At 38.1% G+C, this 60,948-nt stretch overlaps 5 protein-coding genes across 10 annotated transcripts; 2 read left to right on the top strand and 3 right to left on the bottom strand.

Moving 5' to 3' along the window:
• The first annotated feature begins 3,905 nt into the window (after positions 1-3,905).
• sftpbb (surfactant protein Bb) lies at positions 3,906-9,644 on the top strand. The gene is made up of 10 exons (XM_047818182.1): positions 3,906-4,061; positions 4,940-4,998; positions 5,937-6,011; positions 6,280-6,405; positions 6,504-6,629; positions 7,260-7,340; positions 7,439-7,622; positions 8,882-9,024; positions 9,122-9,202; positions 9,454-9,644. Exons 1-10 carry the CDS (start codon positions 4,007-4,009, stop codon positions 9,475-9,477), a joined length of 954 nt encoding a protein of 317 aa, XP_047674138.1. The 5' UTR covers positions 3,906-4,006; the 3' UTR covers positions 9,478-9,644.
• Positions 9,645-10,451: 807 nt separating this feature from the next.
• Positions 10,452-18,257, bottom strand: usp39 (ubiquitin specific peptidase 39). Its single transcript, XM_027145683.2, has 13 exons — positions 18,004-18,257; positions 17,173-17,254; positions 16,961-17,055; positions 15,971-16,107; positions 15,652-15,804; positions 14,347-14,572; positions 14,154-14,228; positions 13,912-13,979; positions 12,879-13,067; positions 11,211-11,353; positions 10,922-11,057; positions 10,748-10,834; positions 10,452-10,664 (listed from the first exon to the last, which is right to left on the bottom strand). Exons 1-13 carry the CDS (start codon positions 18,053-18,055, stop codon positions 10,611-10,613), a joined length of 1,497 nt encoding a protein of 498 aa, XP_027001484.1. The 5' UTR covers positions 18,056-18,257; the 3' UTR covers positions 10,452-10,610.
• Positions 18,258-18,593: 336 nt separating this feature from the next.
• Positions 18,594-22,129, top strand: c9h2orf68 (chromosome 9 C2orf68 homolog). Its single transcript, XM_027145685.2, has 4 exons — positions 18,594-18,781; positions 19,018-19,133; positions 19,743-19,888; positions 21,291-22,129. The coding sequence occupies exons 1-4, from the start codon at positions 18,672-18,674 to the stop codon at positions 21,411-21,413; spliced, it is 495 nt and encodes a 164-aa protein (XP_027001486.1). The 5' UTR covers positions 18,594-18,671; the 3' UTR covers positions 21,414-22,129.
• Positions 22,130-23,503: 1,374 nt separating this feature from the next.
• Positions 23,504-29,176, bottom strand: mat2ab (methionine adenosyltransferase II, alpha b). Its single transcript, XM_027145751.2, has 9 exons — positions 28,942-29,176; positions 28,486-28,563; positions 28,269-28,391; positions 27,464-27,576; positions 27,041-27,184; positions 26,203-26,421; positions 25,273-25,455; positions 24,986-25,119; positions 23,504-24,395 (listed from the first exon to the last, which is right to left on the bottom strand). Exons 1-9 carry the CDS (start codon positions 29,030-29,032, stop codon positions 24,293-24,295), a joined length of 1,188 nt encoding a protein of 395 aa, XP_027001552.1. The 5' UTR covers positions 29,033-29,176; the 3' UTR covers positions 23,504-24,292.
• Positions 29,177-35,147: 5,971 nt separating this feature from the next.
• On the bottom strand, positions 35,148-58,146 carry inpp5jb (inositol polyphosphate-5-phosphatase Jb). 6 transcript variants are annotated; one of them, XM_047818908.1, is made up of 14 exons: positions 56,978-57,651; positions 54,966-56,377; positions 48,383-48,861; positions 47,468-47,575; positions 46,958-47,066; positions 45,269-45,385; positions 44,567-44,742; positions 43,004-43,115; positions 42,394-42,503; positions 39,567-39,765; positions 39,343-39,480; positions 39,023-39,106; positions 38,821-38,925; positions 35,148-38,382 (listed from the first exon to the last, which is right to left on the bottom strand). In XM_047818908.1, exons 3-14 carry the CDS (start codon positions 48,853-48,855, stop codon positions 38,104-38,106), a joined length of 2,010 nt encoding a protein of 669 aa, XP_047674864.1. In that variant the 5' UTR covers positions 48,856-48,861; positions 54,966-56,377; positions 56,978-57,651; the 3' UTR covers positions 35,148-38,103. The 6 variants fall into 6 exon arrangements, with proteins under 6 accessions (XP_047674864.1, XP_047674865.1, XP_047674868.1 ...); XM_047818909.1 differs by lacking the exon at positions 54,966-56,377 and having other exon boundaries at positions 56,978-57,129; positions 57,276-57,650; XM_047818912.1 differs by lacking the exons at positions 54,966-56,377; positions 56,978-57,651 and adding an exon at positions 57,869-58,146.
• Between the last annotated feature and the right edge of the window lie 2,802 nt (positions 58,147-60,948).

The following is a 60,948-nucleotide window of genomic DNA, read 5'->3' as shown; positions in this document are numbered from 1 at the left end:
TAATTAAGCACCTTGTCAACCCATGCTTGTGATATTGCATATGGATTGCCAAACCGTCTTTTCAGAATAGCCATAGCTTCTGCATAGCCCAGGCTAGAGTTGGGGTTGTACAAGCAATGTGAGATAGCATCTCTCGCTTGGCCGACAGTATACTGATGCAGTCGAGTGAGTTTCTCTTGATCTGGCACTGTCTCTTTATCTATCACAGAGGAGAACAATCTCATGAACAGCCAGTATTTTAAGGGTTCTCCATCGAACTCAATGATGTTAACAGGTGGTAGATGCATGGAATCGATGTGTGGCTGATATTGTTGTCTTGACAGCTCTAGTAGTTGGCATAAAGAATTCTCATTCACTGTTGAGAAGGATGGACGAAAGTTAAGGGATGGGTTACCTGAGACAGGAGTTGAAAAGTCTTTATTTATTGTTAACTCAGCCTTTCGACGATTTTCTTCCATCTCAGCATCTTTGAGTTTCAGTAAGCCTTTCAGTGCATCCATTTCACATTCAACATGCTGAAGTTGTAATTTAAACTCTGCACGCAGACGTTCATCCTGTTGAGCGATTAGCATGGAAAACGCTTTCTTTTCTTTCTGTCTTAGATTTTGTAGCCCTTGAAGCTGGGTAGATAGCTGTTCTACAGAAGACATTGGAGGGTTAACAACTTCATCAAGCACTGGCTCTTCCTCTTGGAAATTAAGTGCATCTGATGATTCAATGCTTGGATCCTCCATTGATGGCTGAAAGTCGTCTAGCCAGATCAGGACTGTATGTTGCAGGTCTTGAACATCACGCAGGACTGATGTTAAATAGCCCTTAGAAGCATCAAGGTCATCATCATCCTCTAATGTTTGTTGGTATGTGTTGTGAATCTCATGAAACCGTATTACAGCCTCATCCAAAGCAGCAAGTTTACTTTCCACCTCTTTGGGCTGGTTACAGTTCATAAAAGTTGTGATCTGTGTCATCAAGCGTGTCACTGCAGCCTTTGCAACTCCACGTTGACGCTTGAGACACGTTTGTTGTTGCTCAGGTGTTGTAATTGTTTCTGAATCTTCCTCCATGTTGTCATTAATCTTCTTAATTCCTCGTGTTTGACTTTAATGTTACCCACAAAATGATAACATTAAGCTGGATATTGTTTGTTGTGTTTTCTTTTATTTATGTATTCCTCTAGTGCAGAACTCACAATGTACACATTCGTTGTTGCTGTAGTTTAATTCTCAGAATTTGTTGTTTTGGGTGTTGTTGGTTTTTTACATTTATGTGTGTATACATGTGTACATGCGTGTGTGTGTGTGGTCAAACTGCAAAACACAAACAACTCAAAATTACTAAAGCAGTATTGCCCACATAACCAAATGCAATTTAGAACTAAATGCAATTTAGTACTAAATACAACATATATTGCTTGAACATCCCGACAAACAATACAAACCGGCAAACGTCTAAACAACATATATATGCATTAGCATTAGCCGTTTAGGCGCTTCGGCGCTAATTGCAAATAGCGAACTACATAACAACTCAAAAAATATCAATTCACTTAACATAAATCACTCACCACGCTGGGGAATATATAGTTTTGTTATTATTATTTTTTAAACTAGAATTTTACTATTGGTCTAGCAAGGTTTAACATAACAACATATCTTTTCTCTCAGTGTCCTTTTTTCTCTCTAACTAACTTTTTTTTTCTAATCAATCCCCTGAGCACACTGTACTAGCGTCCTTAAAGGGGCAGCACCCAACACATACATACATACATACATACATACATACACATACATACAGAAATTAGAAGCCAGACATGCTTTAATATCAGAAAGGCAGGATATTAAAGGTTCTAGACTATTTCTATTAGTTAACGGTAGATATATTTGTAAATCATCCGCATAGCAGTGAAATTCTATATTGTGTCTTCTAAAAATATCCCCCAATGGGATCATGTAAAGTGAAAAAAGTGTGGGGGCCAGAATGGAGCCTTGAGGCACACCACATACAGTATAAGCAATGTTGCTCTTGATGTACAGTATATGATCCAAATTGTACTGCCGTGCTTCTGTCAGTCAAATATGATTTGAACCAATTTGAACCCGAAAACATACATATTCTTCTAGCCATGAAAGCAGCACTGTATGATCTATTATATTGAAGGCTGCAGTTACAGTAGGTCTAATATAACACTGCTGAATCACCAGCATCCACAGTCAAAAATAAATAATTAAAAACTTTTACAAGGGCTGTCTGAGTGGAATGATACTTTCTGAAGCCAGACTGGTAAAGTTCACCAATCTTATTCTGTTATAAAAAAAAAAAAAAAAAAACTTGTAACTGACTAAACACTGTTTTTCTAAAATTTTTGACAAAAAAGATAGATGAGAAACTGGTCTAAAATTTGTCAAGTCAGTCGGATCTAAGTTGGGGTTTTTTAGTACAGGTTGCACAAAGGCCTGTTTCAGAATGTTAGGAAAAACCCCTGTATCTAAGTTTTTATTTACAATCTGAAGAATACTAGGTCCAAGGTTTCTTTCAAAAACCATGGAGGAGCCATATCAACAACTGACCAAGTAGGTTTCAATCCACTTACAATTTCCCGTAACTGCTGAAAGGTGATAAGTTCAAATTGATTAAAAATAGCGGTTTGTGTAACAGATAAAAAGTCACAACTCATTGATCAGATCTAACTTTGCGCTGTTTATTTTTTTAGGGAGCTACTGTGTCTAACACCTCTTTACAGGCTGAATGCAACCAGTACAAGTGCTCATCAACATCATATCCTGAAGAAAAGAGTCAGACACTTTACACACTTCATTAAACATTGCAACAAATTCTGTACTAGTTGAAGATGAAAAACTGCAAAAGCATTGCAAAGATTTCACAGGATTGACAGAACAGCATGAGACAGGGATATTAAAAAGGTTTTTAACAGGTTTGTGGTCAGAGATAACATGGTTATTTAGTTCTAAATCTTCGGTAGAGAGTCCATGTGTTAATACCAGGTCTAGTGTATCACTAATTGTGTTAAGTCAAAAGAATCAATCAGGTATATTAAAATCTCCTAAAATAAGCAGTCTTATTAAAGTCTCAGTAAACAGACCTCCTAAAAAATCCCCAAATTCATTGATAAAATCTTTCTGTGCTTTTGGAGGCCTGTAAATAGTAGCAATAACAACCGGACTACCAATGTCCAATAAAAGCAGCTGTCGTTCAAAAGAAACACATTCTTCAGTTGCTATTATCTGCACATACATACTGCATATACATACATACATACATACATACATACATACATACATACATACATACATATGTGTGTGTGAGTGTATACTTTTTGACCTTTTCGTAGAGTTTTTGTTCATAGTGAATGTTAGAAAGATTGTTTACGACGATATCACAATAAGAGATTTTTGTTTTTAAAGTGTGTTACTGAAACTTGAACCTTGTTGATGTCATGGTTCTGTTCCTGAAAGTAAGTAAATTACACCTAAATATTGTTTCAAACTTGTCACTGAGGATTGAATTAAAGGCCAAAATCAATGAAAATATTCTCTATATTATAATATAATATACAATATTTTCGTTTTATTATGGCAAGAAAGTGATTACAGAATTTCACAAACTATCACAAATTATATGAATCAGCCTGTACAATAACATGGTTAAGAGTAGCAGACAATGTTGTGGTGTGTTTGGATTTATAAATAAATAAACATGGTTTTATTTGCCTTTGGTGTATTTTTATTACATGTGTAACTTTATATAGAAGTTTGACATGTCTTTGTATAGAAGATTTTATTATTATTATTTATTAATAATTATTTCATCCAGTTGGTTTGCTAGGCTGCATCTGATTGGCTAGAATTACAGCAGGAGACATGCGCAGTTCTGTTTCCTCTCCCGCCCTGTTGTGTGTGTCACTGAGAGGCGCCGCTCTTATTTCCCAGCGCGCAGTGCTCACATTAACGCTCAGAGCCGCACTCATCCTCATCCTGAGAGCGTCATCATGCCTACATCTCTTGCTGGCTGCCTCTTCATCCTCGCCTTCGTCCTGGCAAGCGGTAAGATCATTTCTGCACGTGCTTTGTTGTTATGATGACCGGTAACGCCTGAATGAATAATAATAATAATAATAATAATAATAATAATAATAATAATAATAATAATAATAACAATAACAACAACAACAACAATTATTATTATTATTATTATTATTATTATTATTATTATTATTATTATTATCATTATCATTATCATCATCATCATCACCATCATCATCATCATTATAATCAAATAAAAAAAATTTTTTTGCCTTTTTTTCGTTATTTGATTCCTTACTGGACTCCTCCCAGTGCTGAGGTGTCTGCAATAAACAATAAACTGCAATATTTATATTTAATTATATAGTTTTGTATACAGTCTTAAAAATGGTGATTTGTACTGACGTTTTATATGAATTGTTGTGGATTGCAAATCTCTCTCTCTCTCTCTCTCTCTCTCTCTCTCTCTCTATATATATATATATATATATATATATATATATATATATATATATATATATATATATATATATATATATATATATAATCTTCACCATACATAAAATAATATTTCATGATTAAAATATTTGAGTAAAGTTCTATTAAACATTAGTTGTTAAATAATAGATAAGCAACAATCTGCAAATAATTAAGCAATTGCACAGAATCAGATGCAAAACAATGTGAATGGATATTGTCTATTGTGGCCTGAAAGTGATTATGGTTTTACTGACCATTTAAATATCAATGTCCACATTAAGTTCATACAATTTCATGTTTTTATTTAATGAGTTTAACATAAACTTTCTTATCCTTTTTTTTATTAAATGACATCCAAACAGTTAGTGAAGGATGCTTGAAGAACCACTGAAAGAACTTTTGAATTTGTCTTGTTACAGGACATGGAAGGATCATTGGGCCTTACTCTCCACCCCTGAAAACCTCTAGCCTTTCAATGGTCAGTGATTTTTGTCATTTGAACTCTCTTGGTAGTAACCTGGACCAGAAATATGACTTTAAGTTATAGACAGACAGACAGACAGATAGATAAACTGCTGTTTGTTGAAAAAAGATGGTACAAACACCCAGATTATTGTGTAAAATTTGGGATTTTGTTTATGTTGTGAAAGGAAAGAAGACATTTTGTCATGACTATATAGAAGGGAAATGATTTATAATCAGACTATCAGGTGTCACCCAGATAATCGACCTTCCTCGTATCGTCTCAGGGAGTTAGGGTTAGGGTTAGCCCTAACCCTAACCTCTGGCTTGGTCATTAAGTAATAAATATAAAAGATTTGAAAAAACTGAAAAATTATTTTTTTAATCTGAATTTTATTTACCTGTAAATCTGCTTTGAAACAAAGTGTTCTCAGTTTCTTTATTCAGTTATGAAACTCTTTAACTAAACATAACTAAAAGAATGAAATTTCACTTTTTTTGTATAAATAAGGTATTTTCTTCTGTAAAAATAAAACAAATATTAGTGTTGACTTTCTCAGGGAAATAAATTAGTGTAATGGAGACCTGAAACCTTGTTTGTGCTACACCACTGTCACACTTCTACATTATTTCTGGACCTGAAAAAAGGGTTGTGAAACTTTACCATGATATAATAATGATCACTGCACTATGAAGCAGTACACAAGTGGTTGTTGGTGACATGCAATACCACAAGGGTACACAATAATGTCTCAGTGATTGAAACACCTACTACACTATGCTCATAGATTACCATGACAGCTCGAGTTTGTTACCTCCTTGATTCCTTGATCCAACAAACTGGAATACTTCGGGGAGAAAACACAATATACACAGAGTTTATTTATTTGATAGATTTTTGGAATAAAGTCATTGAAAATTTGTGACCAAACTGATATTCAGCTCTCATTGTAGACCGAAAACATGTGTTCTGACTGTACCACTATCATGGAGCTGTTCTCTGATATGCTTTCACATCCAAAGACACAGGTGAGTGTGACTCATGTATGATTCGTGAGTGTGTATGTGTGTGTATTTGTGAGAGAAATTATTAAAGTATTTGGGAGAGAAATTTTGATCACTGTGCATGATTAACCCTCTTCATAACCCATGTCATGTTTGCAGAAGTGAAAATACCATGGCTGTTTCTTCTAGGTTTTAAGGAAGTTTAAATGAACCTATATTTAAATGATTATTATTGTTTCGATAATTAATAATTATTACAACCATAGTATTAAATTTGCCCTTTCACTAACAGGACATGATACAAGAGACCTTCCTCGATATCTGTCGTCGTCTCCCTCAAGGCAGGGTTATTAGCGACTGTTTGGATTTCGTGCAAAAGTATCTTCCGCTAGTCGTACAAAGATTTGTTGCGTTCACTGTAAGTCCACAACACAACCCCCACACACTGAATATATTGAAGACAGCTCTAAAACTCGATGTTTAATATTAAACAAAGCATGTTATTTTTTTCTGTAGGCACATAAGGAAGGAGAGATATGCACTGTGCTTGGACTGTGTGCTGTCCAGCCAGAACACAGAGCTCCAGAGTTGCTCAATGTCGGGCTGCAGGAAGTGCAGCTTTCAAGAGGAACTTCTCAGAAGGTGTGCAGCTGTAACAGTGTGTGTTATATCTGTTATAACATGTACTACATTATGTCTGTGTGGTTTCCTGCCACCTCCTAAAAACTTGCAAGTTTTGAATATGCTAAATTGCCTCTGAGGGTTTGTGTGTGTGTGTGTGTGTGTGTGTGTGTGTGTGTGTGTGTGTGTGTGTGTGTGTGTGTGTGTGTGTGTGTGTGTGGTGCTGTACAATAGACTGACCCCACTTGCCCACTTGTGTGTTTTTACGAAACAGCTCACAGTTTTTGAAAAGTTGCAGAAGGTAAAAAACTGTCACTGACACAAGGGTTAGTATCAAACCTGAGATTTCTTGTAGGAGGTGGAGTGAGTTCAGTTGCATTACTGTGCTGCAATTCCCATCAATGTGAACATGGCTCATAATACTCAGGTTTACACTTTTTTAGGAAGTAAAGTAACCTGCATGTGTGTTTTAGCTGATGGTAATGATGAAATGATGACTGAAACAAACACACTCAGATTCAGACCTGAGTAAAAACACCTGCCTGGCTGGGCTGCAGATTCAGGATCAAGTATTTACTGTAGATGAACCCCCTTTTATTTAATAGTTGTGCCTCTTTGAACATCTCTCCCTGTAACTTTCTGCCCTTACAGTCCCAAGTCAGCCCACAGTGTACCTTCTGCCTTTTCCTCATCAAAAAACTGGAGGACATGCTGCCAAAAGAGAGAACTGAAGTAAGACAAAACAATTTCATTAGTACTCATGTAGGCTGCTCAAATAATTCAATTTAAACATTTAAACAAGCAAAAAAAAAAAAAAAAAACTCTTTCAGGAGACTGTGGTGAAGCTTCTGGAGAAAATCTGCGACCACTTGCCCGAACACTACAAAGATCAGTGCAACGATATTCTGGAAAAGTATGGCAAGCAGATCATCGACTTTCTGCTCACTTCTGCCACTCCACATACCATATGCATGTTCCTGCACTTATGCCTAGTCCAGGATACACCTGCACTGGGTAATTATCCAAAATGCTGAAGGAGTATTGTGCTGTCTAGGTGTTTTATGGGTAACAAAAAGGAAATGTACTTGAAGTTCACAGTTTTTACAGTTTATTCAAGGCCTCTAGTGTAAAAAGAAATAGCACTCCATACAGAACATAGTGACAATATCAACATCTCGTCTTTCACATCTTTCAATGTGATCAGTTCTCTATCCTGTCTGGTTGCTATAGAGACTCAGTAAGATAAAAAAAAAAAAAAGAGTTTCTTATGAAGATATAATCTCGCTCAGGTTCAAGAAATGGTTAAGTATTTATTTTCAGCAGAGCACGAATAAACTCCTTTTAAGTCAAAGTATGACATGGCACTGAAGCCCCTCTTCCTCCTCATCCCACTCTTCGTTAGCTCATTTATCCAGAGACGACTCCTGTAACTTACCCGTTTTACTCTGACATTACAGTGAAGGCGACATGCATCGTCCTTATTTATAACAAATCATTTTTTCCCCTTTATCTCTCAAAGAAGTCCTGGAATTTCAATATGAAGAATCCTTGTGTGTATTTTTTTGCACAATACATCCTTTATTTGATGAGCAGTCATTGGTGCTCAAGTTCATTTTGGCACAGTAAAAGTTGGAGAGGAAAATCTGAAGAAATTCTATAAGATTACATTATCGACAACCTGAAGCAAAATGAGCAGTGAGAACAATCTGATTAAAGAGAGAGTGAATCATATCTTACTGCAGTGTCAGGAAGTGTGTGTGGACTGGAGGCGTCAGGTGGAAAAATTAGGCCACGTCTTGTCCAATCCAATCAAAAAAAGGAAAAAAGGCCAGAAGAAGCCCGAGTGTAGTTGACTCTACATTTATACAGTATGATGTGATGTTCCATATATAGATATAATGTATAATGTATCTAATATACATATATATCTGGTAAATTGCTTCGGAATAAAGGGTGTAAACCACTTCAGAAAAGAATCAATTCCTAATATCGAAATGTGGATCCTTTCCCGTTAGTTTTCCGTTAAATAAAAGGTTGGACCTGTATTATTACAATAGTTGATCTTTTTATGTTCTTCGCATCTTTATATAAGAGTAAGAACTTCACTGGACTTTATTTACCTGTTATTCCTGTAAAATCTCAATTCTAGCTTGATTTTTTTTAGATTGTGTCTAGGTTGTAAGGTTTATTCCTTACTTTATTTTATTTTTTATTCTCGTACTCTGTTTGATTGTGCATGTAACATAAAATCTTTGTTTTGTTTTCCCCCCTAGAGCCAGCTTTGCCCTCACACTGCAAAACCTGTAAAACCCTCATGATACTGACTCAGATTCACCTCGACCAGAATGCCACCGAGATCCAGACAGCTTCTTTGCTCTGGAAGACATGCCACCGTCACCCCAACGCTCTTCCAGGGGTAACATAATGAATATACCTAATATTGCATATTCATTCTTGTCGATTAAGGGAATATTTCTCATCAAGTTTCTGTCTCTCTTTCCGTGTTCTCTTAGTGTGAGCCGTTCATTCAGAGTCACGTCACGAAACTAGTGAACATTGTGAGCAAACAGGAGGAGGCTGTAAGCGCCTGCCAGGTGATTTATCCCTGTGATCCAGTCATCTCAGCCAAACTGATTTATCACAATGTGTTCAATAAGAAACTGATTCTCAGGGGTTCAACTCTGAAACCGTTCTGATACACAACTGATTAAATGTTTTAAGAACCTTTGAGCCTTTTTGGAAATGATAAAGATCAAAGTTAAATGTTCAAACATAGAGCATATATAATTAATATAAAACAGAACTGTTGTTTTCTTACTCAGATTTTCTTCTCTTCTTTTTTTAGATGTTCTGTGCAGGAGAGGAATAAAATGATGGACATTCAAGCAAAGAGCCGTCTGTTTTGTTGTTGTTGTTTTTTTACTCCTGCTCTCGTATTTTACAAAATTGAAACTCAATGAAAAACTTTTTTCCACACACAGCAATCAGAACAACCATGTAGCCAAATGCCTGATTATTAAAAGTCTTTTTCTGTAACAGAGGTTCAGTTTCTTTTTTCAGTTCTTTAATTAAATTAATCGATCCTGGTGATATTGTGCTGAGAAATCCTACAGTTTATGTTAGACGTAGCTTTACTGACTTGTTTTATTAGTAATTGATTGCTTAAATTTTGAGTTTCTGAGTCAGTAAGAAAACGTGGTGGAATCCATGGACACAATGAAGGCTACTGTTGCTGACGGCAAACCTGTTCTAATTGAACGTTTACTCGACTTCAGAAGCTAATTTCAGTTATTATGTGCTTGGTTTATGCAGCAAGTTATAGAAATAAAAGCACATTACACAATCCACTATGCCACTTTTTTAGGTTTTTAATGAATTGACAAAGCTGGTGTAAACTTTATCACGTTATTGCTGTATTTTTTGTAGTTAGTTACCAGAAGTCATACCTCCATCTCATCTGACTACTGTAATTTGAATGTACCTGATGTCGAAATTGCGACTTAAGACTAATAAATACATGAACTTGCCAGCAAGACCTGAACACACAATATAATCACACTTTTGACCAGATCAACAGAGAAGAGGAAGGGAGTAGTTTCATAACGTTTGTTTAAAGTTTATTTTAAGGAACAAAAACCCTGTTAAATGTTAAACCACTTCAGCAGACTGGAGGAGACTTTTTCTGCCTTTGTTTAAACTGTCGTTGTAAAAACTTATTAGGACCTGTATTTATGTGTTCCAGTGATGAATTAACCAGAATACACAGATTTATGCTGTACATATGATTTTCTCCTTATTTTACCTTCTTAACTAGAATGGAAACAGAGCAATACACGTCATATGTATTATTAAATTGTTTAATAAACAAAATCTTAGAAACATGGACAACATTCACACATACAAATGAATGGAGGAAAGAATTCATATTTCTGTTACTGAAGAGCGAAGAGAAAATGTGCTGCACTTCTGGTCTGTCTTGATGTCTTTGAGGGTCCATCATAATCACGCTCCTGTATGGCTGTCTCCATCATCATCCACCATTTGTCTCTTCCAGATCTGCAATGCATCAACATTTAACTATCGAGTTGTCAGCACATCAGCTAGAGATCTTTCCGATATACACGTTTGCCGATACAGACCTGGATGTATGCTTCAGACAGCGTGATCATCTGAGGCAGGATATCGGTTACCTGCAGGTCTTGGAGTTCGTACCACTTCCCGGTGCCCTGCAAGTGTTCAGAGGTCAGATTTCAGCCTCAGCGTATTAAAGACTATGCAGATTAACATGAGCCAGATGGCTTAAAAGCACTCACATGATGCAGGACATGGATTCTGTAGGATCCTTCTGTAGGCTTCCCATCATGCACTACGTTGGCTACCAAGTCGTAGGTTGTGTTTTTCTCTGTAGCCTGGGCCTCTTCTGTTAGATACTCACGCAGGTCAACATTACTAACAAACATATACATAAAAAGACAGGAGGAAGAAATCAAATAGCTGAAAGGCAAAAACATTTCCGCTTCCAAATTCACAATGATCTCAAATAAAGTGATTAAAACTGAATCAAACAACAAATAAAAAAAACTACAGAAAAGGTGGGCTCACGTGATGGGGAAATTGACGATGGTGGGATTCTTCTCAACAAAAAAGTTATTCTTGGTGAATCGCTTGATGTAGAAGATGAGGTACGGAGGGAGTCGGGTTAACTGGAACCTTTTGAGGAAGTTTTCTTTGTAGGTTTTGTACTCCTGTGATGATAAGTGAGAAATAATAAGTATTTCTGCCACGGCGTGCAGTCTCGCAGCTGATTAAAACAGAACTGTTCTGATGGAAACATCATAAAAATTATGGACTATGATCATAAAAATGTTTCTCTTATAAGATTATAACAGCTATGGAATAAAACCATTCCAATGCTTTTGGAGGATGCTGAGGATATCAAGCATACTCTCTTCGCAAAAATGTTTAAATACAACAATTTGGAATGTCCCATATAAAAGAGAAACCACTGGTGTATCGACAACCAGACATGGGACCGGGTGGCCAAGAAGAAAACAATAACGGCTGATAAACACAGAGTGCTGTGAAGATAAACCCCAAAACAACAGTAACATCACCAACCACCTCCATGGGGCAGGTGTGAAGGGATCACAAAGACGACCACAAGACGCAAACCATCCAACAACAGGATTTGCACATAGATATACATTGATGAGCCACAAAAGTTCAGGAATTAACTTTATCAAAACAGGAAAAAAAGTGTGGAGGAACAAAGGAACTGCTCATGATTCATAACTTACAAACACATTTGTGAAACATGGTGGTGGTAGAGTGAGGGCTTGGGCTTGCATGACTGCTGCTAGAACATTCTCGCTCATCTTTATTGCTGTAACTCACCACAGGTGTTATGTTCAAGATGTGTAACATGAAGATGCAGCTGATCTATCGGTCTTATCCATCTATCCACCCATCTATCTATCCATCTAACGTCTCATTCATCTTTCGATCTCAAACAGAAATGATTCAGTGTGTATGAAAAACAAAAGTATCAGCATTGCCATTCCAATACGTTCTGAGAGGGACTGTACATTTGCCTCATGAAGTCAAATGCAGAATTAATGAAGTAAACTTCCTTTCTTTTTAATCATTTCTGAATGAAGAAAGAAAGACTGATCGTCATATACATATACACACACACACATATATACACACATATACATATACACACACACACACATATATACACACATATACATATATACACACACACACATACACATATATATACACACACACACACATATACACACACATGCACATATACACACACATATATATACACACACATATATATACACACACATATATATACATACATACACACACACACACATATACACACACACACACACACATATACACACACACATACACACACACACACATATACACACACACACACACACATACACACACACACACACATACACATATATACACACACACATACATATACACACGCACACATTCACATACATATACATATATACGCACACACACACATATACGCATACATATATATAGACAAATATATATATATATAGAGAGAGAGAGAGCAAGCTGCCAGTGTTTGGAGGCCCTTAACCCTTTCTGCTCCATGGGTTCTGTGTCATGGCTGACCCTGTACTCTGACCCCAGCCTCCAAAATTGAGATATGCAAGAAAAGACTTTCACTGTGCTGTAATGTATATGGGACAAAAAGGCTTCTTCTACCTTCTCCGTGTTACCGTTGAACTTGCCCAGAATGTTGAAGAGAGGAACCTGAGGGATGATCAGCTGCTCTTTCTCATCTTTATAGAGTGGTGCTGTAGGTAGATCAAGGGTGAGGTAGAGAAATGTGGACTCCAGCATCTCCTCCTGATATTCCTCTTTATGCAGCAGCGCTTCTTTCTCCTCTGGAGGCTGTGATGTGGAGAAACAGAGTGCAGTAGTGTTAATAAACTGTAACACTGCAGTGTATATAAGGACTGGATAAATCGGAACCTCTCTTTTATAGTAAAGTCAGCAGTGAAACATGAATATTACAATAGTGTTTGGATTTAGAACTAAATAGCAAAATGCTCAACTAAATATTTTAGTGTCTGTATCAAGACATCCAAAATCTCTTAAAATGCCACATGGAGCACAAGCAGTTTTTGGTAAATTAAATGATTTATTTATTTTCATATGTCCATGTTGTATTTTATTTAGCACAGTACTATATACTGCTTCCTCTTTAGAACATTTACAATAACACTGTTTCTGTTTTAAATCACAAAAGTTCTGTAAATGCATTACAAATCCATTTACACTGAAGCATCTACATACTGAACATCAGGAAAGATGTTAATGCATCTTTGAATAGAATTGTTCCAGCATTTAATCTTGAATAAAATCGGACCTGTTAGAAATGAGACCATTAAGGCTGCTATAGTAGTTCTTTAAGAGAACACTTGAATTTTTAAAATGTTGGAACATAAATTACACAATGTGCACTAATTTAAAAGACACTTGTAAGACCTCTGACCGCTGAAGTGTCGTCTGCGCTCATGATTAAAGCTGTAAGTTTTGAGTAACGAAGTGTTCAACATTCCACACTGTTTTTATATCATCCTCGTACTTGAGTGTACTACTGCGTGTTGTACTACAAAGTGCAAGAGCAACAGTTTTTTATTCTTTAGAATAGTGATGAACTAGAGTGAAAGCATGACTCCTACAAAGCCATTTAACGCATGAAAGCAGTGCTCAGGCACCATTCGTTACCCACCAGATCAGGGTGAGGAAGTTTCTTTGAGAAGATACGCATGGACCCCTGGAAGACCTTTGTGACAATAGCTGAAAAAGTATCAGAAAGTAAAAACGTCATATTGAGCTGCTGCATCATTTAAATCAACATGTACATCTCTGTTACCTACAAAATCATACTGTAATAGATTTATATAGAAGCTACAAAAACATTACAAACTACAACGATCAATCCTTGGAAGAAACAGCCATGCTGAAACTCACATGGTTTCTTCTTGGTTCCACCTAGAGCTCCATGCAGTGCGTTTAGAAACCATGAGAGAAAGTCGACAGCATCCCCTGCAGGACAAACAGCAAAAGCGCAAGCTTAGATTCTCCTTCCTTCCTCAAATCTGCATGTCCATGTGAACAGAAAACTCCAACGTAAAGCTAAATCAGTATGAGACGTCAGTCGTACCTTGCTTGGTGATCTGGAAGGTCTTCTTACTGCAAAGCACCACAGCCTGCAGCATTTCGTGTGGCGAGACGTGGGCCTTAAAGTTGCGTGGGTTCCAGAGCTTGCGCATGAGCTCGCCGAAGCGCTGCACCAGCAGGAACATGATGTCACCGGGAGGCCGCCGGATCTCGCGGTAGTTTTCTTCCTCTAAGAAGTAATTACGAAGAGGTGGCACGTTGCACAGAGCCTTTTGGAAGATGAAGAGGTAAAGGAAGATTTCTTCACTCCATAAATAAGACAAACACTACAGGACACATCCCATCACCAGGTAACTTCAGGACATTAAATAAACCTCCAATGTTTGTGTGCTATAAATGTTAATGTACACAAAACTCAATTCACTACTTTCATTTTTTTAATAAAGGTTAATAGGGTTTAGGCAATGAAATGATATTCATAAGGAAAGAAAACAGCATACAGAGTGCCAGGCAAAGTGCACGCAATAAACATACAGACTACAAAAATTAAAATTAAACAGTATTAAACCGTTTGGGACTTTATGCCAGCCTCTTTTTTTTAACTTTAATATGTTAATTACTTGATCGTTTACAATACAGTAGTAAATGGTTGATATATTTTCTTATTCATAGTAAGAAAGTGCTGAAAAGAAGCTTGCGCTCCAATAAACAAACGTCGATGTTGCATGTGGACTGACCGAACAAGTTGAGGGCAATGTGAGCTGAAAAGCTAAAACTGTACAATAAAAAGATTCTCATATCTTAATTGTTTGTGCAGCAGCACTAGAGCACCTGCATGTTATAATCTCTAACTAAAGCCCTATTTGGATGGGGAGGCAGTTTACATGGGAATCTGAAGTAAATTAAAGTAATTGGAGCAGATCCATTATTTTTGGTTCAGTCTGCACTTTGGGGTTTTTCTCCTTCTACTTCTGAGGAATGACTAACTTTAACCAATGTTTTGTCTGGATATGACTTTGCTTGCAGGAGTGTTTTCCATTCTAAAATCCAAAACATATCTAACTTTGTCTCTGTATTGCCAACACTGGGATCCCATAAGGAATTGATTAACATGGCTGTTCTCGTGCCAGATAAAGTCAAAATATGATTGCAAGTTTTTTTAATCATCAACTTTTAGGCTGCGAAACACCATGCATCACAACATGACAATGTGTGAAAGAATCCATTTTTCTGGAAGCTTCTGGAAGGAAACTCATCAGAAACTCTGCCACTAAAACCTCATCAGCAGTAATCTTAACTTTGTTTCACAGCTGATAAAGACACAGGAACGAGGGTTTATCATTCATACCTGCAGGACCACGTTGGCATAGTCATTGGCCTTTATATTATTGAGGCCCACAATACCAGGGAGGTACGTCGTGCCATCATAGGCCCTGTACAGCTTCCCATGCTTATCTAGATTAGCAATGTGCTGTTTGGTGAACGTTGGCTTCAGCACATACTGCACAGAAAAAAATGTTAAAATTATATCGTTGTTTCATTCTATACAATATAATTATATTATTGTTGAAATATATCTATCAGATCTAAATTATTCCATGCAAATATGGCTGTTAGTCAAGTCTTGTGTATAAATACAGATCTTCACAGCAGTGCTTATTACTCACAGTGATATCCTCAAGAGATGAGTCAATGATCTCATAGTTATCCGGTAGACAGTAGAACTTGAGGGTGTGAAGATTTAAGAAGACGTGATGAGTGAACTGAACACTGTGGGTGTAGGCATGAGACTTTAGACCTCTGCCTGAAACACAGGAGCACACACAAGCCTTTTCTTCTTCTTTCTTCTCTACACACTATAAACTCCTACATAAATACAGACCTAAACACATTAGAATCAGAATCAGATAGGTATTTATTGCCAAGTATGTTTTCACATACGAGGAATTTTTTCTAGTACAGGAGCTTCAGAGTGTAAACAATGATAAGAAATGAACACATATAATAGACAGTTGTATGTACAGTGGAAAAAAAGAATGTGCAAATTGAAATATAAATGTGCAAATTGAAGTATAGATGTGCAAATTCTAATATAGATGTGCAAATTATAATATAAATGAGTACTTGTAAAGAATGTAAGAATAGGGTTTGTTCTGTGTATGTTAGGTGTTCATCAGATGTATGTTAAGTGTTCATCAGATGGATTGCCTGAGGGAAGAAACTTAAATTAAAGACTGAGATGCTCCTTTCAGCACACTTAGTCCTGTCAGTCTCTGCTCTTCTACAGCTGTATAGTGTAAAGGTTACCTCCAGAGGAGAGGTTTTTTTATTCCCTCATGGAGTATTTCCTTTAAAAATGTTCTGGAAGAGTGTTATAAATGAAGCTGAAACTGAAAAGCAGCACAGTTTGTATATATATAAAAAGGCCTGTTCTTTTCTTTTTTTTATTTACTTCTACATTTACATTTACAGCACTTGGCAGATGCCCTTATCCAGAGCGACGTACATAAGTGCTTAGATCTCTAACATTGAATACATTAATGCTGTAATTACTTCTGCACTCTCTCTACTGCGATTTAATGTAAAAATGACACAAAGGCTGCACTGTACAATCCTTCACACTGCGTTTTCATAAATCATGCTTTAAACATTGGTACCTTGGAAATATTTCCCACAGATGAGACAGGCATAGACGTTAATGTGCGAGAGGGAGATTGAGCACAGTTTCTCAAAATCAAAGTCCAAAACACTCCTATAAATAGAGAGAGAGTGGGGGAGAAGGAGGGAAAAGTATTGATATAAAAAATGTGTGATTAAGAGTCTTCAGCTAATCCTGGGCAAATACATTTTAAAGGTTTCAGACTCAAACCTGTTGATGGTGTCGAGGTAGGGACAGTGTCGGCTTCTCTTGTCTTCGGTGTCATGAGTACGGGCCACTTTTACTCGCACCTCTGATAATCACAACACAAACAAATGCACAGCAGTCTCATCATTTACTCTCAGTTGTATTTACTAAACGGCTTACAGGTGAGGTGCTTGTTTGTTTGTTGATACAGATTTCTCATTATAGGGCAGACAAGATAATGATCAGGTTTACTGTTAGAACCACATATTACACAGAAATTCAGCACTGATGTATGAGAGGTAAATAGGTTCCAGATTGCAATGAAGCTGACAAAGGTACAGCAAGGACAAATACAGAGAGGACGAGGACACTGAGGAGGAGTATGCTGAAGAGGATGGTGACGAGGACAGTGGGTATAAAATATTGTCTTCCATTGAAAGACACCAGTTTCTGAAGATACAGGAAATGCATTAGCTTTGTTAACGTAAGGTAATGTAAAGTGTAAAGGTAACGAGATTTCAGGATCTCCTCAGGTGAACTCAACACATCTTCAAGACCCTCAAGATATGAAATCATTCATGAGCTTCAGAGTCTTCATTATTATAGAATAAATACTCAAATGCGTCTGATTATTATACTGATTATATTATATAAAAATATTAAGAAGTCATAGGTTTCAAGCTGATATTTATTATTAGTATTGCAGCACGATTTTTTTTATATGAATAATGTAAACTAGCCATAGCTACAGCCTCAGACAGCTAGCATGCTTGTTTTGTAGCATGCTAGCTATTTATTCGACTAGAAAATAGCCTAAAATTGACCTTTATAAACACATAAACACACATATAATACCTTCATCTTCTTCTTCAATGTCGATATCTCGCTCCCGTTTAATATCCGCCATTGTTTTCGTTTTTCACGGACAAATAAACACTACAAACTCGAAAAGAACTAAAGCCGACAGACTTTCTCCACCCATATTCCGCTAATCGCCTGCCGCCCATGCATTGGCTAGTATCGTTCAATGTTCCGTTCTAGGGTTGGCAAAGCAAGTTATACCAGGTTCACTTTCCAATTGGAGAACTAAATGACCGTATATTGTGGCCAATCATAGCACACGGAGGCGGGATTATTTTAAATACGGGTGTGGAATAAACGTTACTATTGCGTTCAGTTCAAATGCACTTGGATTTCCCGGCTACACCAGCAAGACAAAAAAAAGATGGACGATAATATACTCACCCGGGATTTATTGTAAATCTTTCAACTATCATATGGCTTTTTTTGAGAGTTATACTTCACATTGCTGCTTGAACTGTTAAATCATTTACATAGACAATAAAACAAAAGAGAAAGTAACCTTTTATTACGCTCAATTTTCCCTACATTTCTTGGTGCGTTATTTTTTTTTTCTATAAAACTCCGGGGGGGGGGGGGTTCACTTGGCCAACACATTACCCGCTGTCACTGAGGATGCAGTGGAGTGTTTTGAGCAGTTTGTGTGTTTGACGCTTTTGAATATGGAAGTTTTGCAAAATGCCGAGGGAGAAACAAATAAATATAAGCCGGGGGGTCGACTAGACATGAGTCATGGTTTCCTGCACCATATCCGGAGAAATCAGATTGCTAGGTATCTTACGACCTAGTAACGTTAAATAAACAGAATTAGCTAACCGGCTAACATTAGCCTTGTTAAAGAGGTCCATCTTTAGCTTATTAGCTGCTTTACAGCCTTTTCACTGTAGTTTGTGGCTCTAATAATAAGTAGGAATAAGTTATTCAATTTTAATTAATCAAAAATGACGGATTATTTTTTTGTTTTGTTTTGTTTTAATAATCTTCTAATGAGTGTATGTTATATTGAAGGGATGATTATGACCGGGAGGTTAAACAGGCCAAAGAGCAGCAGAAGCGCAGACACACGGCGGCACCGCGGCGACCCCGCAGACCGGACCGGGAGGTTTATCATCCCCGCCATCGCAGTAACATCCTCACTTACTTATTAGTCCCTAATAAACACTCATTCAGCTGCCACTCGATTGTACCACATGCTTTGTGTGTACAGTTACTGTAGCCCTGTGTTTATGTGCACAGCCGGTCAGCGCTTCTCCCTGATTACTTTTCCATCTGCAGTCACTTTAACTTGAGCTGTGTACAACAAGCATCAGGTTCCGAGCAAGTGTAACGTTATATCGATCACAGCAATGCTGCGTTCACACGTACAGCGATTTGTGTGGCTGTTCTGTCCTGGTTGCTATAGTAACAACGTTTACCAGAGGATTGCGAGTTTTATCAGCAAATGTTGTCACGTCACTGGACACAAAGTCACCAAGGCTGTCGCTGATATCACAGGACGTCATTCTCAGCTCTCAGTAAAAGTGAATGAATTCCCGTGGCTTTATGGCAGCGAGTCACTGTACGTGTAAATGAAGCATTAGATACTGTTACTGTGGCTGGTTTGTGCATTAACTGCTTCACTGCTTTCAGCCACAGCAGAAGAGAACTAACTATATTATACATTTAGGAACAGGTGTTTTGGGGAGATTAACTTTAATATGATCACGTGTGTCTGTGTGAACTCTGGGCTGCAGGTGAATCTGAGGCTGGGGCTTGTGCCGAGGTGGAGGAGTGGAACGAGAGCGGCTCGAGCACCGAGCCAGAGAACACGGGTACCGAACTCTTCTGGCTCGACTACCAGGCTGACAGCGGACACGTGACGTCGTTCCTCGTCTATAAGGCACGTGTTCTGAGTCATGTAGCTCACACCATGAGAGGAGTGATGGAGCAACAGTGAATCCTTATCTAGAGTGACTTACATTTAATTGTATACACCTGAGCAATTGAGGGTTAAGGGCCTTGCTCAGGGGCCCAACAGTGGTAGCTCAGTGGACCTGGGACTTGAACTCATGACCTTCCGATCTTTAGTCCAACACCTTAACCACTAGGCTACCACATCCCTAGTTTGAGGCACATTTAACCGCTTTATGTAGCCACGAATGAAAGACTTTCATGGTTTGTAGAACCACCCGCTGTAATATTCAGTATTTTGGCATGTTGTAGGAGGCAAAAACTTGCACTCAGTGTTCCACTTTACCCAAACATAGTCAGGACAGTGATGAGGCTATTATACAGGTATCATGCATGTCTCAATCATCACACACTCACCCGGGAGGTAAAGATGTCAGACTTGCCGACATGCTTTCTGACACTGTACAAAACACTGCAATAGAAAAGCAGAGAAAATGTGAAAATAGTTGTAGTGAGTTGTAAGTGTTAAATGGCAATGTTGGGAATGGTATTTTTAAAATGAATCATTTCATTGATGATTACATTTCATTACTACACACTTGCTTCTGGTTTGAGGTGAGATTTATGAATTGCTAAAGCACTCACTCAGCTTTAGTGACAGTTTATTCACTTCAAACACAAAACATCGATTTATTTTTATTTAAATCCCCAAACCGTTCAATAGGTTTGCTTTAAGAATCTGTTTGTTTGTTGGTTATTTACAGCTATCATTTGTCTTTTTGACATTCGTGATAACGGTGAACAAATCCCAAATTAATTTTTTAAGGAAAAGCTGCAGAGTGGAAATTTGTTTAAAAGTGTAATGTGACGTAGTAGCATTCATATCAACTAGTCATCGATCCCTGAACAGGAAACCTGCTCAGGTTGGTGAATTTAACACTAAAATTCACATGCAAGACTCAACTTGTCCTCATTCCCTGTGAAGCAGAGGTTTTTGGTCCGGACAGACACACTCGTATATATGAGTGTTGAACTTCTCAGTCCTGCTTTTTTCTGTAATAATAACTAACCTTTTGCTGAGAAGGAAAATGGCATTCTGAAGAACATACTGGAGATCAGACTCTGAGTCTGATGTTCCAGTTCATCCTAGAGGTGTTCAGAGTCAGGGCTCTGTACAGGACTCCCGAGGTTCTTTCTGTTCTCCGTTGTCTCCGTGGAGCTTTATGCACAGCTGCATTGTCATACTGGTGTCAGCCTGTTCGTTCCAGTCATGAGAAATAGTAGCTCTACAGCATACAATGACATTCTGTAAAATTGTGTCCCTTAATGGCAAGAACCATGTTTAGTGTAATACGATAATAAATGTTTTATTTGCTGATTTTATACCACAGGAGGATGAGCCTGAAAGTGTAGTAGAGCGAGTGGAGCAGAAGAACGTTCTGGATGCTGCTATGAAGGCGGCGCTGTTAGCACGAATCAGCCGAGAAATGGATAAGCGGCGAGATAAACGCTGAAGTTCAGAAAAGAAAGCGATGATGGATGACCTCATACAGCGATAATGACTGTTGTAATGTGTGATACACACATATACACACACACGATCTACAGGAGCACCGAACGCAACAGAGCAGATGTTCTTCGTCTCTGTGCACAGAAACGAAGAGACGCTTTCTACAATACAGAAATATTCTCATCAGATGTTTTTATCTGCTTGTGAGGATGGCAGAGGAGATGGGATGTTCACAGGAAGCAGAATGAACTATCAGATCTCATCCGTTTACATCCAGAGTTTCATCTCGTGCAGTTTTCCATGTTGTTTGAGGATCTGTTGTATAAAATATTATGCAGTCTATTATGTTTAGCTCAGGATTAACGGCAGAACATGTCAGAAACGAATAGTTTTTTGACCCGCTACGTCATCTTGTGCTTTATCAGCAAAAACATCTCTATATATATAAAACCCACAGCGTGGTTCAGGTTGAAGATGTGTAGGTCAAGTGAACTGAACAGGTGTCCTAATGTTTTTATTTATGATGGTCCAGTATACGAAAAAAGTTTTTTTTTGAGGTCTTGCAGATTTCGTTTCACCAAGAATGATTTGGAACATTGAACTGTACAGCCTTTTATTTATGTTCTTCAGCTACATTTCTTTGGATTGTTAAAGAGATTTTTTTATTCTTGTAAATGTGTTTTCTGTGTTGAAGCATATAAAGAATGCTCTTTATCTTTACACTACTTTGCTCTTTACACTACAGACTCCACTTAACTCTTAACTGACTGAAATGATGTTTCATTCTTTTGTCAAGATATTTTGATCTGCATTTGAGGCTGAAATCAGTTTGCAGCTCCTGCTCCAGAGGGCAGTATTTACTAGACCTACTAGATTTACTCTACACTCACGCACCAGCTCGCTCCTGTCTCAGGGTCTCTACAGTGTGGGTTTAGTCTCCATCTGTTTCACACACATCATATAAGACCTGGTCATTAGCTGGTCATTTGAATCTGATCCTTTCCTGAGGAGGACAGTCTGATCTACAGTCATGTTTAGAGAATGAGGTCTGGGATTCATACTAACGTGTAATGTGATAGTTTCACCTCTCAGGACAGAGTAATTCTTTAGAATATAGTAGATTAAATGCAGTGACATGACATTACCAACAAGAGCAGACTTGTTTAAATCTGTAGTCATGGAATAGTATTGCGCTCCAGTACACACAACACACTCCAACTGTGGAAACTTCCAGTAACAGACTAGACTTTCAAGGTGAGACAAGGACACAGGTGAAAGTATAAGAACCAATGAACCAATAAATAAACATTTATTGAGATCTTTTACAGTTCCGAAGACTTTATTTTTGCTGCACATTACAGTGGAGTTCTTTTCTTCAAATATCCCAGCTTTTTATAGGAAGTTGGAGTCAAAGCACCGAGCAGCTAGATGGTATTGCTTAAACCCTGATGTTCTGATCAACAACCTAGGGCCTTAACTACTGAAGAGATTTCACTGAACCTTCATGATGTTACTAATGATATAAACTGGTTTCTACTGTTCCAGTGTATAAGCCTTTCATGACCTGCTCATGTACTTTTTACTGTATGATGTAAAGACAGAAGCAGTTGATGGCCGGGTTTCATTCCAGCAATTGATAGCTGTGACCCTTTTCACAAGTTACTTGAGCTCCCAGGATATTTATAGCAGTAGTTCTGAACAGCATCTTAGTATGATGCCTTCTTTCAGCAGGAATCAGAGCATAAGCCACAGTAGTAGAAGTACAATCTGTTCATTATGCTAAACAGACTGGTTTGAAAGGATATGAGCTGTTGGTAGTTGTGTTTGAGCCAGATCTCTTTTATATAACTGTAAGGCTCAAAGGAAAGTCACATGATAAACCAGATCTGGCTCTTGGTATGGTTTCTTTGTGTAGACACACACACACACACACACACACACACTAACCTTTTTAGAACAAATTTGAGCCAATGAATAATTGTAAATACCACAAATAAACCATAACATAATATTTTAGATTATCTTTTACATCTCTTCTAGATCAGCGCTGCTAACAGGAATTAAGCTGAAACGTATAAATAATAGTGACGACTCTTGAGGGAATGCAAAATACGTTTTATTTTTAAATGACATAAATAAACAGAAAGGGGTAAAATAAAGACTCGATGTAAAAGCCGTCAGAGACAGAGAATGTAAACAAGGCTAGTTTCTCTGTAAAACACTAGCCACATTTTTCAGTCCCGACAAGGCAAAGTAAGCAGAAAGTGAACATGACTGAGAAAATGCCTATTAAAATTAAAAAGGTGGTTCTTTCCCTTTTCCATCAGCACCATGTTTTTTTACATTTAATGATTGAGGAAAAAACAAATGAGGCATTAGATCAGAACATAAGCAGAGAGCTATGACATTTGGTTTGGTTGAGTGTGCATTTCCCCACAGATAAGATTATCTGATGGTCTTGACATTGTAGGGACGTTTGTCTACGCCCACAAGGAAGACTGCTTTCTAGAAAAACTGCAGCAGGGTTAAATGTAGGCATAGAAAGTACTAGCTGTTTAATTCAGTAATTCTTTATGAGATCAATAGAAATATTCTCTCTCACACACACAGGAATAACCTGAGTGCATGATGTCTTTAAGAGAAATAAAATAATAAAAAACAAAGACTTAGGAATGAGGATTAAGGTCATGACTTTTAAAAGAAATATAAATCATTTTGCTTTGTGTTGGTCAAGTTGCCTGTTGAACAAATGTTTATTAATTACAATCTGAACGTTTGTGTGTCGGATGAAGCTTGTCTAAACCTCCACCCCTCTCTTGCAGCCTTGCAGCCTTCTCTGTAGTGTACGTCAGCAGGCCTCAGGGGGGTGAGTTTGACAGCAGTTTAATACTGGAGCTTTTTGGGAATCTCCCATGGGAAGGAGTCGCGTCCGAAGTGGCCATATGCAGCCGTCCTCTGATAAATGGGCTTCTTCAGCTGCAGATCCCTGAAAAACACAGAACTGTGGTGTTAGCAGCAATCTCTCTCTCTCTCACACACCCCCCCTGAAGTACAGATTTGTACTACAAAAGAAAAAGAATGTGATTTGAAAACATACCTTGAGCCACTTTCAGTATTTAGTGATTATTACTAGCACACCGTCTCAAATCACACAGTTCTAATCTGTTACCGAGTACTAATCTGAGCCAGGTTTCTAAACACTTTGACCTTATATTCAGGAGTATTGCTACACAGTTTTCCGTGTATATTTCCACCACTCACATGCAAAATCACACAGTAAATATAAACCAGGCTCAAGTGTTTGTGTATTACGTCACATCACATGACGCTGAGACGGATTTACAACACCGCTCACTGGAATGGTCCATCAGTAACAGGGCTATTCCTTTAGTTTTTAGTCAGGTTTGTTACACATACAGGCTAATAAACTGTATATCCAAATAAAAGGAATAGAAGTCGAAACCTCAGTGTAAATATATACAGTGCTCGACAGGAAGTAAAAGCCATTAAACCACTGCGAAGCTTCTGGGTGAACAGAACAAATCAATGCGCAGATGTGTGCTTTTTTTTTTTTACCTCACAATGACTCCTGGACGAAGGTCGAAGTTCTTCTTTACAATCTCCAGCAGTTCCCTTTCACTCTTCTTCGACGTGCCATAGTGGAAAATTGAGATGGACAGAGGATGAGCCACTCCGATTGCATAAGATACCTGTAAGACATCAGCAAACAAATCAATCCTTAGTGCTCATTTATTACAAATACGGTCCTAAGTGCTGAATCGGTCATTCCTGGACCCAGTCATTTCTCCCATTATCGTAACAATGTAGCCCTGTTATACGTGAATGTGAATTCTTTTCCTCACCTGTACAAGCACACGCCTGCAGAGTTCTGCTTTGACCAGAGACTTGGCCACCCAGCGGGCAGCGTAGGCAGCAGAGCGGTCGACTTTTGTGTAATCCTTCCCAGAGAAAGCTCCTCCGCCATGTGCACCCCAACCGCCGTACGTGTCTACAATTATCTTACGACCTGTTAACCCGGCATCACCCTGTCGACGTAATCAGAGGGGAAATTATAGATTTAATATACGTCTTTGGTCAATGTAGCAAAGAACAAGTTCAAAGAGCAAAACTACAGCTAGGACAGATTTACTAGCAAATAAAAAAAAGAAGATCAAGATTTTTATATTCTTGCTATTGCAAAGTAATAAAAAAAATAGTATCTATAAAAGAAAAATATTTAGCATTTTATCCATAAAAAGGTCATAGAACAATGATCAGGGGAAAAAAAAACATTAAATGTACATGATCATATTGCTAAAAGAAGAATTTCAAACTAATTATTTGTTAAATATTCACTGTCCACTTTATTAGGAACACCTGAAAGACCCAGGAAATTTCTAAACTAGTCAAATCAAGAAGATTTTATTGTCATTTCGACCATATATAGCTGTTGCAGTACACAGTGAAATGAGACAACGTTTCTCAAGGACCATGGTGCTACATAAAACAAAGACAGGGCTAAGACTACTTACAAAGTCTTAGCCACAAATTCAACTGTGCAACCTGGTGCAAACAGTGCAGGACAAAGACAGAGCAGACAAAAGTTTACAAGACAAAGATCACAGTCATCATTCTGAATCTCGATGTGAACGGGGTTTGACGCTCTAGAGCTGTATCTGCTCCATGATTGGCTGATTCAGACAACGGTTCCTAATAAAGTGTACAGTAAGAGTGTATCCCAGTTCTAAACAAAGCAAGTAACAAAAGCCTTAAAGACTGTACACGAACATCACCTGAGGTCCGCCGATGACAAAGCGGCCGCTGGGCTGCAGGTGGTAAATGGTGTCGTCGTCCAGGTAAATGCAAGGCACCACTGCTTTAACCACCTTCTCCTTCAGAGCATCACGCATCTCATCAAGGCAGATGTCTTCATCGTGCTGCACCGAGATCACTATAGTGTGCACACGCACCGGGAGCATCGCACCGTGGTCCTGTCTGTACTGCACGGTCACCTGAGAACAGAACGGAGCATTTAAAACACTGTTTATATTGAAGGAAGATTTTAAGAGCTGGTGTAGAAGCAGAAGCCACACCAGAGTCTTCTGAACTTCAAAATCAACCGAGTAAAGCAGGTGGAATCAGGAAGGAAAACCTGCAGCCACACTCAGTGCTGAGATTTAATATTCACAAATTTTACCGATTAAAGAGAAAATATGCTGCCGCCATAATCATGAAGCATTTTCCAAGCTGGGTTTGGCCCCACATTCCACTTTCCTTAGTTAGAACTACTGTCTTCCCATCTTCATCCCAGTAGGCTTGGTATCTTCTGGGATGTCTCCAAACCCCATGCACTGAGCACAAGGCCCCGTTAGAGAGGAAGAAATGCCATGTTTTTCACACTCACCAGAACTCAACCCAACTGAACACCTCAAAGTTTCGATCACTCTCTTCACTGCCATCCTCAAAACATCAGCTGAAGGGAAATCATTCGCTCTAGTACGGTTCAAGAGTCATGCACAATCTGTGCTAATGTACACTGAAGCGGTTTTGGCAGCTCATGAAGGCAACAAGAAAATAAAGGCAATAAAGAAATTAGAAAATTGAGGCATAAAAAGTTCGAGTGGCACTCACCTGGGTTTTGGAGTCCGGGCGGAGCCAGGGCAGGACACCGTTGCGACGCAGTTCAGCCATTTTGGCATTCAGCTTATGGGCCAGCATGATGGTGAGGGGCATGCACTCTTCGGTTTCATCTGTAGCATAGCCAAACATCAGTCCCTGAAAAACAGCACAGTATTATTTTAATATTTCCCAAGTGCATGAAACATTAAGATGAAATGTGGTTCTCCTCATAAGCTGGTCCTACGTTTACAGAAACCTTTAGAGTTACAAAGGGCGTGATCCTGTTATAACAAGACAAGAACTCACGTCTCGATTTAAGCCCTTAAATGTTCAATGTTAGAATCTGCTGTTCATGCTGTACTCCTGAAATACAGGAGTCATGTGTCATGTTAAAATGATCCGGTGCTTGGGATCCTGCCATATTCTATAACTGACCTGGTCTCCTGCGCCAACGTCCTCCTCGTTACGGTCCAAGTGAACTCCCTGAGCAATGTCCGGAGATTGCTGCTCCAAAGCCACCAACACGTTGCAGGTCTTATAATCAAAGCCTTTAAGGAAAGAGAAAAGTATTGATATGGCCAGGAGTCTTTTTTTTTTTTTTTTTTTTTTTTTTAAAAAGAAAAGAAAAAAAAGGAGAGAGAAAACCTTTAAGGGGGGGGGGGGGGAACACAGATTTCCCCCTACTCCTTTCAGTACAAAAGGATTTAAGCCTTTAAACAGCTTTTTAATGGGGTTATCAATTTCAATACCAACATTAAAAGAAAGACCTACAGTAGCAGATTGGCAGTGTTGGGGATTGAACCCTAACCTTCTGATCAACAATTCAGAGCCTTAGCCACTTGAGCCACCACTACACTGGCTATTTCCTATGTAATACACAATGTACCATTAATGTTAGATTTATAATTTTTTTGTTCATACATATATATGCAGTGTGCCCTCTTGATGCTAAATGTGCTTTTTTAAGCCAAGACAAACCATTTAATGGAATATTTCAGCAGTTCCTATAACATCATTGCACACTGTGACTACAGTGTTATAAAACACAAAGCTCTAATCTGTGACTATGTGAAGACATGTATGCTTGCTTGCGTATGTGGTGTGTTTGGTTAAAAGGTATTGAACAGGGGATGAATTCCTGACTCGTTTCTCAGTGTTCCTGCAATACCGACAACTACAGAAGGAATATCAGGTAATGTGGACTCATGGTGAAGTCCAGTCCCACTCCTGAGACACGAACCTTTTGAGGAGTCGTCATAGCCGATGTGTTTCACAGTGTCTCGGACGATCTTCTGGTAGTCCACGTTGGCACGAGACGTCACTTCTCCTGCCAGTAAGATCATTCCAGTCTTGGCTACCGTTTCTGAAACAGGACACAAAGGTATAAGTAGATGTTTAGTCAGACACAGAGTCAGAGACTTTACAATACAGGATTCTATGTAATATCATTTATTTACCACAAGCTACTTTGGCATCAGGGTCTTGCTTCAGATGGGCATCAAGAACAGCATCACTAATCTGGTCACAGATCTTATCTGTTAAACAGAAGAAAAATCATTTATTTTAATACATTTATTACGAGTTAATATAAAGATATTCAAAGTAAACTGGACTTTAACCAGTTGGAGGTGTTTTCAGGCCTAAATGCTACTTATGCACCAAAAATAAACGTACACTCGGTAATGTATGTCTGTATATTTGCACTTTTCTCTGGTTATTTGTATGAATGCTAACAGCATGTGATGTCCACACGTTATATATACACATATACAGAAACACGAGCGCTAACAATAAACTCAACACAGAAACAACACACTAACGGTGTTTAAATGTGTTTGTGTTTAAATCTAGTTCACAGGAGCTTGTTAGCTTTCTGTCTCTGCACAACGTGGCTCAGTGACACGGTCATTTACCCGGATGTCCCTCTCCCACCGACTCGGAGGTGAATAAGAAGCAGTCTTCATCAATGAAGCCGTTGTGATAACCGTTCATTTCTCCGTTCATGTCTGATCGCCAAAGTTAGTAGCCTAGGAAACTGCTCGTGCTACCGATGATTACCGCGATGCTCCGGCCTCGTGCACCCCGCGTGCTCCTGCCGCAAGCTTTTACATCCCGGTCTCTCCTGACGTCACAGATGCTACACCCACTGCTAATAATGGCGCCGAGAAGCTAAACCACGTGTGATGAAGCAACGGTCCATTTCTTCACTGTGCACACTAGCGGCCCCTACTGGTTAAAAGAATAACATCATGTGTAGCACGTGACACTAAATACTAAAATTCTGTGATGGTTGTGCACAGAACAGATTCAGAGACTGTAGTGTAGAACAGCATCAACAGCTCTTGTGGCAGACCATACTTCCTTAATTGGCATAGAAAGTATGTCCTCTGCTGGGCCTTTTTGATGATGGAGTTTATGTTGCACTCCCATTTCAGGTCTTGGGAAATGGTAGTGCCAAGAAACTTGAAGGCCTCCACAGATGACACAGGGCTGTTGGATATTGTGCACATAAATAGAAGAGCAGTTTTACACTGTGAACTGTGTGTGTGCGCATAGGCACCCTTTAAATCCTGTATGCTGTGAGGTGAAGCCTCCATGTATCAGACATGTTTGTCCAGCACATCCCACAGAAGCTTAATCAGATTGAGATCTGTGAAATTTAGAGGACAAGTCAACACATTGAACTTGTTGTTTCTCAAACCAGTTATAAACAACCTTTGCAGTGTGGTGGAAAATATTATTCTACTGAAAGAGAACACTGACATTAGGGAACACTATTGCCATGATGTAGTGGTATCCAATAATGTTTAGGTAGGTGTTACATGTCAAAGTAACATCATTGTGAATGCAGGACTCAAGGCTTTCCGGAAAATCATTGCCTAGAGCATCACAATGCTTCCGAAGCAAGCCAACCATCTACATGATGTAAAAGAAAATTATATAAATATGCACACTTACATGCACATGCATTAACTTCTCAAAATATTCCCTCAATGGGGAATAATGTTGTTTTCATTTTATAACAGCACTCCAAAACTATACAATCATTGAAAACTTTGAGAAGGAAGATATAAACCACATGCTTTGGAGCAGCATTGCTGTAAAACTCTCTAACTCTAAGACAATCTCTAACTCTCTAACTCTAAAACAACAAATTTTGCATTCTTTCTCTCTCTCTCTCTCTCTCTCTCTCTCTCTCTCTCTCTCTCTCTCTCTCTCTCTCTCTCTCTCAGTATCTATTATTATTTCTGGCTTGCTCAGGGATTTACATTTATGTAAATTTTCAAATATACTCAAATAAATATATTCAAATATATTTTTATATTTCTCTAAAGCTGCTTTCTACTGTAAAAAGCAGTATACTACTAAAGTGTGTGTATGTGTGTGTGAGGGTTTGTGATATCCACTGCTGTAATAAAATAAAAAAAGAAATTTGTTCACCCCTTGGCAACGCTTCCCTGACTCCTGTAGTCCTGGATCACACTTTGACAGCCGTGAGCCTAAATAATCATTTCTGCTCCAGTGTGCAAATAGGATTAAAAAAAGTCTCTGTTAGGTAAAAAGGCCAGGTTATGGTCTGAGCTTTTGATTAAATTGCTGAATAGATCACTTTGCTAAGAGATGGGAAAACTCATCTTCAGCCCTGAAGGTTTCCATGTTCCACATTATTCCTGAAATGATCTGCTGTAGGGATGCTGCTGTATGCCTGGATCAAACATTTCATGTAACTCCCAGCAAATAGAATGGTGTTGTATTTGTAGATAAAATAGTGCTCAAGGAAAAACAGCTGCCCTATAATATAATCTCTCTCTTATCTGTGCCCTGTATGCACACAAGCTGTGATCCACAAGATAGCTGTTATTCAATCGACTTTGTCTACCTTTGTCCAACTCACACCATCCACAGCAAAACTTAAGATAAGTCTGTTTGCTCTCGACACGTGTTTAAATGTGAGGTAATGTTACACCATGTTAGAAGATTGTACATTGTACTACTTTATAAAACATTATAAATATCCCTTTGTATTTCTTCAGTACAGAGTAGATTTTTGTATCAAGAGCCTGTAACATACAGTATGTACCTCAAGCTTACTATTTCAGCAGAAAAAAGTCATAACAATCTTGTCATTATATTTAAGCAAATGTCTTTTCAATCTCCCCACCTACATCACATCAGAAGCCCAATCTGGTGATCAGGGCCCAGGTTTTACAATGATTTAGTCATTTGCTTTTTGATCATTCAAATTCTTCTTCTTCTACTTTCAGCTTAATAGATTTTTTCCATAAAACATGCAATATGTTTATCAATCAGAAAAAAAATCTCTGTGGAAATAAAATCAATGTGTATGAAGATCAGTACAGAACAGAACAGTACTTTTTTCTATTGTTTCTTACAGTTCAATTTTTCTATAGTGTATATGTCCTTTATAGTAGGCAGTGAAAATGTTTTGCAGTTAATGAAAAACTCAATTACATTGTATTTTATTGGTATAGCACTTTTAACAATGGAGCTTCAAGGTAATTTCTGAATTCATGATAGTTTCTTGTAGTCTATTTTAGTCTACTTGAAGTCTATTTTGTTCAAATTATCAACTGTTTAGTGATAGAGACTTCAGAACAAAACTGATATGTAGCAACTGTATTCATATATATATATATGAGCTATATATATATTTTTTTAATTAATTGTAGTTTTTTAGAACCTTCATAGACATATCCAAAGAACATCCATGTTTTCTAACTGGTACCATCAACATTAATTTCATGTATAAATTCATGAGGAATCCAAACAGAAGTAGACTTTCACAATGGCTCAGGCAGGTCTGGAGAACAGAAGGTGACAGGATCACTAGTCTAAGGAGTAGCATGTGTAGTGAGAGAGAGAGAGAGAGAGAGAGAGAGAGAGAGAGAGAGAGAGAGAGAGAGAGAGAGAGAGAGAGAGAGAGAGAGAGAGAGAGAGAGAGAGAGAGAGAGAGAGAGAGAGAGATGGGGGTGGGAGAAACAGGTATACTCATTATCACATAATGTTTAAAGACAATGCACGTTCTGTGCAGAGTGTAAGCAGGAACTCTGGCAATATTAGCAGTGACAGCATAAGTAAAAAAAAAGAGCCAGAAGGTGACACATGAGCTTCATTGGGCATAAAACATCCAGCCACTCCTCCATCAACAAATCAATCAAAAGACATCCCAGTTCACCAAAATGCTTTATGCTTATGAATCCCCCAGATCTGCACCTTTACTTAGAAAAAAAAACAATCAATAAAATGTTTGATCAAAGAACATACTGTATGCTTTAATACTGCATAACTGTAGGGCTTTGTAAGTTGAAGATTTTCTCCTTGCTGTAGTCTACATTATTCAAAGTTTGAACTGTTTAATTGAAGCAGGCAAGGTGGATCAAAAAAGACCAGCATTTTTCTCAGGAACTGAGGCATGAGACCAATCCCAAACAACAAGGCTGATGTTGCAACAATGCTTATGCAGTACAGGACCTCCAGTCTTGTACCTTGTACCTCCTCCAGGACCATGATGCTACATAAACATACATACACAGAACTAAGGGTTAAAAGGTTAAAAAAATAACCTAGTAAGATAAAGTGCATGTGTGCAAAGTTGTACAACAAACAGTGCAAGACAAAATACAGAGAATAACAAGAGATGGTAAAAACAGACAAAACAATAAACTACAAGACAGATAAGTGACAGATACATAAAGATAGCGCCGACCAGTATACAGACAGATTAGTGTACAAAAGAGTAGTAGCACCATTTAAAAAGACCAACAACCATGTCTTGTTTTGTTCACATTTAGAGACAGGTTGTTGGCTCTACACCAGCCCATTGGTCATTGAACCCTCTCGCTCTATGCTGACTCACATGCATAATGCATAATGGTGTTGAAGATGCTTTTCCTGATCCGGACTGTCTGAGGTCTTGCCAGGATCCAGATGCAGAGAGAGGTGTTCCAGCTCAGCAGGCTCAGCTTTTCAGTTAGGTGCTGAGGGACGATTAGTTTGATTGGTGAACTGAATATTGTGAACATTTGTATATATTTCAGTCCTTTTAGTCCAGGTGTGTGAGGGCCATATGGAGGCTGGTGGCAAAGGCATTGTCTGTGGAGCAATTGGGATGATACGCTAACTGCATTGGGTCCAGTATGGGTGGCAGCCGGGGCGGTGACTTGCTTTATGATGACTCTCTTGAAGCAGGACTTTAAAGACTTCTTCAGCACAAGGATGAGTGTAGTGGTCTTGAGGCATGTTGACAGTCAGGGAAATCTTGAAGATGTCAGTGAAGACAACTGCTAGGTAGTCTGCACATTCCCTGAACACTCCCCCAAGAATGATGTCTGGTACAGCAAATTTCAGTGGGTTAACTCTGTGTTTTTCTCACATCGGCCGTGGTGAGACAGAGTACCTGGTTGTTGGGAGGAGGGGTGGTCTTTATAATGGGCCTCAAACCGAGAGCAGTGGTGGTGTCACTGGCACAGGCAGGTGAAGATTACCTTGTAGTAGTAAATCTGTTTAAAGAAATGTGTAGCAAAGGGATCTACTACACAAGTTAATGATTTTGATGAGTATATTATTGAAAACTTTAAAAAACTGTAATATTTCTCATATATGCTCATATATGATGACAAGTGTTTAAGGCTCTGGGTTGTTGATCAGAAGGTTGGGGTTTAAGCCCCAGCACTGCCAAACTGTTGGGCAATTGAGCAAGGCCCATAACCCTCCCTGCTCCAGGGGCACCCTGCAATCCTGCCCCTGCTCACTGACCCCAAACTCCTTGATATGAAAAGAAATCAATTCCACTGTGCTGTAATGTATATGTGGTATATAATAAAAGCATCTATGCCACAATTTCATTAGTAGGATTTTGCTGTCTACATAAGCAGGATTGGGAAAGATTACATGAGATACCTTGTATGTTGTTCATCACATTTATTACACCATCTTCTCATTTCAAGCACATAATCTTTCCCTCACTGGGAGTTGATGTTACAGGAACCTGATTTTAGATTCAACAAGGAATCCCCGCAGACACTCAGTAACTGGGCTTTACAAGTAAATATCAATCTACTCACATATAAGCTAAGTCTGGTGTTTTAGAGCGGGGAGAATTAAGAAAACATCACAGGATCTTTCTGTAGTGTGATGTGTCCCTCTAGTGGTGTTGTTCCAGTTAGAAATTGAAGCTACTCTGCATCCCGGCATGTGGACATTTTCTAGTATGGAACTGAGCACTTTATTAGGAACACATACAATAAATTCCTTCATTTATCTAATGAGCCAATCATATGTCAGCTGCAGATCTCCTGAGATTCTCACACATGGCAAGCTCCAGTGATCTAGTAACCTTTAGGTGGATGAGAAGAACAACACCTCAGGTTCATGTCCTATCAGTGAAGAAAAGTAATCTGAGGCTATCAGGGACAAAGATTCATTTAAAATGAACAGATGAAGACTTAAGACTTTTCCAGAGAAAGATCAGGAGATTTTTTTATTTTTTTTTTGGTATCTAGAAATTTCTGCCAGTTCCTGGTCAGTGTCATTTCTGGTGAAGATTTTGTCTTGGGTACCTCTCACATTCATTTATTCATCCTTTCATCTATTCACTCACTCACACACACACACACACACACACACACACACACACACACACACACACACACACACACACACACACACACACGCAGCACACACACACACACATGCACAAATCAGTCATTGATCATCCATATAGCAACACACAGGATTAAGAATAAAGCATGTTTACACTTCTAAACGGATTCGTTTGTGTAAATTCACTTGTTATTGTATGCAAACACCAGCTATGTGAAATAGATTATTCAGGGAAAACTAAATAAGCAACAAAATGACAATTTTATTTATCTTTTTTAAATGATTATCATTTTGCATATTCTGTAACGGAAATGTAAACTTATGAACCCCTCAATTGTATCTTGCTATAACAATGTGTTTTATTCCTTATATCTTATGTATGTCAACCCCATGAATCTGGATCCAGCCCTTGCCTTTCAGCACATTTGACGGCACTGCCATTGTTTACGTACATGACATTATATAAAAGTGTAAAAAACAAAAAGACTAGAAAGAGTTCACGTTGACAAGGATTTATTTTCTTATGGACACAAGTGTTGGACAACATCGGCCAAACGGCTTCCATCACAAATGAACCTTCATCAACTAAATATATGAATCTATAAAGTACTATCTCTTAAATTATACACCTTCAATAAAATTATATAATACATTACATAATAAATCAGATATGATTCAATAAAATACATTAGGCAAGATATATAATTCTATATATAAAAAAGAAAGAAACAAACGGGTGAGTCATATGAAAAAAAGTGAAACAGAAATTAGAACTGAATTCATTTTCAATAGTGCAAAATTGAAACAAAATATTTTCACCTAACTCACCCGCAAACAAATGAAACTTTTTTAAAAATTAAATTAAAACCTGTGTATTTATAATGCCTTCATGACACTGGCCAGCAGAAGGAAAATCTGCATATGGTACATATAACAGCATAAAAATATAAATTAAGACACTTATACGTTCAATATCACATCATATAAACACATTGTTTTCTTTTTTTGGCAATGATTGTCAGTTCTATCCATAAACATCAATTTCCATTGAGACTGAATGAGTGACTGGCAGCTGTTCTGCAGACACAGAGAAGATTGAAACCTTAACCGTTATCCTTTAAAACTTACCACATCCACAGCTCTCAAACCTCAAACTGAAGACTGAAGTAACTTCTAGACCCTAAAAGCTTCAATTTGTCTTCAAAAGAAAAAGAGAAAAAAAGAAATATTTGAGAAGCATGGTTGTATATTTAAAACAACTTATAATAATTCAGTAATTCCAGCCTGTATCTAAAATCCTGTTTTTCTCAGAAATATTACAGCAGCATTGTTTGTTTTATGTCCTTCATTAAAACAGATTTCTAGCCCAAATGTTTTGCTGTGACTCTCAGGAGGAGTAAAAGTTGTAAAAAGCTACAAATATGATTTGAACTCTGAGTAAGTCTGATAAGCACCGTGACTGGTCAGCTGCCACTACTTTTAACTAAAACAACACACAGGCTGGGATTTAAGCCGAAGATGGTGAAATCCAGCTATCTGTATGAATTTAGATTTTTAAAGCAAGGAACATTACACTTTGGAGTTTTGGGTGTGAAGCACAGAAGCGTGACTAGTGTGAAAACCACCTGAATTAAAAAATTCTAAAAAAAATGTTAGTCTTATTCCAGTAGGGACAAAATAGAGGCATTTGCTACGTTCACACATACAGAATTGTAGTGACAAAGTCACAAGTTCAAGTCCAATGAAAGTTGCAATATCCAGCAACAGTGACCAGATATGTTTGTGTCCAGGGACGTGACACTGTTACTATGGCAACCAATAGTAGGAACAGCTACTGATGACTTTATAGAACAGAGACTGGAGACTCGTCATAGATAAAAATCACTGTATGTGTGAACGCGATGTGAGTGTAAAGAGCACATCACTCTTGTTGCGTTGTTGCTTCAAATCTATTTCAACAGTACTTCAAATAAAATATAAAATAAACTAATTAATTAAAAAAAGCACAAAACTACAAAAACACTTAGATCTTCTTCCTTCTATCAGACAAAGTTTAAGGGTCATGTTTGAATTTTGCTGTTTTACATGTCTGCACTTTTAAAAGGAATTCGACAGCACAGTATGTTGTGCGTGATCTACAGTCACACACATAAACACACAGATACACACACCCTTACACTTACATAGTACACTGTGAGTACACCAAGAGAACTCCTGGTCCTAAACGGTGCACTGAGATTGACCAGCTACTGGACTACAGCTACTGAGAACTGCACTGCACTGTGAACTGCTAATAAGAGGGAGGGAGGGAGGGAGGGAGAGCAAGAGAGAAAGAGAGAGAGAGAGAGAGAGAGAGAGAGAGAGAGAGAGAGAGAGAGAGAGAGAGAGAGAGAGAGAGAGAGAGAGATCTTCACCACACAGGACAAATCCTAGAAATTACAAGATGAAACAGATCACAGAATCTCCACAGTTATGGTTACAGCAGTGATGATATACTGTGTGAGACTTCAGATCAAATCTAACCGAGCACAAGAACGTTTAGACAACATTCTTCCACAAATCTAACTAGATTAGCTTAAATATTGTTGTATAATTTATTCACAAAGTATGAATTTGCTCTTGCCAATGCAAATTTGTGTTTTTTTCCCCTTTAAATCAATTTAACATATGATTGGAAGAGAAGCGGAAGAATATGAGCTAAGAGTTTCTTTCTGTAATGACAAGAAGACTAATAACCACCAAGCTGAAAGTTTACAAAGGTTGAATTACATGATTGGAAATTCACATAGCAGAGTCTCTGAGTGCACAGAAGGAGCTGTAAAACATTTCACAGGATCAGGAGCTACTATCTGTATGTGGAGGTTAGAATGGAAATCAATCTGGATTGACCTTGTCCTCACATACTGCGGACGATAGGATGCTTAGCTGATGAAGGAGCTGGTCACTACACTGACAGTAAATTTACAAGAAACCAATGCCCCAGATGAGTCCTGACAGTTTAGTTATAGAAAATATAAACGCTTTGTTATCAGCAAAAAAACCCAAAAGAAAACATGAAAACATAAAAACCGGGCAATTCTATAGAAACTTAGGAAAGACTGTGATGCCCTCAACAAACACCCCAGCAGTGTGTGCTGAGTGAATATACAAAGAATTACACATTGGAAACAATTACATTTTTCATTGAACTATTGTGCTTTGCTCTTTGTAAAAGTCCCAGAATTGTTTGTAGCTGAATGTAGCTTAAAACAGGGGGAAGAGAAAAGGGAGAATGACATATAGCATGAATATGAATCAGATGACATAAATTCCATCTTAACTCCTAGAAGAAGAGCTACTAAAGCACTAACTCTATCTTGCCACATAAAGTAGAAGACTCCACTGAACAACAATATGACACAGCAAAAGCACAAGTCAGAATCCTCCAGCTCCTGTGCTGCTTGCCAGCAGGTTTAGGGCACTTGTGGCTTTTTGCTGTTTTTCCCTGAGTATGAGTCTCGACCTTCTGAGGAGTCGCTTGTTTTAACGGGGCTGCCGGCCTTTGAGCTGGAAGCGGAATGGGAGGAGTCGTGCCGGGAGCGCTGTTTGTGCGAGTTTCCCTCTTGGCCAGTAGGCGTGGCACTGCGGCTACTGCTGCTGCTGCTGCTGCCCTTCTTTACCTCATCCTCAGAGGTAAAATCCGAGCTGTCAGAGGGACTGAGACCAGCAGCGCTGGATGAGGGCAACTGAATCTGCAGAAGAAAAATTAAAAACACTATTGTAAGGTTTATCTGGGTTTTCAATCCATGTTGATGATGAGTGGTGATATGACTTCATTGAAATTTATTTTATAGTCATGTAAGATTACAAGTCACTGTAAGTATGATAACAATAAGATGTAAGTCACTGACTATACAGACACTACATTAATGATCAAAATAAGTAGCTTTTTTTTAAAAAAGTTATAATATACACAAAATAATATAACTTTTCAGAATTACTTTATATACAATAAAAAAAATGTTGTCAAAAATATAAAAATCACAGTGAAGCATCTATAGTGCATCACCGTTTTCTAACATAATGTGATGAAGTTTCTGCTTTTTCCACATCAACCAAATGTATTCACACATTGTTTTCAAACCTTGTTATTTTTTAAAAGCAGTGTCATGTTAAGTGAGAATAGTTACCTGGAATGGCTCAGTAACCCCAACAACAGAGTTCATATTGTTGCTATAGTAACCCAAAATGTAGTCACCAGCCTCCTTTGGTAACTCTTCCTCTGTGAAGGTAACCTGCACAATGTGAAACACCTGATCAGTTACTCACTTCACCCTCAGCTGAAACACTATTCAGTTATGTGTTTATTGTGTTTATTGTTTCCTGTCTTACGAGATGCTCCTGTCTCAGGTAATCGGATTCCTCCTGTTTAGCCCAAGTGTAACCCACGTAGTCTTTATGATGTTTAAATCCAACCTGGAAAAAATAAATGGCAGAAAAAGCAGTGCTTACGTTAACAATTCAATTTGCTGTGATGACTCATTTAATTTACGGTTGTATGGACATTAACCCTAACCCTAAAAATAATGCTGAATAAAACAAAAATGTCTTTGCAGTATCTCACTTTATCCTAACTTCCGTTTCAGCTTTATTTAAAAACTTCTTATTTGTAAGCTGAAATAAATCCAGTGAAAGAATTCCCTGTGTTGTACCTTGTAAAGTCCAATCCAGTCCCAGGAGCTTCTGGAGTAATTGTGTGCCACCTTAAATTTGGCCACAGCATCAGTCACTTCCCTCCATTCATCTTCTACAATCAGGGTCACCAACGGGATGTCCACTTTATATGGGAACTGTGGAGAGCAGTGTGTATTACAGTCAGACACGGTTCTGAACACTGAACCGCAGTTTTCCACACTGGCCTCAGCCACGGCTTTACCTGCAGGGTGAAGATAGAGGAGACGGGCTTGTGGTCGCTCACAGTGTACTCCATGTGACTGCGGTAGAAGTGCTGTGTAACTCGAGTGCCGCTGGTGAGGCCGGATATTGAGCTACGCTTAGATGTGCTGCTTGCTGGAGCCATGGGCCTTATACGCCACAGAATGCGATCAGTCCATGCAGGCTTACGCTTTTTCCCACTAGGAAAGAAATATGAATGATGCTTCAGATAATTACATACTGTATGAAAGCAAATACATAAAAAATAAAGATGGTTAATACGCTATTCTTCACTTTTGTCAGATGAATAGTAAGCTTTGGAAGGTTTTGTGTGACTTTTTCATAACAAATTAATATCAAGTCAAGACCACTCTTTAAATATTGGTCATTGTGCATGTGTTGTACAGTGAGCGCATTTTTATTCAGTTTAATTTGATGCTTTTAAGAACTGAAATTTACATAACTGGCATTTGTCAAATGCTCTTATCAAGTCTTTATCAATGAATACATTGAAACTGGGCCACTAGGTCCTGGATTAACAATACAACCAGTCTAAAACTCGGTTAGGAGGAAGAAAAGCACACAGACATATAGACAAGGTGTTTCTTTAAGTGCTAGAGTAGTATAGGTATTTGAGGAAGAGGAATGTCTATAGACCTCCTTGTTCCCTGAGAGATGGGAGAAGCAGTCGAGCAGTGCTGGAGGATCGGTGCAGTGTATGCTGCGTGCCCACTTTATACAGTAAACTTTGTTAAAAAGGTGAAATCTGGATGAAGATATAGATCTTTTATACTATACTGTACTATACTATACTATACTACACTACACTGTACTGAACTGAACTATACTATGCTACCCTGTACTATTTTATACTATACTGCACTATATTACACTATACTATACTACACCACACTGCACTACACTGCACTACACTATACTATACTATGCTATACTGTACTATACTATACCATGCTACACTACACTACACTACACTATACTATACCAAGCTACACTACACTACACTATACTATACTGCACGGTACTGCACTACACTGTACTGCATGGTACTGTACTATATAATACTATGCTATGCTTTGCTATATTATACTTTACTGCACTATATTACACCATACTATACTATACTATACTATGCTGTATTGCACTATACTATACTATACTATACCACGCTACACTATACTATACTGCATGGTTCTGCACTACACTGTACGGCATGGTACCGTACTATATTATACTATGCTATGCTATATTATACTTTACTGCACTATATTACACCATACTATACAACACTATGCTATACTACACTATACCATACTACACCACACCATACTACACTATATTACGCTATACTATACAATCCAACTATACAACTATACTGTACTGAACTGTTCTGTACTACATTACACTATGCTATACTACACTACACTATACTATACCACAATATACTGTACTATGCTGTGCTATATTATACTTTACTGCACTATATTACACCATACTATACAACACTATGCTATACTACACTATACCATACTACACCACACCATACTACACTATATTACGCTATACTATACAATCCAACCATACAACTATACTGTACTGAACTGTTCTGTACTACATTACACTATGCTATACTACACTACACTATGCTATACCACAATATACTGTACTATGCTGTGCTATGCTATACTATATTATACTATACTATAATATACTATACTATAATACAGTACATTACACTACACTATACTGCATTATACTGCACTATACTGTACTGAACAGAACTATACTATACTACAGTATAGTATACTATACTATACTGTTCTATATAATACTAAACTTCACTAGACTACACTACACTTTACTGTACTGTACTACACTATACTAAACTACACTACACTACACTGTACTGTACTATACTATACAGTCAAACAGAATAAACAAGTTATTTATTGACAGGATGCTCAGCATAAAAAGGTGAGCACATGGACAGTGTTTATAATTTTCTTATGATTATTTCTTCTAATATTTCTTATTATATTCTTATATTGCAGCATTTCTTGCACTGCGTTCACACATACAGCGACAAGGCAGAATTTGTTTTCATTCGAGTTGAACTCGATGCAAATACGAAGCAACTCGGTGCAGCGACTAGCGATGGGACTGAAGACAGACTTCAGAGCACATGCTGATTCTCCTTCATCTCTTATAATATGATGCAGATAAACACTGCTGAATTTTGTACACAAACATGAAATCTCCCTCCAAAGATTTGGAATGCTTGTTGCTCCAACCACTGAGAAACAATGTTACTATTGCAACCAGTAGTAGACAATATAAATTGACTTGCAGACGATACAAATCATTGTGTGTGATGGAAGCATTAGAGTCTACATTATCAAAGTGTGAGTTGGGAATAAGTTGATTTTGGGAAAAGTTTTTTTTTTTCCCAAACCAGGATAAACCATCTAGGGCTTGTGACATACAGTATACAGTAAGATGGACAAAACACGCATGCATTACTAAAGCAAAATAAAATGAAAAAGTCCTGTGCTGCTTCTGAGAGCCGCAGCCACATTGCGCAAGGAGACAGATAAAAGTTATTGGAAAAATATTTCTACATTATGAAGTCTACATGTTTATGGTAGAGCTACATGAGAAGCCTGAGGTAGATTTGAGTTCAGACTGGAATACGGTATGCCACCGAGTTTCATCGGTTCACTCAAAAGTTAAGTGTTGCTTCAAATCTGGAGCTCTTCTTTTTTTCAGCTTGGACAATTCGGCTACAAGTGCTACAATTTGTTCGTCTGTACCTGGTATCGTACGTGTCTGTTCCCACATCAAACTTGTAGGTAGGATGGAATTTCAGAGGTCCTTCCTGGAAGCCTTCCAGCACCGTCTCAGTGTCTTTGGCCATGTTTAACTACAGGATGGACAAAAAGGAAACAAATTCATATACACACATGAGTGATATTAAACATTTGTAGAAGCACTTAGTTTAACACTAACACTTACCTATAGTGACTATAGTACAATAGAAACTGTAAATGTGGCTAATAATATCATGTTGAAAAGGACCCACTTGTAGAGTACAAGTGGGTCCTTTTCAACATGATATTATTAGCCACATTTACAGTTTCTATAGTAACACCACACACAGGGACGTGTATATTGGACACATAAAAATGAGTGTTCTATAAAGTCTTTTATACAACAAGAATGGCTCAGTGCTTTCTCTGTAATATGACAAGTTGCATGTTATATTCAGTATTCCAAAAAACCACAGCGATTTGGCATGAGGTCAGGTGTTTGTGAAGCCTTCTGATAACCAGAGCACACAGCCAGCACAGAATGTAGAAGATCCTGACCAATCTAAAGTCAATTTCTAAGTATGTTCATTTATTTATTTGAATTGTCTCTTACCTGGTCTTTATCCCACAGCATAGAAAGTTTGTTATTGTCAATAGCTGCTTTAACCACATGCATCTCCAAGTCTTCAATCCGGAAGTTCAAATCCCCAAACCAGAAAACAACACTGAAAAAAAATTCATCCACGCAAAACAAATCCATAAAAATATTCAAGACATTTTGAAATAATGGTGTGAAAACTGAGAACCCTGGAATCCTGGGATATGGAGTTTGACGTTTCACACTGCTCATGCTCTACCTCTGTCCTGGCTCTTTATAATCTGGCATTTCTCTTATTTGCATATTTGCTCCATCAGCAAACATGACTGGATAAAAACATAGACCAGTTTGAATAGTGTCTTGTGTCACACTTTCACATCAGTGAGGAAATTAAATCAAGCTTGTGCTAATTATATTGATATCCAGCTTGTGCTAATAGTTCTTTCTTAATCTCTGATCACTTGACACCAGGGGCGGTTCTAGACCTTTTTTAGGGTGGCTTCAGCCCCCTGTCTGTGATCTCAGCCACCCTAAAACTCAAAGTATAATTTTTACTTTCATAAATAAACAATAAAATTTATGTTAAATGCAGGATATGTTGTCGATGGGAAATAAAATTATTTATTAGTTTGATCCAAGAGCGATTTTTTTTCCTTTTACGCAAGAAAAACACTATTGTAAGGTTCATCAGTTGTAGTCTTTCAAAAGTGCATCTTCAGTTGTCTGCTTTATTTGAACAGAGAAGCACAGGCACGCGTACTGTAGCATGCATGCGCAGTCAGAGCTGGAGGCATTTATCTATAACGTTAATCGCCGGAAAACCGCAAAGATGGTAACCAAAAGCAGTGAAATGTCACTATTCTTATTACCATTGTTGATAGCAAACAAAAGATTAACGCAAACAATCCATTCAATACTAAATAAAAATAACATTTATTGATTTGTGTTTTGTCTTGTGAATATTTTTTTATTAATGACTGCATTCATTGGACTCACTGTTTGTAGAGAATGCACACATACATGAACTGATTTGATTCAAGACTGGCATCATTACATCATGCATAAAATTTTGGTGTCCACTTTTGCCATTTTAAAGAGTACCATAACTTTTGGCTTACTACGTAGTCATATAATATATAATATAAAACTCTTCTTGTTTTAAATTCTCACTCTTTTTTTTTAATCCAGCCCCACTAGCTATTATTTACACATCACATCACAAGGTTTTCACTCGCTCTTCAGTTTCTGACTGGGTTTCATCTAGTTTGATGTTCAAACATGTCACTGTTTCACACTGTACACATTTTGGCACCAAATAATCCTGCATCAGAGTACAGTTTTATTACCGTGGATTAATAAACCGTTAACCTCACTCTTAATGACATGTATTAAATGATCCTGTAGACAGGGTTAAAATAGGGGATTAGAGCAATGGGGTAAAGCTCAGTGTGAAAAGCTGTAATAATGTATAAGACTGAGCACATTTATACTAACACTGCAGGCTTTTTTTTGCCAAATGTACCATGGAGAGCACAATTAAGATTGAATTAGGAGTGTTTGTATGTGTGTGTGTCTCACTCATGATCCAGAACTCCCATAGCGGCTTGACCTTCAAACTGTTGCTGCTGCAGGATGCTCTCAAAATCTTCCATGCGCTTCTCTGAGTTCTCCATGTGTGCTGGCAGGTGGCAGTTCAGGAAGCATATTGCGTGGCCGAACACGCTCATCCGAGCACTTACTCCACCCTTATTTCCCTGGAAGGAAGAACAGGAAACAATTACGTGTGTGTGTGTGTGTGTGAGAGAGAGAGAGAGAGAGAGAGAGAGAGAGAGAGAGAGAGAGAGAGAGAGAGAGAGAGAGAGAGAGAGAGAGAGAATAAATTATAAAAAGCTGTGAAAAAATATCTTATTCACTATTCTAGAATAAATATACATACAATATTACATACAATATTATGCAGATTTACATATATCTACATACAATATTATGCAGACGCACATCACATCGAATCCCTCTAATCAATCCAAGTGCCATCAACTGGTTAAATATCCATTTATCTTACTGTTTTTGTGATTGTTGCAGCCAAACATGTTTGCTGTGTTTTGCAAAGGAATTTTCCAAAATCTTTCAATGGAAGTTTTTTGGCCTTTTTTTTTTTTTTTTTTTTTTGTGGATAACATTTTCACACTCGTCACAAAATCCTGGAGGAACTGCTTTTTCATGGCAACATTCTTAATAACATCCTAACATCTTTATCTTACCTGTATCACTAAGACTTACCCAGATTCCCCCCAGCCCTGTGCGTGTGTTTTCAGTCTGTATGCCTCTGATCAACGGCAGGTGGTAATACTTAGAAAACACCAGCAGCAGTACACCCTGCATTCTCTGGGATGTCACCTGTGAACAGGCAATGCACTGTGTTTAGACATGAATCTGTATAATATGCTATTTTCTCTTAAAATACAAGAATTCTGCCTAAGGAGTGACATCCTCAGACACAAGCAATGCTCCAGTAACAGCCTGTTAGAGTATATATGAAGAAAAACATATCTCCACTACAGCACCACTACAGCACCACTCAGTGTCATTTCCTCACTTCCACTTCTTCCCTACCTCCTCCTTACACACAACTGGATAAGTCCATCATGATTTTACTTCTGTCTCACACAAACATGATCAGAACATAAGAAATACTACAAAAGAATCAAGATTAATATTAGACTTATATTTAAATGTGTTTGTATTTATCTCAAATAAGCAAGCCTGAGATGACTGTGGCCAGGAAAAATGCCCTTAGATGGAAAAGGAATTCTGACAAATGCCATAAATGTAAATGTAGAAAGAATCCTTGAGAGGAACCAGACTCAAAAGGGAACCCATCCTCATTTGGGTGGAACTGAAGGGTGTGATTATAATCTGTTATTAACACCATAGAGTGTTATTAAGAATAATGTCCTTGCTACAGTCATATACTCTCCGACAATTGTGTATTGATTAAGACGTCATTGGCATTAAAGACCACATGAAGTTGGCATCTTCTCTATGAATGTCTGAAATCTTCATGAAATGGAATCCAACTGCAGCTGGTACATGGTCTCACTGATACAATATATACACAAGATATTCTCACTGTAATTCTATAATTTAGTTCTTGGCTGCATCGCAGACATCTCTTTAGCTGTCTCTCTCTCACTCTCTCGCTCTCTCTCTCTCGTTTTCTCTCTCTCTCTCTCACTCTCTCGCTCTCTCTCTCGTTCTCTCTCTCTCTCTAACTCAATCGCAATATCCATCTAGTGCACTGGAATATTCGCTTCCTTAAAAAATCCCACAATGAACCGCAAAAACCAGAGAGAATCGATGCTCAATACTGTATGTTCATTTACAAGAAATGACGTCATATTTTCAGAAGCCTTCAGCTGCAAAAAAACGGCACCTGAATTGAACTTTCAGCCGACTTCAGTTACAAAGGTAAGTAGCCTGTTATCATCGTTGTGGCTTTCGATTGATGACATCTGGCTTCAGAACTGTGACTTTACAGCCTCATGTTACCCAGATCCTTAGTTTAACCTTGCTGTTAATTTATTGTCTTTTGATTTTAGCGCTTTCTTTACTTTACACAAACACACATACACACATACACACACACACACACACACCCATATGCACGCACGCACACACACACTCACACTCACACAAAACAAAAGACTGGGATTAATACTGAAATGTGTCAAATAGGATTAAGAAAACATGTCTAAAAGAACAATTGTGTGTGTGTGTGTGTGTGTGTGTGTGTGTGTGTGTGTGTGTGTGTGTGTGTGTGTGTGTGTGTATGTATGTATGTGCGCGCGTGTGTGTGTGTGTAAGAAAACATGTCTAAAAGAACAATTGTGTGTGTGTGTGTGTGTGTGTGTGTGTGTGTGTGTGTGTGTGTGTGTGTGTGTGTGTGTGCATGTTTTTGTTGTTCCTGACCAACACATATCCAAAGCGGCTGAGAGTGTCCATGCAGACTTCACTCCACTGGTCAGTGAAAAGGACGTCCTTCAGCCGTTTATTGATCATAGAGTTCACTTCCTGTAATCTGGTATTAAGGAACAGATGGAGTGATGAGCAAGAGATTTACTGAAAGTAAATTAACAGACAGTTTTGTAACTAATTTGAAGACTGTTTATGTAATGATCTGTAATAATTGTGTAGGTTATAATGTTACATTCAGAGTGTTTATCCTGAGCTAAGCTTGTTTATGTAGCTGGATTATCTAATCAAACACATCTTCTTGTGCCAAGTACATCTCAAATATTAACAATGCTGCAAGTGTAACGTTTTGTGTAACAACAAACTATGTTACGCAAGCAAATGAACCATTCATTAACTCTGGCTGTCTAGCAACGACTTTATTTGCATTGTGTTTTGCATTATTTGCTTTATCATGTTGATGCCCAAGATTAAAATGTTCAAAATATCCAGCAGAGCAGCTCTTACCCTATGATATACATGTCTGTATTTCCATCACCTACGTTCAGCCCCAACAAGGAAGTGATGTCATCTGGGGGCATGGCTGAACCCACGTTCCATGTGATTATGTGCACTCTGGGAGCAAAGTGAGAGATAATAAAATACATCTACATAATAGATCTTTGGTGGTGTGTGTATGTGTGTTCAGCAAGTGTGTGTTTTCTAGGTTTCCTCTATTTCTAAATTCGAGCACTAAATGCCTTCAGTTAATGCTCTATAGGTGATCAAGTTTCCCTCTTGATAGTCTATAATTTTGTTGCATTATTTCCCTCTGCATGTTCTCAGTACATTAACCATTATCATTAATCAGCTAAAGTCCTCTCGCTCACTAATACTCATGTGGAGAGCAGGGGAGAAAGGAGGGAGTGAGAAGTGTGCACAAAGAGGAAAGGAACGGAGAAATGGAAGAGATGGAAATAAAAGATCCATGAATATCTCTTATATTTTGCAGGGCTCCTCTGAGGCTTAGGCTGATTTGTACCGCTAATAGCAGGAAGCTGTGACTTAATGGATGTTGAAAAATGAGAAACACTAATATTATATTCAATATGTGTGAGCTCGTTAAATATCACTTTAAACATGAATATATGCTTTAAAAAATAGCAATCTGAGACAGCTCATTTATCTGAGATATTATTAGGCTGAGATATTGATCTGAGATCCCATCAATCTTAGGTTGCATTAATCACTCCCTCACTTTCAGTATTCACTTTATCCTAGTCAGGGTTGCACTGGGTGTGAGATGGGCATAAACCCAGTATATTCCAGGGCACCATGTACACACTCATTTACACATTTGGGGACAATCCACCTGCTGGCATGGTTGAGGAAACATGACAGTATGAATATGTTGATTAAAGCGGTGATGTGACTTGCGATTACCTGAAATCATCATCCATGTGAGGCTTTGTATCAGATGTCCCAGCTACAGAGAGTGCCCGCTGAGGGTGAACAGAGGGATCTGTCAGTGGTGGTTTGTAGGACGGTGCCTGAGGAAGCGAGGCTGCTCTCATTGACATGTGGCTCCTCGCTGCAGCAGCATGTCCAGCCAAAGCAGGGGGTCTGTCATCATGAAGCTGTTGGACTGGACCTGATGGTTGGCTGGCCTTGTTGGGAACAAAAGAGTCGGCTTTCCCCTGGGTCAATTCAGGATAGTCTGGGAGATCAGGCTGTGATATCTCAGTGGATCCTTCTACCCGGGGGGATCTCTGAGGCCTCCTTGGCCTAGTGGCTACAAGTGGTGTGCTCTGTGCAGAGGAACAGCTCTCTGAGTCTGGATGAAGTGTGGAGTCCACTGTAGATGTTTTCAGTTCTTGTGTAGATGATGGGACATCAGGATTCCTCTGGTGCTCCATTCTTTCCTGTAAGAAAGTAATACACAGAGGCAATACTTGACAACTTGTTTGTAACAAACTATAGCTAGAATTGCAATGTAAGGTAGTGAAATGTAGCAGTCCTGTAAACATCGGTCGGCTTAGAACAACGCATGTACAATCAAATTACTGGATAGGAACTAAGTGGTGTATAATTGACTGTATAGAAATCGAATCACATCCCCTGTGGCTGAAGGAGACTTAGAGATCTCATAGGTTTATTAGAGTTCGTTACTGCTTAGTCGAGCTTCTTGACATTCTGTGCACCTACATGTAATCTGAAAACTTGTGCCTTAAAAGTCAAAGTCAAAACAGGATATAAATATGTGTATATACACTCACTGACCACTTTATTAGAAACACCTGCTTTATTGTTTGTCTAATTATTATTAAAATATGTCATTGTTCTGGTTGCAAATCAAGTCCTACATTTTTTTTCTAATGTTTGCTGTTCGAAATCATCCTTCATTGAATAATAAAACATTCTGAATCTACACTCACACAATCAGCATGGTCAGCATTTGAATTTGACATAAATATTAAATTGTTTTAAACTCGACAGTATGAACATACAAAGCATACTGCATATGAATATATCATATTTAACTTTATTTTGGGTGAATTCTGAAACTCTGATGGTATTCTTTGGTTAATTACATTATGTTGCCAAGGAAACTAGATTGTGTGGCTTTGCCCAGTATCAGGGTGGGGGAAAAAATCACATTAAGTGACAGACAGTGTTGTATAAAGTACTAGAAAGCAATACTTGAGAAAAAGTACAAGTATCGTACTAGAAAAAGACTTTGGTAGAAGTGAAAGTTACCTTTTAGAATATTACTCAAGTAAAAGTCTTAAAGTATCTGATATATAATGTACTTAAGTATCAAAAGTAATTTTCTGATATTTAATGTACTTAAGTATTTGAAGTAAAAGTAAAAATTAAAATTTCAGTGATTTTCAGTAGGCATAAGACCAGGGGCAGTTCTAAGATTTTTATATTATATATTATATGACTACGTAGTAAGCCAAAAGTTATGGTATTATTAAATGGCAAAAGTGGACACCAAAATTTTTTGCATGATGTAATGATGCCAGTCTTGAATCAAATCAGTTCATGTATGTGTGCATTCTCTACAAACAGTGTGTCCAATGAATGCAGTCATTAATAAAAAAAAAATTCACAAGACCAAATCAATAAATGTTATTTTTATTTAGTATTGAATGGATTGTTTGCATTAATATTTTGTTTGTGCTATCAACTCTGGTAATAAGAATAGTGAAATTTCACTGCTTTTGGTTGCCGTCTTTGTGGCTTTAAAGTAACATTATAGATAAATGACTCCAGCTCTGACTGCGCGTGCACGCTGCGCGTGCCTGTGCTTCTCCGTAGAGCGTGCGGACGTGCGTAATGCAATCTAGGAGCAGTGATTCGCCAAACCTCCCTTATTGCAGTCGCACACATTTCTTCTGATTTTATTTTGTAGTAACGAGCAACGAAGATGATTAATGGAAATATAACGGAGTAAAAGTATACATTTTATCTAGGCAATGTAGTGGAGTAAAAGTGAAAGTTGACATAAATTTAAATAGTGAAGTAAAGTACAGATACGTGAAATTTCTACTACAGTACCGAAGTATTTGTACTCCGTTACATTACAACACTGGTGACAGATCAACAACAATAAATATTCAAACATTTCTATTAAACATTAATGTGATGAAGTTTAAATGGAAAGAATTTAACTTTGAAATATATCAACTTTTGCCCTCTTAAAAATTGTAAAAAATCGTAATACGTCAAGAGTAATACTGTATGTCAAGAGTCTGTTTTAATGGCTTTCTAATGCACTGGTATGTTTGCTCCCTAAAAAATCCCACAATGCACCTCAAAAAACAGGGAGTATTGATGCTGATTATGTTCCCTTGCAGGAAATGACATCATATTTTCTGGACCAACTCAGCTTAAAAAATGATAGACGAAAGGAACTCTCAGCCAACTTCAGTTAAAATATAAGTAGATTGTTATCATTGTTGTGGCACATGATTACGTGTTTTTTACTTTCTTGGTGTGTCTTCTTCTGTGGTCATGTGGTCAGGTCCCAGACTCGTGTACATGACATACTGATTCATGACTTAAGGGAATCAGGGACATGACTGACATGAAACTGAAGTTTCTAGTAGGCTGTATCTTCTATGAACCCATATATTTGAGTCACATGGTCATATGATCATGGTCACTGATGTTTGCACTTCATCAGTAATATGGCTAGCAGCAATATTAAAATTTCTTTTCCCTCAATTTTCCCTCAAAGCAAAATGACATCTGCATAGACAGTGATGGACAAGTACATCCGGGACAACACTGGTAACGAGACCGGCAATAAACAAACTCAATAAATCAAACATTTTTGGCTGCAACAATGACAAACATTTGTAACTGCTGAACTAATATAAGGATGAAAACCAATATCACCACCATATCACACTGTAGTGAATTTTAATGGTGTGTATCATTACATCCCTAACAGGTAAATAAACTACACAGAATTTCCAAAAAATATTTCTGTTCCATAAAGAAAAATCACTGAGAACAAACGAAAAAGGAATCAGTCATCTGTGGCTATCTAAGGCTGTGAAGAAAGGTGCTGAGCTAAAAAAAAATAAAAATAGGAAATAATAACTAACTGTGGATCAGTATAGCTTCAGACTGATAGTGTTTTGTAACACAAAATATCTTTTTAATGTAATTATTGGGTCTATAAGTAAGTACTGTTGGGATGTTTCTCTTCTCTTCATTGACATTATCCCTGAAGGACTACAGAGAAAATGAAAATGACCACGAGATTATAGATATTTCCATTTTCCTCATTCAGTAACATTAAGACAAATACAATGACACTGCTCACAATCTCTCTAAAGCCCCAGAAAAAACAAAACCCAGCAGTTATTTTAATAGTGCTTGCCATGAAAAAAAACAAACATGCAAAACATCATCTTTTCCGCAACATTCAATTACTCCAGGATTCTGACTGGCACAGAGCTGCTGTCAGACCAGATAATGGTGGAAGTAAATGACCCTTGACAATACCTGACAGCAAGCCCACACAGGGCTAAATTAAGCTTATGGTTATTTATGGTACCACACACCCCGGATGCTAATGACTTATAGCTGCTTTATGACACAACACAACAATGAGCAGATGAATAATAAAACAGCACACACAAATTACACAAGCGGAAATAAACATAACAGACCTCACATTAAGAAACAATTTACAGTACAGCTTCTAGCTCTGGAGTAAGTGAGATAAGATGTCATACCTCCAGCTATTCCTTCCCCCACACCACACTATCAGCACTCGCTTGACTGTGCTCAACGCCAGCATGTAAACATCAGCAATGTGGGCTTATTTATGCTCAGACACCATGTCTTTCCATACCAGCCTGAGCTTCTCTGATTACTGTTTGTATGTATGCTTTAACCTAGATTCTGCTAATAGTTGCTGTGTTCAGGCCAATGCCTGATTGACCTTCTCTTTATGGCTGATTGTGCAGATAAATACTCTGTAACCTTCACACTATTATTCCACACTGAATATGTCAAGACAATCCTTAACGTTACAGATCTATCTGAAAATTCAGAACACGTCCTATACTGACACATGCACATGTTCCACCCCTGAGACACCACAGAGTCCTTGAACTCAGCAGCAAAGTCGTGTCAGCCAACTTAAAGTCCAACAGAAGAGAAAACTGGAATTGATAACTGAAAACTGAAATTTTCTCAGTAAGATTACGACATAAAATAACATCATGAAAAAATTTATCAATAATATAAACATACAAGCCACAAACCTGGAAACTTTGATTACAAAAATCCTTGTGCAAATAAATCTAACAAAAAAAGGAAACTAAAAGTCAAAAATCCGAAGATTATTTTGTTCAAATTAATAAAAAATTAGGCTTCAATGAAATCTCTTTACACTGTTCCTCGTTTATGAATCTTTTCCTAAAGTTTTGTGCACATTTTTACATGAGCCAAACAATTATACACTGGATATGGTTTTGGATTGTGTGTGTGTGTGTGTGTGTGTGTGTGTGTGTGTGTGTGTGTGTGTGTGTGTGTGTGTGTGTGTGTGTGTGTGTGTGTGTGTGTGTCTATGTGCTGATCACAGCTCATTTGCATTTTACCAACACTCACAAAACTCCATATAAGGTCAAATGTAGGCAGCTGATATCCTGAAATGAACAATCGGATTAAAGGCTGAAGGATAAAAAATAAAATTATTTTGAATTATTTATGTGCCAATAATAATAATAATAATAATAATAATAATAATAATAATAATAATAATAATAATAATAATAATAATAATATTTTTCATCACCTGAGTCATGTCTTACGGCTCATCCTGCATTTACAGAACACTGATATTTTTGTCAGAATTAAATAAACCTGTTTACTTCATTTATGGATTTGTGTTGCCTTTTTTAATTATTTATATTTGTCAATTAAATCCAATAATTTATCTCCACTGGTTTTCACAAAACATTCTTCATGGTGCTCCTAGAATGTTAACTCCTCCTAGTGATCTAACATGATGCTCTGGATGTGGACGTCTGCTAAACGCTGTCAATGTAATACTCAAAATAGACACCATGCAAGTTCTAGAACTTGAAGTCAATCAGGTTGAGGTTTACGTTATTTATTTATTTTAAGTACAAATAAACAGTAATAGACAGAAAAGTGATTCTAATAATAATAAAAGTAATACTCAGAGATTTGTACATAAGAGCTGCTGCTGAAATGATGAACACCTTCCTGGACTCATCCAGGAGCCTCATTCTCCATAATCTTATTCTGAACATCCTTCAACACAAGGTACTGCAAACAGCTGAGTAATGATTTCTAACCTCACTGTCTGGTGTTACCCAGATGAGGACTGAGTTCCCTTTTGAGTCTGGTTCCTCTCAGGGCTCATCTGTTACTCATGTCATTTCAGAGATGATTTCATCTGACTCGCTTTTTAGGGATCTAAAGCTACATCCAATTCTTCCAAGTATCTATTATTAAAAGATAAAATTCATCTTACCAGTCAATCATAACGACATTTTATCTTATATATTGTATATCTGGATTCACTAAAGCTAACCCCACTTTAAAACCCAGGAATCAGCCAAGCTCTAACATCTTATTATCCATGCACTAATGGCAGATGTGACTGAATAACCAGGTTTTTGCGGTTTCTTAGCGACAGCAGGTGCAGACAATGGACTGGTCAGGGGCTAAGTGTGCACAAAATATCCTCCATTGCTCACCCACTGACATGTCTTCATTTTTTCCTCGGCCTTTGGTTATTTTTTGTTCACGGGAGATCAAAAATGTCCTTGACATGCCCTTTAACAGTGCAATCGCTCTGACACTGAAACAAGCAGGAAGAATCTACAGGTTTCAGTTACTGATCATTCTGAAAAACTCAATGTTCAGACGTAGGCAGAGTTCTTAAACATCCCATAATATTGATCTCCTCATACTAATCATTCTTATTAGACAAATTACAGTCGCATCTCATTAAAGCTTTTCAGCTGGTTTGTTGTCAACTGCCAAATGTTGATCTGTTAGCACTTGAGGACAAACTCCTGCCAAGATAGGGGCTGCTTCCTGTATTCAGAAGGCATGAAAGGTTCAATACAAAACAAAAAACACCCAATTCACCAAACATCTCAGCATAGGGGCTCTTCCAGCTCCAATAGCCTGTACTATGTGGATCTAAGAGGCTCTGTTTTTTTTATTGGAGGATCAGGGTTCAAGCCGCAGCACTGCTAAGCTGCCACTGTTGGACCCTTGACCAAGGCCCTTAACGCTCTCTGTATCATGGCTGCCCCTGTGCTCTGACCGCAACCTCCAAAAGTTGAAATATGCGAAGATAGCTTGTTGACACACAAGACACAAATACGCTGTTTATACATCATCTGCATTCACTTAGAGGAGCTCATTAACTGCCGGCGTCTGTATACATGATCTCACAGATGGTCATGATGTCTAGTCTAGTCTGTAATCAACAAGGGGACAGAAATACCATCCTGCTTACCCAGAGGAATAGAGCAGTGCTTATTATGTGCTCCCAGACTCCCGGCCATGGATGTCATTGGTGTCGTCAGGAATCTGATAACTGTTCTTGATTGTTTTGACACAGTAACGCTTCATTAAAGCTTTGCAAGATACAGACCCCCTACACACAAAAACACACCCTGAAAACTCATTCTGCCTGAAAATCCCCAGTGTGAAACGCAACAATTCACTGTTTAGAGCTTTCCCCTTTTACAAATACAATATAACAATGTAATGCAAAATCTGTCAGCTATGTTTTAAAGGTTCACTGATCAGGTGATGTGCTGTACAGTGTCTCTAACACAGGTCCTTGAGCTAGCTGTCTGTGACATTATGCTTTCCCGAATGAGGGTCAGTGTCAGGAACACAGCTGCTCGCATCTCTTAAGTGTGCATCTTTCTAAACAACCCTAAATGACACAAATGTGCAGATAAAAAAAACATTCTGATTAAAAAGCTTCATTCTGACTATAATGAAATCACAGTATGACATTCCCTGGCTTAAGCGTGCGTCTCACCATCGGTATCTTTTCCAGAGTCAGTAGGATTCAAGAACAAATGAGGTGAGATGCTAAAAAAGAGACAAGATGAACCATATAACATGGCTTAAATCCCATCAACTGCTCCACACTAAGCTGCAAGACTAATGAAAATTGCTCCTGCTGATTATGTCCTGAGCTGTATTTGCTTATTTGGTTGAATCACAGAGATGCTGATATTGCAAGGCAGGAAAATTAGACATGCTTAATGAGATCAGCACAGTTAAATCAGAGGTGTGTCTTGGGTTATATTTAAACCCTCCAGTCTTCATGCTCGACACACTACACACACTGCACACACACACACACACACACACACACACACACACACACACACACACACACACACACACACACACCCCAGCATAATGACCTTCAGGAGTTTTCCATGTCCTTTATATTTAGAGCAGGACTCAAAGGCACAGATTAATTCTTTTGTTGCCTGAACACATGAGCAGCCTTTTCCTTGACTAAAGAAAAGCACAATAAATTCTAGGAAATGAATCACTACATTTTTATTGGTCGTGTGTGCAGTGACTGGATTATAGACATGGCAGTCTAAGGCTAGAGACAGCAGACGACTGTGCTCTTATTCAAGGTGATGGGATAAAATACTGTGAAAGGGAAAAAAATAATTATTTTCAGAATTATTGTTAGGTTATACATTAATAATGAAGCATTATTCCTATGTACGGAATAATGAATATATCATGTTCTTGTGATACATTCTGAACCACTTATCAGGGTCACTGGAGTCTATCCCAGAAGACACTGTGGACAAATTAGAGATGCCAATCAGCATACAACGTGTGTGTTGGGCTGGGGAAGGAAACCAGAGAACCTGGAGGAAACACCTAAAGCACAGGAAGAAAATGAAAACCACACACACACACACAACACACACGGAGGGCAGATGCAGTAACTGAACCGATGATGCCACATATGTTAGGCAAATGTGGAAACCACAAAGCCACTGTTTAAAAAATAAACTGACTCTAAAAACATGTTTGTATAATGTTTCTGATAAATAATATTCCTAGTGGACAAACCAAACAGATTAATTAATACTTTTTATTTCTCTTGCTGTGCCATGTGTTTTAATTTCAAAAAGATCATCTGAAACCGTGATATGAGAACCGTGATACTCAGTTCCCGAGTTCTTGAGAGGTTTTCTAGCTCAGTGTCAGTGCTTCCAGTGTCAGTGTCAGTTGTTCTGTGAGCCTAAAACATCTGATGTAAAGATTCAGTGCTGTGCAGCTTCACTGTAGTTATACAGGATACACAGACAAAACCAGCATGTGCAGTGAGCATTAAAAGTGAGTGATGGTGTGAAGAGATCTCAGGGTGCAGGTGTAATTGTGCAGGAAAGCAAAGAAATAAATGCAACAGCAAAAAGATTAATGTCTAGCATTTTGAGAAACTGTGAGTGCTGTGATCAAGCCTTGTATTCTTACCGGTAGGATGCCAGCTAATAGTCCACAGTGTAAAAGATTTCTCCTTGTAGACTAGTTTGGAAGAAAAAAGATAATTCCTACTGATGTAACCTTTAACTGCTTAATATCACCGGATCCAGATGTAATTGCAAAATGATCGTCCTTGTAAAGGGCTGAAAAGGAAACGATGATGAAATTAAAGAAACATTTCTATCAACCTGCCACTTCCTTTTTCTGACACATTAACGCCCATTACAGAGATGTCAAAAAATCCTAAAAGAAAAGACGACTGAACTCCAATGCAGGCATGAGAACGTACAGGGTTTTACACGCCGACACGGAGAACAGAGTTTACACGCAGACACGGAGGACAGCTTTTACACGCAGACACGGAGGACAGCTTTTACACGCAGACACGGAGGACAGCTTTTACACGCAGACACGGAGGACAGCTTTTACACGCCCACATTAAGGTGCATTACAGCTCGAGTCGCACCGCTTTCTCACTGCTGCGTTTCGCTCCGGTTCTGCCGCCTGTTTCCGACACTATGGCGCCTTGCGGACACAAAACACACGCGCGTAACACGCAAATATACACGACTACGCGTTTAAATACCGAAGACTTCCCATGCTATAAACACCGAGCTCGGCTTTCCGTCAGAGACGTTATCAGCGTTCACGTCACTTTCACCTCTGGTCACGTGACAGCTCCAAACACCGCGCATTCCAAAGGATGTGGCATGGAAAGCAGCTCATTTGTATATTCACCCAAATCCATCTGCAGTATTTGCCAGCATTGGGTTAGAATGGAATCAGAAATGAAAGTAAAAATACAATACACTGATCTGATCCTACACTGTTTATTAGAGGAGATCAGACCAGATGAGAAGAGATAAGATTATATAAACTCACCTATTACACAGCTGATCATGTGGCAATGTGTAAAACAATTCAGGCGTAAGATTAATGTTCATGTCAGACAAAAGAGTGGAGGAGGAGAATCAAGGGAAATAATTCATCAATCCATCCATCTTCATCGGCCATCAATCTTTTACGCTCATCCTACACAGGGTCATGAAGAACCTGAAGTCTATCCCTTAAGACTTGATGCCCAAGGAAGGAGACAACCTGGGTAGGGTGCCAATCCATCGCAGGGCACAATCTCACACTACAGACAGTTTAGAGATGCCAGTCAACATATCCCAACTGAGGAGGTTGGGGTCAGAGTGCAGGGGCAGCTATGATACAGCACCCCTGGAGCAGAGAGGGTTGAGGGCCTTGCTCAAGGGCCCAACAGTGGCAGCTTGAACCCCGATCCTCCAATCAACAACGCAGAGAATTAACCACTTGGGCCACCACTGCCCTAGTATGGTGTAATTAGCCGGTAAGCCATAGTAAGGTGTTTAGCCTGTTAGTAAACAAAATATACCCAGAAAAGTAATGGGAGAAAGCATTCTTTTTTACATTGTATACAGTTCATTTTGATCATTTTAAATCAGTAATCTCACTGAAATAATTTAATTGCCTTGCACTTCTGCTAACTTTCACACATTTCTACACATATGTATTTATTACTACATTAATGTGATGCAGATGTTCAGCCACTGTGTGTTGGGAAGCAGGCTGGTCATGTAAGGCACTGGTTTGTTGTTGTTATGTAAGCTAACTCAGACACTGGACAGAAAAGACTGTTCCTCCAGGCAACATTTCACACTCTGGTGCACATCTCCAGCTGCAACCACATCAAAAATCTCAACATGGACACGTGTAGTGCATGAACACATCTTACAGACACGCCAGTTTAGAATGGAACAAAAATCTGATTAGTTATAAATAATGATTAAAATCAACAGCTCTACATAGAAGGTAAAATGGTTATATCACTCTCTTTATACAGCATATAGAAAATTCAAACACTACACATTTGTTTCAACAAAAACAAAGATTTGGATAAATAAATGGTAATAGTATAGAGCATTAAGGAAGAAAACCCTCCCTCAAAGTGTTTCCATCCTTACAGTTTAAATAATTTTACAAAGTTAACTTAAATCATATCACATACATAGAGATAAAACTCCAAAAAATAATTAAATTCTAAAACAATTTTATGATAAATTATTCACCGTGCTAGTATTCTACATAAAGCCTTTTTTGGAAGGAAGTCATTCCTATTGCCCAAGTACAGAACCCTAGGGTTCTATATAAAATCCAGAGGAACCTGCTTTTAAAGAGAGTAGAGAATCACATTCTAAAGAAAATGAAATACTTCATATAAAGCATTATTATTTATACAAACTGACTTCCTTCGTTATACCCAATACTCAGAATATGAGGCCTTGAAGCTGCTGTACAGTTCCAGGGTTCCTGGTTCAATCCTGTGCTCTAGGTAACTGTTCTTGATTGGTCTTGATTAGGTTTCACCCTGATTTCTTTAAAAGCAGGAGGGAGATGAAAGGACGGATTTAGCGTGCAAATGTTTGTTATCATATCCCACCCAGGATATGTTCCTGCCTCACACCCAGTGTTTGATCCACCAAACTCTGTTTTGAATAAATGAGTGAAAAACATTGTTCGTGTTAATTCAAGAATTTGTCAGTCCAGACAAACATTCTAAGGTACATATTAAAAGAAGATTAAATATCAAAATCAGCTGCTGACAGTCTGTTTGCTAACTGATTTTCACTGTTTTCTCATTAACCTCCATGGAAATGTCAACAGTGCCCAGGCTTTTAATTAGCCTTGGGTGGATGTGTGACACCAACTGGTCATGCTGACCCCCACCCTACACACACACACACACACACAGACACACACACACAGACACACACACACACACACACACACACACACACACACACACACACACACACACACACCATTATAATCAAAAACATGACCAGCAATCAAATAATTTACAAAGTCTCAGACCATATTAAACTGAATTTAAAACTATGTACAGTATTTATTGTTATTGCCTCATTTTAATGTCCAAGATGACACTGTAACATAACGGATTCTAATTTCTCCATTAGATAACATGTTGTACCTTAGATACCAATGAGTACATTGCTTCTGTCATGGAGTCTGACTGATTATGCAGTTAGATTGGCCTTTCTGATTCTGTGGTTTGACACTTGATTTTTAACCCAGTTTGTTAGTATTAATTTCTTTCAATGCAAACCACAAATTGCTCTTGAATCCTTTGTACAAGTCATAGCAGAAGATTTTGCAGAAGTATAAAGACTGAAGATTTCAGCAAGCAGTCTCCACATTGCTCAAAACAATAAGTACAACAGAGAAATGTCCAAGTGATAAGGATTTCTGTTCCAGTGTTCACTGCATTTCCTTTTTCAAAATCTCAAATCTGCCTTGTTTAAATGCTAACAGGTAAGGATAAACTGGCTAAAAGTGGGCGAAGTTTGTGCAATCAAATGACCACTTCATTAATTTATTTTATAAGATTTTTAAACACCCTCCTGAGTGTAAAATAAGAGAGGAATAATTATTTACCCTCAAATAGGGACATCACATGGCAGTGGAAAGAGCCAAACATCAGAGCCTAGATTTGTAGTATTTCATGAGAAGTTTTGTTTTATCTGGCCTACTAAGGGGCGAAATATTAATAGAAAAGTAAAAAAAAATTCCACACAAATGTTTTCAAATTAAATGTTGATATCAAACCCATTTCTTCACCCTGAGATCCGCCAACTACTTGTTTATAAGCTTAAATTTAAAGGTGTTTAAAATTCTTAATAATCATTAAAATTCTGCGTAAGATTATCAACAGAGGGAAAAAAACACATGCCTCACACTAGAAGCCAACAGAGTCCTGACTCATTTTAGATCAAATAAATCAATTTAAATAAAACAATTCATTTGTTTATACTGGTTGAAAATGTCCCATAGGTCGATTTGTTTTCTGCTTGCAAAGTGGAATGCCAGTGTACTGGTGAAAAGGGTTAAAATATGTACTGTCATGTACTTGTAAACAT

Source organism: Tachysurus fulvidraco, chromosome 9 (genome assembly GCF_022655615.1).
Source record: "Tachysurus fulvidraco isolate hzauxx_2018 chromosome 9, HZAU_PFXX_2.0, whole genome shotgun sequence".
Lineage (NCBI taxonomy): Eukaryota > Metazoa > Chordata > Actinopteri > Siluriformes > Bagridae > Tachysurus > Tachysurus fulvidraco.
The sequence above is the reverse complement of the archived record's forward strand: the minus strand, read 5'-3'. Positions and strand labels throughout refer to the sequence as shown.

Bases quoted from the DNA above. Each gene is read 5' to 3' on its own strand.
- mat2ab (XM_027145751.2), bottom strand. From the start codon at position 29,032: ATGAACGGAGAAATGAACGGTTATCACAACGGCTTCATTGATGAAGAC. The intron at 27,577-28,268 runs GTTCGTGTCTCA...CTTTCCTTAAAG, and splicing joins CTATGACGACTCCTCAAAAG to GCTTTGATTATAAGACCTGC. The intron at 25,456-26,202 runs GTGATGTTCGTG...TTACGTCGACAG, and splicing joins TTGTCATCGGCGGACCTCAG to GGTGATGCCGGGTTAACAGG.
- c9h2orf68 (XM_027145685.2), top strand. From the start codon at position 18,672: ATGGAAGTTTTGCAAAATGCCGAGGGAGAAACAAATAAATATAAGCCG. The intron at 18,782-19,017 runs GTATCTTACGAC...GTTATATTGAAG, and splicing joins CGGAGAAATCAGATTGCTAG to GGATGATTATGACCGGGAGG. The intron at 19,889-21,290 runs GCACGTGTTCTG...TTTATACCACAG, and splicing joins CGTCGTTCCTCGTCTATAAG to GAGGATGAGCCTGAAAGTGT.
- sftpbb (XM_047818182.1), top strand. From the start codon at position 4,007: ATGCCTACATCTCTTGCTGGCTGCCTCTTCATCCTCGCCTTCGTCCTG. The intron at 4,999-5,936 runs GTCAGTGATTTT...CTCTCATTGTAG, and splicing joins AAACCTCTAGCCTTTCAATG to ACCGAAAACATGTGTTCTGA. The intron at 7,623-8,881 runs GTAATTATCCAA...TTTCCCCCCTAG, and splicing joins CCAGGATACACCTGCACTGG to AGCCAGCTTTGCCCTCACAC.
- inpp5jb (XM_047818912.1), bottom strand. From the start codon at position 48,855: ATGGAGCACCAGAGGAATCCTGATGTCCCATCATCTACACAAGAACTG. The intron at 43,116-44,566 runs GTGAGACACACA...ATTTTTTTTCAG, and splicing joins ATGGGAGTTCTGGATCATGA to TGTTGTTTTCTGGTTTGGGG. The intron at 39,481-39,566 runs GTAAAGCCGTGG...TGCTCTCCACAG, and splicing joins CCTCTATCTTCACCCTGCAG to TTCCCATATAAAGTGGACAT.
- usp39 (XM_027145683.2), bottom strand. From the start codon at position 18,055: ATGGCGGATATTAAACGGGAGCGAGATATCGACATTGAAGAAGAAGAT. The intron at 17,255-18,003 runs GTATTATATGTG...TGTGATTATCAG, and splicing joins CATTGAAGAAGAAGATGAAG to AGGTGCGAGTAAAAGTGGCC. The intron at 13,068-13,911 runs GTGGGTAACGAA...TCCACATCACAG, and splicing joins AACTTCCTCACCCTGATCTG to CCTCCAGAGGAGAAAGAAGC.